The sequence below is a fragment of the Trachemys scripta genome, chromosome 6 (assembly GCF_013100865.1).
Source record: "Trachemys scripta elegans isolate TJP31775 chromosome 6, CAS_Tse_1.0, whole genome shotgun sequence".
Classification (NCBI taxonomy): domain Eukaryota; kingdom Metazoa; phylum Chordata; order Testudines; family Emydidae; genus Trachemys; species Trachemys scripta.
The window spans coordinates 87,419,492-87,488,970 of record NC_048303.1 but is presented as its reverse complement, the minus strand read 5'-3'; the positions used below and the strand labels follow the sequence as shown (position 1 = coordinate 87,488,970).

The following is a 69,479-nucleotide window of genomic DNA, read 5'->3' as shown; positions in this document are numbered from 1 at the left end:
GCAGCTGGGCCTGGGACCAGCTAGTTCCATCCCCATGTAAGCAACAAAGGACTTTCAGCTGAATCCCAGTTGGCTTGCAGCAGAAGAACCTGACTGTCCAGATCTCCTGATTGTCTAGAGGAACCAACAGATGTGCTCTTAAGCTCAGCACAGAAGGCCGATGGCTGCTCCATGCTTATGCCCACAGCTGCGATCGCTCCTGTGCTGATCTTATTCCCAGCCTTGCTCCAGTCCACTCTATACGTGCTCCCCTGCTCATTGCCTGACTCCAGCTTTGTCCACTAGACCTTGCTGCCCACTGCTCCACTCACTAGGCCCAGCTGCCCATACCTCGTTCCATGACAACTACCACTGTCATACATTTTGCAAATACCCTTGGGGCTAAAGAGAGACCAAAGGGCAGTTTTGTATATGGTTTGTGTCAAAGTTAGACTCAAGACTCATAGTTAGTTAGACTACTCTGTTTTATTAGCACAGTGCTCTGCTAATACATTCAGATAATGTGAGCCCCCATGCAAGATTCAAACAGTCTTATTTATACAGATAAAAGGGTGCGAACTAAACAAAGGGACAGAGAGAGCAAAATTGTAAAATTTGCCTGGGGCACAATATGCATATCCTGCTTCCTTATTAACTCTTATCGATCTAAGGCTAATGCTTCACCAATTGCCCTTAAATGGAGCAATTGATTAACAGTTAATGTCTGCTTTCCTGACACCTGGATTGCAGCATTTCTCAGTTTTACTTTAAGGTACATACAGCATTCTTTAATTCATTCTATTTCTTTAATATAATTCATTTCATTTTCGCATTTGTTACACACTGTTCACTATGAACTGAAAAAAACTTTCTATGGCCAGAACATATTGCCACATGAAAAGAGACGTCCTACATGTAGGTTGAGGGCAGCATACTAATGTCCAGGGAAGGAATAATAGAAGCAACAGTGACCATCATTAACTTGATTTTCTTGATAAATCTGTTAAGCATTCTGAAGTACAGAATGGGTCAAAGACCACCTCTCTTTTTTGGGAATCAAGAAATAGTGGGAATAGAAACTTTTCCCTCTGTGGTGATAAGGAACTTCTTCTATTGCTCCCAGTTTTAACAGGGAATGTACTTCTTAAAACAGTTTTGTGAGATGGGTCCCTGAAAAGGGACGCAAGAGTATGTTGGAGACAGGGAGGAAGGTAAATTGGATAATGTATCCTTTTTACTGTGCTAAGCACCCAACTGTCCAATGTAATTTTTGTTGATGCACTGTAAAAGAGAGATAGGCATGTTCCAAATGGGGGTAGGGGTATTTGAATGCAAAAGATGAAATAGGGTTGGTATGTTGTCTTGACAGATATATTAAAACACCTGTTTCAAAGTCACTGAAGACTGCTGAGAAGGACCAACTACAGACAATGCCAGTGGACAGTGTTTAGAAGACCTCTGCTCATAGTAGGGTCTGTACCATGTTTGAGGCTTAAACTGTTTCCTCTTTGCTACAGAAGTGTAAACACCCAGCAAACAAAGGGTTGCAGGAGTATCTTTCAACATGTGCATCATGTTGTTGGTCTTCTGAGAGAACAGTGTAGCACCTTCACATGGTAAATAGTCTATTGCAGCAGTTCTCAAACTGTGGGTTGGGACCCCAAAGTGGGTCACAATCCCATTTTAATGGGGTCGCCAGGGCTGGCGTTAAGCTTGATGAAGCCCGAGCCCCACCGCCTGGGGTCAAAGCCCGAGGGCTTCAGCTCTGGGTAGTGGGCCTCAGGTTACAGGCCCCCCACCTGGAGCTGAAGCCCTTGTGCTTGGACTTTGGCCCCCCACACCCAGGGCAGTGGGACTCAGGCTTCAGACCCCCTCCTAAGGTCATGTAGTAATTTTTGTTGTCAGAAGGGGGTCACAGTGCAATGAAGTTTGAGAATCCCTACTCTATTGTATTTTGCAGCAGTCTTGGAATGCTGAAGGCCGGAAACTAAGAAGAGAATCTCATTGAAATGTGATGCAGTATCTGACATGTCAATCACTTAAAACTGCTTCGAGAGACATGCAAATAGTGAGATGACCTTTTGAGGGAATGGCCAAGAATTGATCTTCATATTTCTTGGGCAGTTTGTTAGTGAATTTTGAAATTGCTGACTAGTTAATAAAAAGTATATTTTGACAACTATGCCAGATAATTTGATACTCTAATTGTGGTAATGCCTTTCTGCTGTACACATCCAATCTCTGATAATATTTATCTTTCAGGGTAGCTTTAGAGTGAGGCTGCCTCAAATGCTTATTAGCTACTCTGACCATTAAGAAGTTTGGAATGGGAAAGGTAAAGAAATACTCAAAGTCTTGCTGAGGAACTTGGTAGCATCTGTCCACCCATTTGGCAGTGGGTGGGGTGGAGGCAGGTATCTGCCAAAGGGTCTTCATAGCTTCCAGTAAGGCATCATTAATGGGAAGGGCAACTCTTGCAGGAGCAGGAGTTTGCAATATGTCTATTAATTTGTGCGGATTGTCTGGCACAAGTTCTGCTTGTATTCCCAAAGACACTGCTACTGTCCTAACCACCTTACCTTAGACCTTAGTTTATCCTGTGCCACATGGGGCACTCCAGTTCCTCAACTGACTGTGACCATTCACTAGTTGTGGTACTTTGTTCACCAGGTGATGGCAGCACATTCAATATCTTCTGTCACTGCCTTTGGCCAGTTCTTCCTTGGCCTTCCTCACTTCTCTTTCCTGCCTTGGGTACCCACTTTAATGCTTGTTTAGTAGGTCTCCCATCTTTCATATGATGTACACATACCAACTGCCTGTGCCTTCTTTCTTTGATGATATTTTTCTAACATTTGTTTTGTCTTTCCATGAAATGTGTAATATCTTCCTCAGCCTACTGTGATGGGCAGCCTCCAGTCTCCCTTGTTAGCCACTGTCATTGGCCAAGTCTCTGCTCCATACAGTAGTATGCTCACTATAATGGTATGATCTGACCTTTGGTTTAGTACGGAGACCTCTGTTTGGCCAGATGCTGTTCATCCTTCCAAAAAATGGTGTTTGCTTTTCCTAATCTTGTATGAATCTCTTTATTGCAGGCACCTTCAAATTCATCATATTCCCTAGTAGCAGAACTCTTCTACCTATTCATTTTCTCCCCCCTGCCCCGAATACACTTTTGGATCTGTTGTCCTGTTTCCTACCTTCATAATCTTGATTTTCTCTGCATTTACTTTCAATTCAAGTCTTGCTGCATCCTGTTCTACCTATAAAGTAAGGGCAATCATCCCATTCCATGTCACTTAGTAAAGCAAATGTCATCAGCAAAGACAATGAGAGCCTGAAAAACTTAAAAATCCTCAGGAAGAAGCAATGGGAACTCTGGAGACAGCCTCACCCAGAGAAAAGGAAGAGAAACTGGGGGTGGAGGGACATCTACAGGTCCCTCCCCAGTCTCCTCTACTGGAATACACAGAAGAAAAGAGGGAAACTGTGAGACTAGATGTGGGTCATCTCTGGGCACTACAGGGACAGGAGGAGATGACTTTATCCTGGATTTAGTCACTAATGGAGGCCTAGACATTCTAGAAGCAGGCCAACAAGCCAAATAAGGCTAGGGAGCACAGTCCCATACTGGAGGGCACCAAACTGAAACATCCTTAGAATAAAGACCTTGCTCTAGAGTTTGGGCATCTCTAGAATGTTGACAGTATGGAGACCTAAATGACCTTGTTGGAGATATGGGTTTGCCATGGTGAGAGTAAGAAGAGAAGCTATAACTCTTCTCAGAAAAATGAGGAGTCCCAGTAGGCATCAGGGAGTGCCAGTGGAGCTGACACCGCATATATCGATGAAGTGGAGGAATTGTTGGTGCTGTGGTAACTGTAGTTGCCGGTGCCTCTGATAGTGAACAGAAAATCCAACAAATGATAGTCCAGGAGAGGGAGAGACAGAAGGTATTTTGCTGTGAAGAATGCCTGCAACATCAATGGCCCAATAGCAGAGCAAGTGTTCAGCCACTAAAGCTAGCACTGCTTACAACCAGACCTCTCCTTAGCACCGGAGGAGCTTTCAGAGCCTTTTTTTGTCAGGGGACTTCAAATGTTGATCAGTTTCCGAGGACAAAGAAGGTTTTGAGGAGTCCACTGGAGATGAAGACAAATAACATTTCTCACCTGTTTTTGGCTTAGAAACTGGGACAGCCAGAAGGGCACTTCTCATGGACAAACTCTCCACTGTCTCGTGGTTGGGGGTGGTCTCTGAAGAGACACACATTGTCTTCTCAAGAGGACGTTCCTTGAGGTGGAAATCCCTCTTCTTTTTGTGTTCTTGTCGGGAAGGAGGCACAAATAGGATATTTGTCCCTCACATGCCCCTCACCTAAGCAGATTAGGCAACGTTTCTGCCTGTCGCTCACAGGGATCATGGCCCTGCATGTGGCATGCTGTTTGAAACCTGGGGATTTCTGCATATTAACCCCACTAAATACTAACTAGCTTACTCTAACTATATACAGATGGAGAATTTATCTGAGGCTGGCTAGTGGAGTGATGAGGAGCTCCAAATCTCACCATGGGCAGCAAGGTGGAACTGAAATGGAGGCAGTGATCTTGCCCTGTTTACGTCCTCAGCTTGGTGCACAAAGGAGCAGGAGCACATGCATTGCCTTCTGATACGGTTGGGAAAAAAGTTTCCAAGTCAATGCATATACACCTACATTTCAGGTGTCATCAGCATTGCATAGGCACCAGAATCCATACCCACTCAGTAAGGCCTCAGTCCTGTATGGGGAGCTACCCTAATCTAATATTAGCTAGCTATCAGTTGTGGATTGCTGTAGCACAATGCACTTCAACCGTGCCCCTCTTCACTCTTTACATATCCCTATGCTGGAAGCTGCAGTGAGGTGCCGCAGGATCTGGCTATGATAGCACAATATCCGCTGAAGATTCCCCCACCCTTGGGAAGCGGGATCCTTAGTTGGGGGAGATCTGGCTGCTTTTTTGGCCCCTTTGTGGCAGCCAAGTAGCACCAAGGGACCAGACTGTAGCCAAGGATCTGTCCCTATTTTTTCTAACAACAATGAAACTCTTCTGGTAGGGACAGACTAATGGTAAATAAGCTTTGTATAATTAACAACTCTATCCTGCATGGTGCTGGGGAGCGCTTCCTCGGAGAGTCCAAGTCCCCGGAGTTTGCACTGGAATTACTGTTTGTCAAGCACACTCAGCACCTCACAGGAGGCACCAAACACCTTGCATTATCAGGTCCCAAGTAAACATTCCTATTTCTTCCTTACCTTGTTATGGACCTTAAGTTTCAATGAAAGCACAAACAAAAAATCACAAGACCTCATCCTAGAGAGATGAAATGACACTACCACACAACAAAGACAATGGGCCCACTGTTTAAAAGGTCAGACACCTTTTCAGTGACACAGAAAGCATTCATTCTCCACCTATGGATGGTCAGGATTTGGCAGACTCTCAATAGTTTGCCAGAGGCTAATGGATGGCAAAGAAGGTCTGGATTGTTCTGTCTTCTGAACATATTTTTAAATGTTTCTTTCTAAAATGTGATCAGCAGAGAGCTGAATCTCTAGCTCATAGAATGTCTTTAGAAATGTAATGTAGCTGGGGAGGTGGCCCTTCTGGGCAAAACTCACTCAAGTTGTGGGTCTCTGCTGGTACATTTCTGCCGCACCGAGGAGGTCCAGCATAGTGGTGACTTCAGTCCTTTCAGGTTGTTCAAAAGGTAATCAGGAACAAAAACCACTACTCAAAACTGTGGTCATCCCACAGGCCTTCAGTAGGGCCCTTCCCTTCTATTCAGCACTTGTTTCCAAAACAATCTGTGCTTCACCTGATTCTCTTCTGATTCTGGTTGTCCCTTCCAGGATGGATGTCTGGCTGGCCAGTGAGTGCCATCTCAGGGCTGCAACCAGGCTTCTCTTCCACCATGAGACACACGGAGCTGTGTCCTCCCTACTCGTCAACCCTGAACAGGGCTAGGCCCTTTCCTTTTATCTCTTCTCCCCACATTTGAAGTTGGATACAGATGTAGCAGAGCAAGGCAATAGAACACAAGAATGGCTGTACCGGGTCAGACCAAAGGTCCATCTAGTCCAGTATCCTGTCCACCGACAGTGGCCAATGCCAGGTGCCCCAGAGGGAGTGGCCCAACAGCCAATGATCAAGTGATCTCTCTCCTGGCATCTATCTCCATCCTCTGACAAACAGAGGCTAGGGGACACCATTCCTTACCCATCTTGGCTAATAGCCATTAATGGACTTAACCACCATGAATTTATCCAATTCTCTTTTAAACGCTGTTATAGTCCTAGCCTTCACAACCTCCTCAGGTAAAGAGTTCCACAAGTTGACTGTGCGCTGCATGAAGAAGAACTTCCTTGTATTTGTTTTAAACCTGCTGCCTATTAATTTCATTTGGTGACCCCTAGTTCTTGGATAAGGAAAAGTTATTTACTTATTCCCATAATACATTTTCTCCACATCACTCATGATTTTATATACCTCTATCATATCCCCCCTTAGTCTCCTCTTTTCCAATGGGGTCTACAGACTTTCCCTAATCCTTTCACTGCCGGGGGGAGCTTGTCAGCTTCCCTAACCTCCCCCTCCCCCCGGTGGTGTAGGGCCTCTCTGCCCCAACACAGTAATGCTTACAGAGTCTGTGCTTGGTGTTTTAATGATCTCACACTGGTGAGAATTAGGAGCCAAGCCACTGAAGTCAATATGGACACAGGTTTGACAACAGCATAAATGAACATGACCTTCTGTTTCACTGTAACAACTGTTCTACCCCTCGACCACAGCATTATGCCTCTGTGTTATAAGACATTATTTGCACATTTTTCCATTCATTGCTATTAACGTCAGCCCATTGGAAGCTAAAGAATTAAATCAGCTGAAATATTTCCTTTTCCACTGCCGAAGGCAAGATAAAAATACACTAGGTTGTGTTATCACATGGGTTTTTCCATGAATACTGGACTGTTGGCACTGATGAAGAAAACTTATATCTGTTATTTAGCCTCCTTCTCCTAGCAGTGAAACATTTGTTCAAGGGTGGAGAAAATCCATATAAAGAATTATATGAAATCTGCCATTATATAAAGTTGGGGAGTGTGAAAGATCGAATCTGAGGCCTTACAAACTTGATATTAGCTCTTTAATGCTATACACAGATCTAAAACCTGATCCTGCAATCCTTTCACATTCAAAACACACAGGAGTACAAGTGTAATAATGCAGAGGAACCACTGCCAGATCAGATAATTATATAGCAGACATTTATTCAAAAGGGGCCGATTCTGCTCTTAGTTACTGTGTGACCCCACTGGATTTGTTTTATTGTCATGGCTCCAGCAAAGAGGATTTTTTAAGTCCCATGGGATAATGGAAAGCAGAATTCAGCCCAATGAGTAGAAAAGATTAAACAAATAAGGTCCTGTCCAGACTGGGAGCAGAACCATGCTAGCTTCGAATGTTTGCCCAGAAGAAAGATGTGTTCCAAAAATAATAAGTCCTAAACACGCTAGTGACTATATTAGGAAAAATCCAGTACACTGGTGCCAACAGTGGAGGAAGTTGTAGTGTAGACAAAGTTCATGTGTTTTTAACCACCATTTTATCTAATAAGGGAAAAACGGGGGGGCGGGGGGGTTAGGGAGACAACACACACCCCAGAAGTAGTGTCTTGCTCTCCTGAACCCCTCACTAACTAAATCATAGTGTAGTAGTTATGGCTTAAGTGGTTTCTTTTTACTAGAGCGCTTGCTTACTTACCAGTATCAAATGAGCTACATTGGTGGTAAGGGCTCTTTACACTGGTATAACTGCATACACATGAGGGATTTGCACCTATTTATATCAGTTTATAAACTGATATGGCTATAGTGGTCCAAAAACTGCATGTAGATAAACTTTCAATTAAACTGGTGCAAAAACTGTGTGTAGACAAGCACTAACTCAGAAACAAAAGCAATATAAACAGTTTTAAACAGGTACAAGTGTGTCCGTACTCTGAGTTTTCACTGGTTTAGGTAAATTGGTGCAAAACCGGTGTGCGGCTCAGCCCTATGCAGTGTATGGGAGAGCATGGAAAAGTAATAGATTGTGTAGCTGTTTACTGAAAAGAATGGGGGGGTGGGGAGAAGAGAGAAGAAAGGGAAAAAACTGTCTCTCTGCTTAGCCTCTTTCATGCTAATTAAAGAAATCAAAGGCAGCACCATTTGGAATTCAAACTCGTGATAGTCATGAGTGTAGAGACCAAAAAAAAGGATTAAGTGCTAGAGAAAAAAGCTGCATATGCCTCCATCTAGCAGGCAGAGAGTGTGGGTCTGTGAAGAAGGTAAGGCTTGCATTATTCTGCTAGAATTTCCCTGCGTTATTTTAAAACTAAGTTCAGAAGTGGTTTACTGGCTCATTCTGAATTCTTGAAAAAGAGTTATTTAATTAGGCCTGATTTCTTTTTAAAAAGAGCCATTTTGTCTTAATTGAATTTGGTGATATACAGTAGAATTTGCTCTTGTGCTATTTAACTGAAACCAATGTATTTACTTATGTCTTTTTCTATGGTTGTGTCAGATAAATTAGGTTTGAACTGTTCTGTCTGATCAGATTTGGATGGTTAAGTTCCTGAGGGAACTTAAACTAATGGCAATTAAGCATGCACAGATAGCACATGTAAATTGGCGCAGCTCTCTCCAAGTCAATGAAGCTGTGCCAGTTTATGCTAGGTAAGGGGCTTATCTAGATAGACACCACTACAGTGGCTGTAGCACCCTACTGAAGACACTACCTGCATTGACAGGAGGGGTTCTCCTGTCAGCAAAGGTAATCCATCTTCCCTACAGGCAGGCTAGGTCAACAGGAAAATTCTTCCATCTGCCTAGTGCTGTCTACAGCGGGGATTAGGTAGATTTAACTGTGACACTTGGGGTCTGGATTTTTCACATAATTATACTGACCTTATTTCCTAGTGTAGATCAGGCCTAAGTATCTGGCTTTTGGTGTTTAAAGGGAATAGAAACAAACACTGTAAGTAAAATATTCACCTTCTTTTTCATCTACTTCTCCCCTATCTCACTCTTAGATAAAGGGCATTATTAAGAGACCCATTTAGAGAACAGGAATAATCTGTTAGAGCCAATCATTTGGTCATATGAATTTACCAAAAACGTATGAGTGGTCTAAAGCACAGAGGTCTCCTCCTACATTGTCTTCAGGGCTGGTTTCAAAATACAGTGGATTCACCTTAGGTTGAAAGGAAAACCTATTCTCCTTGAGAAAATTCACTTCAGAAACCTGCAAATGTTTAACATCTAAAGAGAATAAGCCAAATCCTTCTTTCAGTCACAGTAGTGCAAACCCAGAGTAGCTCGACTAAAGTTTGTGGAGTTATAACTTTGGGTTTGCATCAGTATGGCAGTGTAACTGACAGCTGAATTTGATCCAATGTGTTTTGTTTTTGTTAAGTTACCACAGCCTTGTGTGTAAATAGATCTACTTTTTTCTAAAAATGTTTAAAAGAAACCCAAACCCTCTTTCTTCTGATAATGGAAATGGTGATAATATATTATGTCTTAGGAGTACTGTAATGGATTACTCTTTGTCCTTGTAGGTGTGACCAAAATCAGTCCTACAAAATGCCCAAAGGAGATCGCCAAACAGATGGCATCTTCAGCAGAGGAAAGCAATATACTTATCTTGCAGCAGAAGAGTAAGTATAAAACAAAACCATGACAGCATCAAAGCTAGTGAAAAGAATTACATTCAAATTCAGATATGTGGCACTCTCTAAAAGTCTGTTTATAAATGACTCAACAGAGAAGTTTTCCTCCATCCTGGGAACAGAATTTTACAAAGTAGGATTTTTCTTCTTTGTTGCAACCAAGGAAACAGAACCCAAGAAAAATTAATCAGAATTTTTGTGTTTGGGGAAAGTAAAGTCTATCTATTTTGTAGTTTTCTATAGCATCTATCACTTCAGTATCATAAGAAGCACTTGACAGTTAAATAAATTCTGTATGGCAGAATCTAAAAGTGGTTTTACCAGAGGAGGAAAGAGTAAACAAAATCAATGGCAGTTTCAAAACTGCATTGTTAATTCAGCTGACCACAAGCATTAAAATTAATGATTTTTGTAATAAAAGATTTACACTTATTGGTGCTTATTTAGCATCATTCATCTGAGGAAGCTGCACTGAATTTGACTGCTGTCTCTGAAAAAGGGCTGCTGTCTGCATCCACGTGTCATAAGAACTTCAAAGGGGGCATCATCTGACCAAAAAGTGAGTGGTATTAGCCAAAACCCATGGTAAACAGCAACATATCTCCCCAAACAGGAGAAGACTGAGGCTTGGTCTATACAACCAATGTATGTTGGTATAACTACATAGCTCAGGAGTGTGGAAAAGCCACGCCGACAGACATGGTTCTACCAACCTGGCCCCCAGCGTAGACAGTGCTATGTTGATGGGAGCACTTCTCTTGTCGACATAGCTACTGCCTCTCGGGGGGACAGAATACCTACGCTGATGGAGAAGCTCTCCTGTCCGCATAGGTAGCATCTTCACTAAGTGCTGCAGCGGTGCTGCTGCAGTGCTGCAAGTGTAGACAAGCCCTTATAATGCTGCACGAAAGCGAGTCTACATAAATTGGCACCAGGTGAGACTAACCCTAAGCCAAACTAATGAGAGAGGTTTAGCTTTGACACATAAAGACTTTAATTATTTGGGTCCTGATTACTTGAGAGGCTAACTTGCCACGGGTGTGGTACGAGTGCAGTTGGTACCTTCTAAGGTCCTGGACATAACAGCCCCCTTCTGGGTCTGTGGAACTTGCTCCCCATCTTGGCTTATCAGAGTCACCAGATTTGGTGACTTGTACCTCATGCTGCAAGATGCACCTGTTTTCCCACATTTCACCTGGAGAGCAGAGAAGGGGGGGGGGGAAGGAGGAGAGGGAATTCCCAAGCTCTGCCCCAAATAGCTTGATCCCCTAAAAGGGAAAGTCAACTAACCTAGTCTCAGCACTCATTCCGAGTCAAATGTACCTACATCCGGCCATGGTGACTCAGCTCGATCTAGCTGCAATGAAAGTAGCATCAAATGAAGCATCACACAGTTATGAAGTGGATTATAGTGGGGGTGAGAAGGTGAAGAAGACCTAGTATTTCAGCTCAAAGAGAGGGAAAATAAAGAATGACTCTCTCTCCAGGTCCATTTGGAGCATTCAGGCTATGAACATTGCCATTGACTCAATTTTTAGTACCACCGTTGCACTGATCTTCTCTGCAGAGAAGGCCAGATTCACTTGTCTATCTATAGAGCCTGGACAGGAGGGGTAGTGTCAGCGGAGATGGGATAACAGGCAGAGAATCAATAGACGCATCAACCTTTAGAGTGATAAAAATCCTCTCAGGCCCCCTTGGGGGAGACAGGGTAACAGACACAGCATGAGAATTGTGCATGGGGAGATGGAGCTGGGGGCAGAGGAGACAGAGAGGGAGCAGTGGAGAAGGCTCTGGCCTTGGTAACTTGAAATTGAGATGGGGGGGAAAAGATCGCCGGAATCAGAAAATACTGGCAGCTGCTGGAGGAAGGGTGCGTGGCTTCCCTGAGCAGAGATTACTAGACACAGGAGCAAAGCCAGCAGAGCCATCTCAGATCCTGGCATGACTGTGCAGCTGCAGGGAAACTGCTGTGCAGAGCTGCAAGGAAAAGCAGCAAGCTGTTGCCTGCCTTGTCATGCAGACCAACATGTCACCAGCCAGGTGAGAGTGCCCTGTCAGAAGAAGGAGAGAGAGTTAACAGGACCTTCCAGAATTTGACACCCTGAGACAGGGCCGGCTCCAGCATTTCTGCCGCCCCAAGCAAAAAAAAAAAAAAAAAAAAAAAAGCTGCGATCGGCGGCGGCAGTTCAGCGGCAGGTCCTTCGCTCCTAGAGGGAGTGAGAGACCTGCTGCCCCCGAATTGCCGCAGGTGCTGCCCCTCTCCCCTGGCCGCCCCAAGCACCTGCTTGTTATGCTGGTGCCTGGAGCCGGCCCTGCCCTGAGAGCTGGGAAAGCTTGCTGGTTCCAAAGGGCTGAAGGCCCCCAACAGTCTCTGCAAGCAGGAAGCTCAGACACAAAGCTGGCTGCTCTAGTTTCCACACCCACGATCTCTGTTCACTTCCATGTCCAACTTCTTAGCAATAGAAAACAGGAAGGAAAAGAAAGACTATCTTTCTCCCCCCTCCCCTCCAAGCGGAAACAGTGGGACAGAACAGGGGAACCAAAGTGAGTGTTCCATGCTTCTAAATAGAAAGAAGCATTAGAACTGGAAGGAAGAGAGAACTAACAAGGGTTTATAAAGACAGATAAAAAAAAACCCACCTCTCTCAATTCTTTTGTCTCCAGGCTTCTTTAAACAGTACTATAATCCCAACTGTCTTGAATCTCTGTCATAGACTAGGAAAAGACAGATGTATGGCTACATATCCTGTTAAGCCCATGGTCCCCAAACTCAATGTAACTCAAATTCCCACCCTCTAATCACAGTCATTGTGCTTACTGTGTCATGGAACAGGATACAAGTTTGGAAGTTGTCGGTGCACAGTTTACAGTCTTACATCTTTTCTGAAGTTGATTACTGGCTTTATAAATCATTACCCCTTTTGTCTCTGGCATTCGCTATAACATGGTAGATGTTGGACAGAGATCCCAGTGTTCTTTGCCTAAAGAGATTCAACTAATAAAAATGGGACGTATTTCTTATATAGCTTTTCCATTATGGGAATGCTCACTTCAGGGATTGGGGTGCGTTCTATAAGTGGTGGTTCTTTGCCTCAAATAGTGGTCTCCAATGATTGCATTTTCCCCGGTTGTTGAAATGGTCAAGCTTTTGGCAAGGACTTTAGCTAGTCAGTTACAATGGGGAGGTTGGCAGGAACCAGAGACTTAGACAAGAATGTGTAGCTGCCAGCTGGAGTGGGTTGAAGCTAAGAACAAATGTTGTGTCAAATTTTGCAGAAAGGTTTTGGCCAATTCTTTTTCTATAGTTCTCTAGTCCTCAAAGGAGTTGTTTAACATGAAATTCTGAAGGTCCAAAATTCCCACAAATGAGTGGAAGTCTCATTCAGAGGGCAGGTTGTACAGTGTCCAGCAAATGAGGTTACCGTTCAATAGCTATTTTTATCTTTGATATTCACCATGTGTTGCTTCATACTCTATAGATCATCCAACCACTGCAGGATTACTCACTGCCTGGTGGTTCAAGAGCTCAACATATTAATAGTTTTATTTTTTAAAAGGCACAGTATAGTTCATTTGTGTTCTCATATAAGCCTCTTGAAATTACGGCATTCACATTTATCAGCAAACATTTGTGCTAAACACACTCACTTATGGAAAAATTCATCTAGTTTTTCATTTTGCAACAGGGCTGCAGGTATTGGAATCCTTGTTGTGGTTCTTGCTGTTTTACTGATCATTGGCTGCTGGTATTACAAAAGGCGATGTGGCTATAAAAACCTCCTGGTAAGTGTGGCAATTCATGTTCTGGTACACCATCATTATTATTATGGTAGTGCCTAGAGGACACCACCAAGATCAGGGCACCATTGAACGAGGCACTGTACAAACACATATGAGAAAGCTTTTAAAATAAGACGGGGAGGGGGGGGAGAGAAGAGGAAACCAAGGCACAGAGAAGTGAAGTGACTTGTCGAAATAAATAAATAACCCCCCACACACACACACAAAAACAAACAAACACCCACCTACAAACCACCACACATGATCAGTGGCAGGGCCAGGAGTAAAACCCTGTCCTGCAGACTCTCAATACAGTACCTTTTCAATTACATCATGCTGCCACTAATATATATCGAACACCCCAAGTCTGCTAAGCACTTTAAGTCAAATCAAAGACTTAGTCTCTTCCTCTAATAGTTTACATCTAAACAACAAATGGCGCGGGGATAGGGAAGGAGGATGACAAGGGTTACAATTACAAGCTTATGTGTTTAATATAGTGGTTGTACATGTGCACTGTGTTGTCCGTTTATATAAAAAGGTAACTTGCAAAGGAGGAAAATGAATTTGTGCCCTTTTGTACTTCTTTAGATTTTATTTATACATCATAAAGAGGTACTTGCTGAGCGTTTCAAAGATATTATATTTGGAGTTCTGTCTTCTCTTAGTTGAATGGGATAGTAGTTTTGAACCCTTAACAATAAGAGCTTTTCTCCAAAATATTTTACTTAAATAGGTTTTGTACAACCTGAATAAAACTCTCCTCTCATCTCAATTAATTGGAAGTTGTACGTCCTTGTGATATCATAACCCTATTACATCTCCCCTCCAGTGGGGCATAGTGTCTTCCAGAGTACACATGACCTGAATTTCTATAGTGTTAAAAACCCACCTTCGAAAACCAAAATAAAACACTTTTCAGACTCTTTATACATCACAGAAAATGCAAAGTAATTTTTCCCCTTTAAAAGTATTATGAAAATATAATTATGATGTTTGTTGGGGGAGAAACTGGACAGAAGAAAGTGACTATGCAGGACTGAAATAGGAAAGGAAGAAGAGAGGTGAGAAGGAATGATTTTAAAAAGTGGGGGACATCAGAGGGAGAGGCATAGCAGCTGGAGGAGAACAGGATAAAACAGCAATGTGTGGGAATTGGAGACAGGTGGAAGTTAGTACATTTTTGTCCTCATTTTTGATCATCCCATGATTGGATGTCTCTGAAAAAAGAGCATGGATTGCATTAGCAGTGACAAAGCTTGCATAATGCCTACTGGCATTATGTCCACATTTTTATTGACTTTCACACTTTAAGTGATACATTTATAGTCATACTCAAGGATTCTTTTTCTGTCACTCTTACCTTTCCTTACTGTCTATTACAGAGTAAAAGCTCACATGCTGGCACTATGAGAAGGGTGGCAGGTGAAGATGCCCCACTGGATTGCAAAGCACTTTTACAGGAGTACAGCAACTTTAATTCTGTGGTAAGCTGAAGTCCAAGGTTTCATTTACTTACAACATTTAGGGTATGTCTACACTATGAGAGTAGTTCGATTTTACTTAAATCGAATTTTTGGAATCGATATTGCAAAGTCGAACGTGTGTGTCCTAAGGACAGTAATTCGACTTCGTGAGTCCACAGTAACGGGGAAAGCGTCGACATTGGAAGCGGTGCACTGTGGGCAGCTATCCCAGAGTTCCCGCAGTCCCCGCTGCCCATTGGAATTCTGGGTGGAGCCGCAAATGCCTTCTGGGTAAAAAAAATGTGTCGAGGGTGCTTTTGGGTAACTGTCGTCATCCGTCCATCACTCCCGCCCTCCCTCCCTGAAAGCGCCGGCGGGAAATCAGTTCGCGCACTTTTCTAGTCAGTGACAGCGCGGATGCCACAGCAGTGCGAGCATGAAGCACGCTGCGACCATCGCTGCAGTTGTGGCCGCTCTCAACGCCTCGCAGCTTATCATCCACCTTTCCCTGAGGCAGATGCAGATAAGTCAGGCGAGGAGGCTACGGCACCGCAGTGAGGGCCTGAAGTCTGAGAGTAGCACAGACCTCTCAGAAAGCACGGGACCCAGCGCCGAGGACATCACGGTGGCAATGGGTCATGTTGATGCCGTGGAACGGCGATTCTGGGCCCGGGAAACAAGCACTGAGTGGTGGGACCGCATAGTGCTGCAGGTCTGGGATGAATCCCAGTGGCTGCGAAACTTTCGCATGCGGAAGGGAACTTTCCTTGAACTTTGTGAGTTGCTGTCCCCTGCCCTGAAGCACAATGACACCCGGATGCGAGCAGCCCTGACTGTCCAGAAGCGAGTGGCTATAGCCCTCTGGAAGCTTGCAACGCCAGACAGCTACCGGTCAGTCGCGAACCAATTTGGCGTGGGCAAATCTACCGTGGGGGTTGTTGTGATGCAAGTAGCCAAGGCAATCGTTGATGTACTGCTGTCAAAGGTAGTGACCCTGGGAAACGTGGAGGCGATCATAGATGGCTTCGCAGCGATGGGATTCCCAAACTGCGGTGGGGCCATAGATGGAACTCACATCCCTATCCTGGCACCGGACCACCAGGCCAGCCAGTACATTAACAGAAAGGGCTACTTTTCCATGGTGCTGCAAGCACTGGTGGACCACAGGGGACGTTTTACCAACATCTACGTCGGATGGCCGGGCAAGGTTCATGACGCTCGTGTTTTCAGGAACTCTGGTCTGTTTAGACGGCTGCAGCAAGGTATTTACTTCCCGGACCACAAAATAACTGTTGGGGATGTGGAGATGCCTATAGTCATCCTCGGGGACCCAGCCTAGCCGCTAATGCCCTGGCTCATGAAGCCCTATACTGGCGCCCTGGACAGTGAAAAAGAACTCTTCAACTACCGGCTGAGCAAGTGCAGAATGGTGGTGGAGTGTGCTTTTGGCCGTCTCAAGGGGAGATAGAGAAGCTTACTGACTCGCTGTGATCTCAGCGAAACCAATATCCCCATTGTTATAGCAGCTTGCTGTGTGCTCCACAATCTCTGTGAGAGCAAAGGGGAGACCTTTATGGCGGGGTGGGAGGTTGAGGCAAATAGCCTGGCTTCTGATTATGCACAGCCAGACAGCCGGGCGATTAGAAGAGACCAGCGGGACTCGCTGTGCATCCGGGAGGCTTTGAAAGCTAGGTTCCTGACTGAGCAGGGTAACCTGTGACTTTTAAGCTAGTGTACAGAGAAGCTGAACCTGCCCCCGTTTCTTTACCCAGTTAATGTTGACTATCCTCTCCAGTTACATACCCTCTTCACCCCCTTCCAACACACGTTTAGAAATAAAATCACTTCTACTTTGTTAATGAACACCGTTCTCTTTACTACTGTTTTCGCGGGAATGTTTTAAAACTGGGACGCAGACTGTGGTGGGGAGCGGGTGTAGTGTAGTGACGCAAATGAAGCTTCTAAACTCAAGGATTGACAGGCTCCGCTGTGGTGGGCTGGTTGTTTCAACGGAGCCTGTCACCCCTCCTGATCGGGACTGTGTGTATGGGGGGGGCTATGTGACTTTGTGGCAGGGGGAGGACGGTTACAGATCCCCTGCTGCGTGGCTCTGTGATCCTGCATAAGGACCGCCGCTTAAGATCTGTAACTGCCCTCCCCCGCCACAAAGTCACAGAGCAACCCACCCCCCACCACATAACATGAAAACCTCCTCCCAGACTGACCAGGGTAACTAGTCACTGCACTGTGTATGTGCCCTGCTGCTGTACCTGCCCCCGCCTATGTACCCTGCCAAAGGTGACTGTCCTGTCCAATTACCAACCCCCTTTCCCCTCCTTCTCCAAAAGAACATGATGGAAACAGTAATTAACAGAAACGTATTTTTTATTATCAACTACACATGGAACTGGGAGGTGAAACTTGGACGGGGGCTTGTGTCAGGCGGGAAGAAAGAACTTGTCAAATTTTGGGGAATGAGAGCCTTCTACTACTAGAGCTCTCTGCAGGGGTGGAGTGAGAGTTAGCATGGACTCTGCCGCCCCTCCTTCTTTGAACTTTGGGTGAGGTGGGTATGGGACTTGGTAGCGGGGGAGGGCGGTTAGAGATAGATTGCAGCGGGGCTCTGTCCTCCTGCCTCCGTTCCTGCAGAACATCCACAAGGCGCCGGAGCGTGTCCGTTTGCTCCCTCAGTAGTCCAAGCAGCGTTTGAGTCGCCTGCTGGTCTTCCTGCCGCCACCTCTCCTCCCGATCCATGTTTGCTTGGTGCATTTGGGACAAGTTCTCCCGCCACTGGGTCTGCTGTGCTGCCTGGGCTCGGGAGCAGGCCATAAGCTCCGAGAACATGTCCTCCGTGTCCTCTTCTTCCTACGCCTAATCTGCGCTAGCCTCTGGGAGTGTGATGCCAGGCTAGGTTGTGAGACAGTCGCAGATGTGGCTGTGGGAATGGGAAAAAGGGAGTGAATTCCTCAGAAATATAAATGTAGTTGTGAACAAAGAACATAGTCTTTCTCTGTGAACAAGACCATGCACAGCACCTATCACATGCGCACTCAGCACAAGGTCGAATTCTCGGCCTTCGCATTCAGTGCCTGGGGTCTTGCACAGCACATTTGAGAAGCGGGGCAGGACAACGGAATTTCTGTTGCAGGCAGACATGGTAAGCCGTAGACTTGTGGCAGCTTAAAACTTTAATATTAGCAATGGCCTCATTTCACATTGAAAGCAATGTCAGTCCCTGCTGCCAGCAATCCGGCAAGCAGGAACTCTGCCCCTGTCCCACCCCCTCGCGGCTGTCCCCGGGAACGATCCCTGTAGGCTGCCCCTCTCCCGCCTCCACCGCGTGGCTGCAAACCAGCGGTTACAGTTCTGTAAAAGAACGGGCAAGCAGTACTAACACTAACATTCCCCTACCTAATTCAAAGCAGGTCACCATGAGCGACATCACCCTCATGAGGATCTCTGACAGCGAGAAAGAGAGAATGCTTCGGGAAAGCCTCCAAAGACCAGGGCCGTATGCCGCCCTGCTGTGCAGAGCAATGATTCCCGAGTACTTGATTGTCTCGTGGCGCAGCAACGTGTCATACTACGGAGGACCCAATAAGGCCGCTCTCCCCAGGAACCTGATGCAACGGCTTTCACATTACCTCCAGGAGAGCTTCATCGAGATGTCCCAGGAGGATTTCTGCTCTATCCCCGGACATATAGACCGCATTTTACTCTAGCTGCACTAGCAGTGACTAAACAGTAGAGTGGCTTGGGCAGGACAATCATGCAAAACAGGACATTGTTAGATTTTTTTTTCAATAGTTGCACTGCCCAGGACTGAACCGTTAAGCGCCTAGGGCAAACTAATCATGAGAAACCCATTTTTGTTATTGTTAATATTCCTGTTCTGTTAAAAATAAATGTTTAGATGTTTACAACACTTACTGGCTGATCCTTCCCCAGATTCTGTGTCCGGGTTAATGGCTGGGGACGGTTGGTAGGGGATCTCTGTAAGGGTGATGAAGAGATCCTGGCTGTCGGGGAAATCAGCGTTGTGAGCGCTGTCGACTGCCTCGTCCTCCTCATCTCCTTCCTCATCTTCCCCGTCCGCTAACGTGTCCGAGGAACCGGCCGTGGACAATATCCCATCCTCAGAGTCCACGGTCAGTGGTGGGGTAGTGGTGGCGGCCGCACCTAGGATGGAATGCAGTGCCTCGTAGAAACCGGATGTCTGGGGATGGGATCCGGAGCGTCCGTTTGCCTCTTTGGTCTTCTGGTAGCCTTGTCTCAGCTCCTTGATTTTCACGCGGCACTGCGTTGCATCCCGGCTGTATCCTCTCTCTGACATGTCTTTAGAGATCTTCTCGTAGATCTTTGCATTCCGTTTCTTGGAGCGCAGCTCGGAAAGCACGGACTCATCACCCCAGATCCAAGACTTCCCGATCAGTCCATGCTGGGGCCCTCTTTCTATTCTGAGATTGCACGGCCATCACTGCTGGAGAGCTCTGCATCGTTGCCAGTGCTGCTGAGCTCGCCACGATGTCCAGACAGGAAATGAGATTCAAACTGGCCAGACAGGAAAAGGAATTCAAATTCAAATTTTCCCGGGGCTTTTCCTGTGTGGCTGGTCAGAGCATCCGAGCTCGTACTGCTGTCCAGAGTGTAAACAGAGTGGTGCACTGTGGGATAGCTCCCGGAGCTATTAGCGTCGATTTCCATCCACACCTAGCCTAATTCGACATGGCCATGTCGAATTTAGCGCTACTCCCCTCGTCGGGGAGGAGTACAGAAGTCGAATTAAAGAGACCTCTATGTCGAACTAAATAGCTTCGCGGTGTGGACGGGTGCAGGGTTAATTCGATGTAACGGCGCTAACTTTGACATAAACGCCTAGTGTAGACCAGGCCTTAGTGAACGCTGCAGTTAGTCAGTGAGATGACCCTTGGTGAAGAAGTAATGCCACACTCTTTTACCTCTGGTCAATGACATCTTCTCTGGATTTGCATTATCTAAGCTGGGTCTGCATCTTCCACATGTTGACCCAATCTGTTAAGAAAAGTACTCTTGTAATTCTTGTAATGAAAATGATTTGTGAAATCTAATATTAATAGCTTGCCTTTTAAAAATTCTCTTCTTCCTCCTTGACTTTAATGCTACTCTGATTTAGTTGCAACATGATCATTCCTATTTGATCCACTAGCTGTAATAAAATGGTTATATGCTACAATATCCTGCAATAGCAGGGTCTTCATGTCAACAACTCTACCATTTTTATGGTGTGTGGGATTCCCTGATCGGATATTGATTGTTTGTTCTTCTGACATGCAGTACCAAAATCCACATACTAGCTATTTATCGTAGCATTAATTGGGATCCTCAGCATCAATCGGCACAGAAAGATGCATTGTAACCAATAAATGCCCATTCCCCCCAAAATAGTTCAACTTCCAGAAAGTGAGTATGAATAGTTAAATATAAATACATTTAGTTGAAAGGAAAAAGGGTAATGAAATAATTTATGGTCAATATGCAATAAATATTGTTAAGTTTGAAATAAGGTATGTACTTAAATCTGCCACAACTCTAATGTTTTATTATAATCTTCCTCCCCCCCCCATCCCCTTGAAAAAGCCTATCCTTACAGTACTGAACATTTATTCTTTGATAGCAGCTGCATGGACAAATGTCTCATCACAAAATGAACTCAATATTATGCACAACCAAAAAAGCAATGCTAATTAAAAAAAAAAATTCAGTTGGTTCAGCTGTTCTAAACTACAGTATTATTTAAGGACAACCAAGTAAATGAATGTGAAATTCTTAAGAGGAATACAGAGCCGGCTAAAAGATAATATTTCAGATTTAGTGTGGTTTGCTTGTCCCCCAATGCATTCATTCTATTTAGCATCTTCACCCCATTTTTTGTTGTTACCACAGGTACCTGATGCTCCACCAGCATATGACAAAATCTCTGCAGACCCATTGCCACCACCTTATTCACCATGATGTTGAGTCAGTCTTAAATGCCAAGTATACAAATTGCTTCTCTTCGTGCTTTTGCTTAAACTCATATGCAAGCCTAGCATTCTTTATGGGTAAACTGTAATAATAAAGTACACATTTCCATGAATAGTTGCTGACAGTTATTGCCTGGTTAAATTTACTTTTCAGCCACAGCACCAGTGCTTGTGATACTTAGATGAAGTTGAACACATTTTGGCTTTAACTTTTCATTCTGTTGGTCAGATTAATTCAACATACAAGCAGATCACAAAACTGGCTATGTTATAGTCCTCATATTTCTACCAAGAATACAGGTATGCTGCAGTGTGAGAAGGGAGAGGTCTTTACTCTCCTCTTTTTCCCCCTCTTTTTTGGGGGGTGGTGGGGGGGAGGAATTTCAGATAAAGCTTTAATAAAAAAAAAAATCAGCTAGAGTGGTTTTACTTCATCTAGTATTGCAAATACCAGCCATTTCTCCTACAAGCACTTTTTAAAAGCATACTAGCCATAGGGACTCAGTAGAAGCCAGAACACACACAATTGACAAAATACTGTTTTTCTGGGTTTTATCCCCATATCACCGTTTCTGCATCTGTGTTAGATGCAGCTCCTCGTTAAATTTAAAATATGAATGAGGCAAGATAGGAATTGCTGCTTAAAGTAAATAAGTTATATCTATATTACCCTATACCTGTCACTATGGTATGGTCATCATTGGACTTTTTGTTGGAAGTAGGGTGACCGGACAGCAAGTGTGAAAAATCGGGACGTGTGTGTTTGGGGGGGGAGGGGTAATAGACATCTATATAAGAAAAAGCCCCAAATATCCGGACTGTCCCTATAAAATCGGGACATCTGGTCACCCTAGTTGGAAGTCTTACGAGAGAGGAGAAGGACTAAATAAGCATGAAGTTTGAAATACCATCTTGTCTGTAGAAATCAGATTTGAGACAAATGAGGTATTATTGGAAAACCTCATTCAGCACAGGGAGTTATGGCAGCTCATATTCCATGAAAAATACAGAGGACTTCAGTCTTCAGCACTGTCAATCTTCCACCTTTCATGTACACTAACTTCAACAGAAAATAAATGTATTAAGAGCTCTTCTCTCTCTCTCACACACCACACGTATAACTAAGAGTTATGACAGTTTTAAGAAACCATCTTTTATGATGTCCTTGTCTGTAGCTAATTCATTGCCAAGCACAGTGTAGAACTAGATTTTTACTTAGAAATCAAGGCAGTTTGACAAGTTTATACATAAAGAACTGCCTTATTTGTACAGCAAGGAGCTAGCCTAAAGCTGTCTGATGTTGGGGGAAAATCACTAAAGAGGGAGATGCAATGTTGAAACAATTAGTAAAATGCCAGTGATTAAGAATCTGGTTCTTCCTTAAATGAATATGCAAATTAAAAAAGCCTTAAAACAGGAAAAGTTTTAAATCTATAGTAGATTTACCTAACATAACCTTTTGTATGGAGATACATAACCAATTCTATATTTCTATAGAAATGTATATTGTAAATGGTGTGTGGGATCAGTTAAATTAGATCCCTACGTGCTTGTGGGAACAAACTTGTATAGTAACTGACAAGTTATAACTAGCATACCTGATTTTATAATTTATTAGATATATGTTGTATTCTCCATTAATCTCCAAACTAAAATTATGCCGGACATTGGACAAATTGACTACTTACGTGAACTGTTCATTTGCATTTCTTCTAGGAAGGTGATACTTGGATTTGTTTAGCAATAAGGAAGAATGAATTAATAGAAAATACCCAAGATGGTCAGTTTACCCTGTTAGAAATATCAAGCAAAGGAAATGGTAGAATGATTAACTTAGTTGCAGGAATGAGGTTCAAAAGGTCCTGCTTGAAATGGACATAATTAAATAACTAATAACTCAGTATATTGAGACAATATCCTTTCTAAAGTTGTTAATTGCTTAAATTTTATTGTAAAAACACTCTACCAGCTCTTCTTTGTAGTCACTTGTAGCTTCATACACAAATTGAAAATGAAGCCCACTGCTTGACAGTATGCCATATACTACAATGGATGGAATTTTCTGAAGAGCTCAGCACCCACAAGTGGGGCCAGATTTTCAAAAGAACTCAGCTATCATCTGGGGCAGCAGCTTTCTGCTCAGGTACACAATGGGGTGTCTCTCCCCCTTCCTGTCAACCTGCATTAGCACTGCACCCAGCCCTGTGTCTGAGGCATCAGTGAACACCATAAAGGGCTTGTCTAAGTCTGGGTTTACCAGCACCTGGCCCTTGACCAGAGCCTCCTTCAGAGGCAAGAGCCCTCTGGCACTGCTCGGTCCAGACCACCTTATCTGGCTTACCCTTCGTACACAGCGGCTATGGAGCCAAAGTGGGGCATGAACCTCCGGTAGTAGCCCGCTGTCCCAATGAAAGCCTGGACCTGCTTTTTAGTCTCTGGAGTGAGCCAATCTCTGGCTTTAGGCAGCCACCCCCCATTTTGTGGCCCAGGTATCACACCTCTGACATCCCCACCTTGCACGTCCCAGCTTTATAGTCAGACCTGCATCCTGGAGCCGGTCCAGCACTTGTTTAACCTGGGACACATGGTCCTCCCAGGTCTGGCTAAAAATGCAGATATCAATATACACCAGGGCAAAATTCTCCATCCCCTTGAGTAACTGGTCCACCAGGCTCTGGAAGGTGGCAGGTGCCCCCTTTAGGCCAAAAGGTAGGACCAGGAACTCGTATAACCCCATAGGGGTGATAAAAGCAGATTTCAGCCAGACATCTAGATCCAAAGGTATTTGCCAGTAGCCCTTGAGGAGCTCCATAGTAGTGAGATAACGAGCCTCCCCACCCCCCAGCTTGTCTAGAAGCTCATCAGGTCTAGGCATGGGGTAGACATTGAACTTGGTGATGGCATTAAGCCTCTGGTAATGCACACAAAAAACAAACAAAACAAAAAAAAACACACCACAGATTGACCCGTCCTTTCTGGGGGGGAGAAAAATCAACACCATGGGAGAGGCCCGAGGGCTAGATCACCCCTAAAGCCAGCATGTCCTTGACCTCGCTGTCCAGGTTCTGGGCTGTTTTCCCAGTGACCCAGACCAGGGAGCATCTTACAGGGGGGTGGGCTCCTATCTCCACCTGTTGGACAGCCAAGTTAGTGAGCCCAGGGCAGTTGGAGAACAGCTGCTGGTAGGAACCCATCACCTCTTGGGGCTCAGCCTGCTGGGCAGGGGTTAGCTGGTCTGAGAGGGGACTTGATTCCAGCTAAGGGCCAGCTCCTGTCTCAGGGAATAGATCCACAAGGGGGTCATCTCCCTGCTCCTTCCAGTGGCCACACACAGCCAGTACCCAAATTCTCCCTGTCAAAGTATGGCTTCATCATGTTGACATGGTACACCCGGTGTCTGTGAGCCCGGTTTGACACTTTCACTACCTAGTTTACCTCATTCAACTGCTTTATGACCTTAAAGGACCCATCCTAGGCAGCCTGTAGTTTGTTCCGTAGATGTGATGACATTGCATGTGAGTCTTACTGTCCTATACTAATACACCTCTACCTCAATATAACGCTGCCCTCGGGAGCCAAAAAATCTTACTGCATTATATCAAACTTGCTTTGATCCACCGGAGTGCGCAGCCCCGCCCCCCTGGAGCACTGCTTTACCGCGTTATATCAGAATTCGTGTTACATTGGGTCACGTTATATCGGGGTAGAGGTGTACAGTGTGTACCTTAGGTTCTCCAGTGTACTGCACCAATACTAGTGGGAATTGGGTGTGAGATTTTGCTGACTGTGGAGTTGGGGTGCAGGACCCTCTGGATTCCCCAGAAGTCCCACCTGTACGGACTCGCTGTGGGAAGTGCACGGTGTGAAAAGGGGATATTGAATGCTCCAAGGTCAGACCCAGGAAAGTTGAAGCTGTGTAAACTTCTTGCCCTGGAGACAGTATGCTCAAAGAGAGGAGGCATGCTCCCCCAGAGTCCTGAGTGGCTTTGTATGGAGTAGTTCCAGAGCATTTCCCATTGACTCCATGACAAGGGTGGCAGTGGTGGGATCAAACTGCATGCTGTGGACAGAGCATCCTGCAGTAAGTGACTGGGGAGCAGTAAAACAAAGGGGGATTAGCAAGAGACGGGCATGCTGGAGGCTCTGAGAGGTGCAGTTCCAGGAAGCGGAAGAGCCTCCGGCTTAACCCCCGAGAGTAGACCCCCGAGAAGGGCTGTCGCACTGAAGGTGTTCCTTCCAGGGATGGTGGAGAGCTGAGAGAACACAGGCCTGTGAGTCCATGACCCTTTGGGAACAGCATGGAGATGGCCTATAACCATCTCCTTAAGTAGGACATTGTAGAGCTGTGCAGATTGAGACAGTGCGAGCGAGAGGGCTGTGCACTGGAAAATTCACCAAGGCACAGCTGATTGCCCAGTTGGAAGAGAATGATCACTCTAAGGAGCTAGTTCCTGACCCAGCTAGGGTTGCAAGAGAGGCTGGGAACAGCTAGGCAGCCCCAGGGGTCATCCCAGTTACCAACCCAACCAGGGATGCGGGAGGGGCTGAAAGCAGCCAGGCAGCCCCAGAATCCATCTACCCGACCAGCAGGGGATCTTCCCGACTGAGTTCCCCATTGGTGGAGCTGAAATGGTTGGAGTTGGAAACGGGACTGAAACTGAAAGAGCTGGAGGACCATGAGAAGGAACAGCAGGACCATGAGAGACACAGGAAGCATGAACTGGTGATGGCAGAGCTGAGAAGCAGAGACACCCCTACCGTGGTGAGTGGGGATGGGCCCAGCGTGGCTAAGCCCACAGGGAATGGATATAAAAGTGCTGCCTCAGTTTAAGGAAGGGAATGATCTAGATGCCTTCCTCACTGCCTTTGAGAAGGCCTGCAATGTGCACCAAGTTGACCCTGCAGACAGGCTTCAGCATCTCCCCCCCTTACTGGGTCCCAAAGCCATAGAGATATTCAGTCAGATGGATGAGGTGGAAGCAGGGGACTATGAACTGTTCAAACAAACCCTGCTTCACAAGTTTGAGCTGACACCAGAGGCATACAGGAAAAGGTTCTGGATCGTGCAGAAGACCCAGGGGATGACCTATTTGGAACTGGTCATGCTGATGCGGGAAATACACCTGCAAGTGGGTGAATGGGGCCAGGGCTCAGACCAAGGAGGATGCGATTGAATGAATAGGGCTGGAGCGAATATATGAACTCTGTCCCCCTGACCTGAGGACGTGGTTCGTGGACAAGAGGCGAAAGGACCTGCACCACGCAGGGCTGCTGGCTGACAAGTTTGTAGACAGCAGGTCGGGATATGGAATGGAATCCCAGTTGGACAGGCCCACATCAGTGCAGAAGGGGTGGGGGGGTCCACCCAGGGGCTTCCCTAAAGGGAGTCTTGGATAAATCCCTCCTGAGATGCACAGCCAATACCGGAGCTGACTGACTGGCTCCAGGGGACCAACGGGACCTGAGGTGTAATTACTGTGGGCAGAGGGGCCACAGATGGGCTTGGTGCCAAAAGCTCAGGGACAGGATGAGCAAATCAAGCCCTCAAAGGGTTAACTGGGTGGGAGCCCAACTGGAAGAGGGGCTGGCTCCCCAGGCAGGAGGGGCTGGCAGTTTAGCAATGGCCCAAGAGGGAGGAGTCTCCCAGGCCAGCTCCTTCGGGGTGGCTTGATGCTCTGGATTCAAAGTTCTGTCTACGTCTACAGGGTGGGTGTGTGGCAGCCCCTGAGGAGCGAATGCCTCATTCCCCTGGAGGTGGATGGGAAGCAGGTCACTGGGTACTGGGACACAGGCGCTGGGGTGACGCTGGCGTAGCCAGAGGTGGTGGCCCCACACTGGGTGGTGCCCAACTCCTACCTAACCCCGATGGACGTGTGCGGGCCCCTGTTTAAGGTACCCAAGGCGAGGGTACATATGAAATGGGGAGCTAAGGAGGGGCCCAAAGATATGGGGGTGCACTATCAGTTGCCAACCAAGGTGCTGATGTGGGGTGACCTGGCAGATTGGCCAGGCGAAACCCAGAGCACCCTAATCATCACCCGTAGCCAGATCCAGTGAAGGGCACTCTGCCCTGACACCGGAGGCGGTGCCCTGCCAGGGATGTAGGTCCCTACCCCGCTGGGAAAAGAGACACTGGGGACAGGACTTGGCAGGGCTGCAGCCTTGGACCCAGCCACTGAGAGGGAGCAGGTCCCCATCCCTTCCCCAGCTGCTGAATTCTAGGCCGAGCTGCGGAAGGATCCACAGCATGGCGAAACCCCTGCGGGAAGGCTGCCGGGAAAGATTCCTGTGGGAGAAGGGATTCCTGTACCAGGAATGGGCTCCCCCAGAGGAAGTGGAACTGTGGGGGATCTGGAAACAGCTAGTAGTTCCCCAGAAGTACTGCCGCAGGCTACTGTACTTGGCCCATGAGGTCCCTCTCTCAGGACACCAAGGAATCCAGCCCACCAGGCAGACGCTGCTACAGAACTTTTACTGGCCCAGGATCTTTGATGCCGTCCAGCATTACTGCAGGACCTGCGATCCCTGCCAGAGGGTGGGGAAGGCCCAGGACAAGGGGAAAAGCAGCTTTGAGGCCCCTGCCCCTCAGAGGAGCCTTTCCAGAAGGGGGCTGTGGACATAGTGGGACTCCTCAGCATTCACAAAGCATTGCCTCAGCAAGGCAACTCGGACAGGGAAAAATATATATATATTCTGGTGGTGGTAGATTTCCCTACTCGCTATCCTGAGGCAATGGCCTTGTCCTCTATCAAGGCAGACACTGTGGCAGATGCACTGCTGACTGTTTTCAGTGTGGGGTTCCCCAAGGAGGTCCTTACAGACCAGGGCTCCAATTTCACGTCAACTCTGCTCCGGTGCTTGTGTGGGGTCCGACACACCTGGGCCTCAGCCTATCACCCTCAGTCCGACAGGCTGGTGAAGAGGACGCTGAAAACCTTTATGAACCAGCACCCACAGGACTGGGACAAGTATTTACCCCATGTGCTGTTCGTGTACCGGGAAGTGCTGTGTTCTTGGGGAACCAGGGTGCAGTATCTAGCCTGTATGACTCATGAAAGATGCCCACCCCCCTCCCCCAGTCTCTGCTTGAACCAAAACGGATGAGAGAAAAGACCTGCAGAGAGCAGTGAAGGGCGTTGGGAGACACACCTAGACCCCTCCTGACAAGATTAAGGCATCTCCATTAGCATACAGAATGGAGAACAGAGAACCGCACTGAACTCTGGGACCAGAAAAGCAGGGAAGCACTGCATCATGGGCGATCTCTGCTCCAGATCTTAGTGAACCTACATCTGCCCACACCCAGCTCAGCTGTTATCAGACCAATTCTAATAATGAATCCTCGATTGATATCCAAAATACTGAAGCAGTCTTGTTGCATTGTGAGCTCCCTGGAAGAAAACCACCACCCATAGCCAAGAGAGTGATCAGCTCCTATTGTTTAGCCTAAAGGAAACCCCTGAATCGTCAGTTTACCCATAAACAAATCTAGTGCTCTCCCTTGAACCATTGTTGTTTCTCTACAAAAAACCCTACCTACGCCCAAATAAGATACAAAAAAATTGTGCTCAAATGATTATAGCCAGATTACTGGCACTGTGAGCTATGGTATACAGTACATAACTGGAAAGGAAATAAAGTGCATGAGTAGTGAGTGAAGCATCAGATTTCCCTGGCTGGCAGAGTATAACTTAAAGGCAGTGTGCAGTCCTTTGTACAATTTAGTCATGTCTACCACCTCTTCTCTCCTCTAATCTTGTTTTACTGTCTCCTATTCTGTATTAGTATCTGAACTGTTGATTTGGATTTGTTCAAGTTATAAAAATAGTCCTCTTGAACAAGCAGTTACAGGATACGAGCTGCTTTCATTTTCTTTTCCCTTTGTCTGAAACACTGGACTATGGCATACAGGTGACCTTCAGTAGCAGGATCCAAATCCCTGTAACCTACCCACTTTTATCAACCAGGATTTACAAGCGGAATCAAGGACAAAACCTCCGGGGTAGCTGAGAGTATGTGTGATACTAATTGTTTTAAAACAGCCTGGTGGAGAACTATCTGTGATAGATGGTGTGGTGGACTTTCCCCACTTTAAACTCCTGCTTCAACAGGCACCTTGCAGTAACAACGAGAGACCAGCACTCCCAAAGCTTTCCTAATGGCACTAGGAGGTATTGTATGTTTGTTTACCACACTGAATACATTCAACATGTTACAATAAAAACATTGTACAATAACAGTGAGCAAGTATTCTGTTATGCATAATAAACTTCAATGTGTTCAAGTTTACTCATGGAGTCCCACATAACAATGTCTTTAAATGCAATGGTGGATGGGTGAAGGAAGGAATATATATGGCACACCATTTTAACCTTCCCTTAGACAGTGGTAGCTTCAAGTCAGTTTGGCAGAAACCAAATCTTCCTACTAAAATGAGTTGTAAAGCTAATCCACACCACCTTGCTAGCTTTGTGAATGCAGGTTCAGCCTCTTTGACATGACCTCCCATGGGAACCATGCTATTCTTCTGGGGTGAAGAGAGGGTATGTGAATGCACATAACCTGATTGATGGGGTATGGGTAGGCTAATTACAAACTAACAATTGGTTTGTGTTAAGGGGTGCATTCAATCTTGATTAGTGGGGAGGAGGGCACCAATCTAGCTTCTTCCAACACAACTATCTATTACACCAAACATCCAAATTGACAAGTTTTTAGGGGGACAAGTAACCTGGTAAAAGAGGAAAAGGAGTTAGAGTTCAGGTGTGGTGCGTGGTCTGGTAGAATGGAAAGACTAATTATCATTCAGTAACTATTTATTTTAATATGGAAGTTCTGCAAACTGGAACACTGAGTCATAAATATATTTAAGTATGTTCCCAAAATGAAGCACTAACATCACTGGGATGGGTCATATACTTTGTTAGTCACATGCATGAGTACTCTCTGGAGTTGGGGCTTTAAGGCTGAACAATTACAGGTTTGTTTTTTTTATTCTCTTTCTTGTTTTGGTTTGGTTTGGTTAAATAGGTATTTAATACAAATCACTACCACTATAGGTTCCCATTTTGTATAAAATAATACTTTATTTATAAATAATACAAAACTATGATAAATACATAAATAAGAGCAATAAATAAGTAGTAAACTGACAAATATAATTTTACAAGACTTGTAACAGTATCTAAAAATGCAAAAATGAAATAAATAGTAGCAACAGTTTTAAAAATTCCACTGCATCTCATTTTAAATCATGTATAAAATTTTAATTGATTTCACTTAGTATTTTTTAAAAAGGTTGGTATTTTAATTTCTAAACTTCTTTGTGAGTTTGTCCTATAGTTGAAAACTTTCTCATTCCACTTGGGTCCTCTTGCCAGCACTGAGGCTGAACGGCTTCTCTGCTAGGAAATAATTGGTATCTCTTCACTTTCATCCTCGCAAGCTCTAGGTCCTTTCTTCATGGTCAGAGAGTCCCGTTTCGCATCAATGCAACCAAACATGTCTCCAGATACCCAGCTGGCTGATGAGTCTATATTGGACTCTCTGAATGGAACTCAGCCTTAGCTAGCTTGGGAGAGATTTTTGCAAAAGCAGCAGGAAATATGTTGGAAGATTTCCTGGATTCTCACCTGGGCATTTTCCTTCAGGGACAATCATGGCTTGAGAACATATTGAGGCCACCTGAAATCTCTCTCTTCGTTCTGACATTACAGGAAAATTATCCACACCTCTTTGTGTGGAAGCTGCTCCCGTTCACATGTGTTATGCTGTTATACTGTGTTTATGCTGCATGTTAGGGTTCCAAGATTAGATCAGATCAGAGAAGTGTTGAACCACAGAAATATATACCAAACACATAAGGTCAACAATGTTTAAGGTCCCCACTGTTTCTTTTAAAATTACAATTGTTTGGTACATTTTTTGCATCAATATTCTTCATTTTGTATTTTAAACACTGTGTAAATGAACAGAATATAATCACATAAAATGTAATTTGTGCAGTTGAAATTGTGTAATACAGAGTAAATTGCATAATTCAAAGTCAAGTGTTATGGAGTGAACCCAAATTCTCCACCCCAGGTTATGCAAACACCCTGCCTTTTTAAACTGCTCTGAGGAGCAGGCCTTTGTTTGCTGATTACCTGTCACATGAAGTAAAGATCAAAGACCCAAACTGCATAAAGGAAAGACTGATCTATTCATGCATGTTCTTGCCTGACCTAAGGCTGTTATGAACCGATAGCCACAGAAAAAAATCCTATGAGGGGTTTGAAGGACTGACTCTCCCACCAGAGCCTTTGTGATCTCTGTAAATTGTAGGTTTTTTATTGTTTCAATATGGTTTCTCTGTAATGCTTTCACCTTACGAATAACCGTGCTTGCTTATAATAAGCTGTGTGGTAACTCATAACTATTGGCAATTACATTGTTCGTAGCCTTCTGAAGAGAAAGCAAAGTGCAAATCTGACCTGTTTAGGCAGTCAGACTTGCCGGGAATATCACAGTGTAGGCAGGAATCTGTGCAACCTGGAAAACCCTGGTCAGAAGGGAGAGAGATGTGGGTCTCTACCCAAGAGAGGTGACAGCTGAGGAACCAGGAGCCTAGAGTGGAGGCTCTTGGTGGACCTTGGGAGGGAAAACAGGTGCAGTTGCCCTGAACTGTAGTACTCCTTATCACCAGAAATAAGGACGAACCCCTGCCTCAAATCCATTAGACCTTGATTAAGCAAGGTACTTGAACACATGCCTAATTTTAAGGAAACAAGTAGTCCTACTGAATTGAACATTTCTTGAGCATTCATCCCTTCATGACCCTGAAACATTTCCAGTAGGGACACATTTAGAGTAAATACAGAGGTTAATTGAGAAATGGGCCTGGTGGGCATTTTTAGCATATCTCCAGCATATTTGCATTGTTAATATTGGATGGATTTCTGGCACCATACCAACTTATGTAACAGATCTAAATTGAAAGTCTAATTTGTGCACTCATCATGAGGCTATGCACTTTATGTACCGAAGCAAATTTTATGCAGATATCTACTGATAGGATCATGTCTCATAATCAGTTTTCCTGCAGACCAAAAGCCAGTCAAGCAAAACAGGAAAGAAGTTTAACAACATATAAATCTGGGTATTATTTTCTCAGTGAGTCTTTCACTGAGCTATTGAGATAACAAGAAATGATGTAAGACTATCATACTATAGAAAGCTCATGAACACATACAGTAGAAAATCAAATATGTAAAAAGAGGTTGCTTTCTGATAAAAACTCTTATTTTCAGGGTGCACTGCCTCTACAGAGCCCTGCTGTAGAAATTGGATGTTTAGCCACATAGCTACAGACCCTTTCAAAGCAGTAGTTAGGGGCACACACAATTTCACTGAGACAGACATTCCATGGAACAAGCTCCTCAGACCCCTCCTCAGGGAAGTCACTGTTAGCTAAACTCTTACAGCGGACTCTATGGAAACAATGTAATGCCCAACAGAAAAGGCTTACATATCAGCAGTCATTCTTGTACTCTGAGTGTTTTGCCCCCACAAAACCACACAGAACTCTCGTGTACTTATATTCTCAGGGTGAAATCCTGGCTCCACTGAAGTCCACAGGAGCTTTGACATTGACTTCAATGGGGCCAGGATTTCATTCTCAGCCTATGGAATATTGGGCTCAAGGGAATTTCCTTTTGTTGAAAAATTTCTGACCAGCTCTACATCCCACTACAGACTCTATGGCGAGAGAGACAACTGAGGTATTTAAGGATATAAAAGGGATTTCAGACTGTAACTGCAATGAAGATTTAAACATCCTACTCCTGGAAGAGCACTACAAAAACAGCGACATCTAATAGCCTAGAGGCTATCAACATGTAATTTATGATCAACTTCTAATAAAAGCAGACTACTGAAAAGTATGAGTAGACAGCAACAAAGACTCTTAGTCCATATTGACCAAGGGTTGAGGATCCTTATTGATAAATGAACCTGAATATACTGTACTGACACTAGGCCACTTGGCTGGTCCAATAAGCTCATATATCCTCCATAGAGTGGAGAAATTGATTATTCTTACTGTTTAAAATATAAACCCAGTAATGCTTCCATAGTTAATGTCAGTTGACATTATATGACACATAGCTCCTAAGCAGGGACTAATCTAATGTATACTCTCAAATTTTCAGAAAATGTGCTCACCACAGAGAGTGGATCTGGAAGAAAAAGGGGTTATTGCCCCTTTAAGGGCCCACCCTACAAAACGGACAGAGGGGTAGGAGAGGGAAAATTTGCAGATGACACTAAACTGGGAGGAGTGGTAGATATGCTGGAGGGTAGGTATAGGATACAGAGGGACCGAGACAAATTAGAGGATTGGGCCAAAAGAAATCTGATGAAGTTCAACAAGGACAAGTGCAGAGTCCTGCACTTAGGACAGAAGAATCCCATGCACTGCTACAGACTAGGGACCGAGTGGCTATGCAACAGTTCTGCAGAAAAGGACCTAGGGGTTACAGTGGATGAGAAGCTGGATATGAGTCAGCAGTGTGCCCTTGTTGCCAAGAAGGCTAACGGCATTTTGGGTTGTATAAGTAGGAGCATTGCCAGCAGATCGAGGGAAGTGATTATTCCCCTCTATTCAGCATGGGTAAATGGGCAGACCTGGATAGTTATAGACCTGTGAGTCTGACATCAATCCAGGAAAAATAATGGAAGAGCTGATACAGAACTCGATAATTTATTAATACCAATCAACATGGGTTTATGAAAAACAGATCCAGTCAAGCTAATGTGATATCTTTTTTTGATGAGATTCCAAGTTTGTTTGATAAAGGGAATTGTGTTGATGTAATATGTTTAAACTTCTGTAAGGTACTACATGATACTTTGATTAAAAAACTAGAAAGCTATAAAATTAACATGGCACACATTAAATGGATTAAAAGCTAGCTAACTGATAGGCCTCAAACTGTAATTGTAAACAGGGGATCCCCATTGAACAGATGTGTTTCTAGTGGGATCCTACAGGGATCAGTTCTTGGCCCTAACACTTTTTTTAATTACCTGGAAGAAACCATAAAATAATTAAGGCTAAAGTTTGCAGATGACACAAAAATTGGGGGAGTGGTAAATCATGAAATGGACAGGTCACCTATAAAAGTGATCTGGTAAACTGGGTGCAAACGAACAATATGCGTTTTAATATGGCTAAATGTAAATGTATACATCTACGAACAAAGAATTTAGGTCATATTTACAGGATGGGGGACTCTATTATGGAAAGCAGTGCCTCTGAAAAAGAGTTGGGGGCTGTAGTGGATAATCAGCTGACCATGAGCTCCCAGTGTGATGCTGTCGCCAAAAGGACCAATGTGATCCTTGGATGCAATAACAGGCGAATCTCGAGAAAGAGTAAAGAGATTATTTTACCTCTGTTCTTGGCACTGGTACAACTACTGCTGGAATACTATGTCCACTTCTGGTATCCACAATTCAAGATGGATATTGATAAATTGAAAAGGATTCAGAGAAAAGGCACCACAACGATTAAATGATTAGAACACATGCCTTATAGTGACAGACTCAAGGAGCTCAGTCTATTTAGCTTAACAAAGAGAAGGTTAAGAGGTTACTTGATTACAGTTTATAAATACCTACATGGGGATCAAACGTTTAATAATGGGCTCTTCGCTATAGCAGAGAAAAGTGTAACGCGATCAAATGGCTGGCCACTGAAGCTAGATACATTCTGGAAATAAGGCTTACATTTTTAATAGTGAGAGTAATTCAACATTGGAACAATTTACCAAGTGTTGTGAAGGATTCTCCATCACTGACAATTTTTAGATCGAGATCCGATATTTTTCTAAAAGATCTGCTCTAGGAATTATTTTGGGGACGTTCCATGGTCTATGTTATACAGGAGGTCAATGGTCCCTCTTCTAGCCTTCGAGTCTATGAACCTAAGAAAGAGCATGAAGCAGCTGGATGAGGTCAAGGAAGAGGGGAGCACCATCCGTCTTGCTGACCAGAAGAGTGGAGGAGGGTATCATTCAGTCCCAAAGTTAAGTGGATAAGTAAATCTTCCACATTTTTAATTGCCTTCTAAATTATTCTTCTCAGGTGAAACTCCCCGTGCCTAGTACAGGGCCATGGAAAGCACAGTGTGTGTAATCCCCCCCAAAAAAAGAATAAGCAGGGGGGCTCTAGATCTGATCATGAATATATCAAAACTGCCAAAAAATATCCACAGGTTCTGCTGCAGCCCCCTGAACACTCTGGAGCCAAGCTTCGTGGTGGCTCTCCATAAAGAAGTCCAAAGGGTAAAGCACTGTAGGGGGGTCTGTAATTGGTACAGGTCAATGGGTCCAAAATTCTGCAGACCTAGTGGCCACAAATCCTGCACAGTGAGGATGTAGCAAACTATGTCTGTTACTAGACCCCAGGATATGGTAATGGATACAGGCTGGCTGGGCAAACACTCCAAGTCCAGCCTCTGGGCTGGAAGAAAGGAGGATTCCATCTTTCTCAGCCTCCATATTTGTCCTTCCTATGCAAAGCCTGTTTACTTGGGATTTGAGAAGAGTCATGGTGGATACCAGAATTTCAGCCCTAGTGACTATTATCCATCTCTAACACATCACTTTTCTCACAAGGACGAGGAGAAGATGACAGGAAGGAAATGTTGGGGGTGCACCTTAAATCCCCATAATAGCAGACCATTTCTCCCTTTACTGAAAAGGGTGACTTTTCATCTGTGTTTTTAATTAAAAATCTAAAAAATTAGAAATAGATTTGATCCCTTAAAATACAATTACATGTGCTATTTCAGAAGAAAGTTCAGATTCTGGAGTCTAGCTAAACTCCCCCTCCCTCTTCACTATCAAAAGTTACATGCTATACTTGCATCAAACCACTAATACATATTTTCATGATATTTAAAATATTAATTTACTTTGGCATATCGTAGATATATCTTCTCCGTAGAATCTGCAACACATTCAGTTTGAGAGATGTGGTCACATTTAGTGGTTATTGATTCACATACCTGAAGGCTGAATATTTTGATATATATAGATTATCTTCTTGCCTATATCAGATGACACTGGTCTTTGTACACATTGTGATCTAGATCAGGCAAACAAAAAATTGATGGAATAGTATATTTCTTTATTTCCACTTGCCCATCATCAGAGGCTAATAATATGTTATTTAATACTGTGGATTAACAAATGTAGTGAATAGGTTTGGCACTACAGCACCCAGTAAATGGAAGACAAACATGTAACTGAAATCATACCACTACTATTTTATTAAACATATTAGACACATTAATTTAAATATATAATGTACAACATATGTAGAGAGCATAAACATTTGATAAGCTGCAGAGTCGTATCAAAGAACATGGAACCATGGTGATAGCCATGTGATAAATCTTATGAACCAATTAAAAAGTCTACAAAACCTATTATTCATATCCAAGGAAGACTCTCAAAAAATTTTTCAGTTAACTTGTCTGGTTTAGAAATTTTTAGTGGCTGTTAAAAAGAACTGTATGCAGATTCCTCCCACTAAAGTATTATTAGGAGAATATCTGAATTCAATCATGTGTGGAATCATCCCTTTCATTATCAGACATTTACATCACAAATTATTAATCAGATCACCTCCAATATCACTGCATTCCTTTGGGTAATTTGGAAAATGAAGGCAGAGAGCTTGAGTCAGATGTTCACACCTCTCATGTGTGTGCACAAGAACTCTGATAACATTAGCCTTATTTCAAGAGGAGACTTTATTTAATTTCTCCTCATTAAGTTACTGTAGGGCAAATTAATACATGTACATGGAAGTATACTACAAGTGCTTATTGAATCTTTATTCCTTCAATGTTAGTAAGAATTATTACTGCTTGCCCTTGTTAACAAATTGGGAAAAATATAGAGAGCCAACTGTATAAATAGAGTTGTTTTAAAGCATTAATGTTCATTTAGAAGTTCAATTAGGAAATACACACATACATATTAAAATGCTGATTTTAATAAAGCAATTGATATACTCTCTCATGACAGATTATACACAAAGTTCATTCAAATTTGTTTGGATTTAGAGGAAAGTCACATGAATGAAAACTGACTGAAGGAACAAAAAATAAACAGCAAATTACTGAATGGAGGGAAGCATCAAGTGGGATACAGGAGGGATCCAGTATTGTGTCCTGTCAAAGGTAAAATATTCTCTAATGATCTCAATTTACATACAGAATGGAGAACAGAGAACCACATTGAATTCTGGGACCAGAAAAAGCAGGGAAGCACTGCATCCTGGGAATCTCTGCTCCAGATGCTAATGAACCTACGCCTGCACACACACCCAGCTCAGCAGTTATCAGGCCAATTCTAGTAATGAATCCTTAATTGATATCCAAATACTGAAGCAGCCTACTTGTATTGTGAGCTCCCTGGAAGAAAACACCACCCATAGCCAAGAGTGATCAGCTCCTATTGTGTAGTCTAAAGAAAAACCTTGAGTCATCAGTTTACCTATAAACACATTAACAGAGCAAGTCTGAGCGGACCGGGTCAATCAGCACTGTCAAGCTGATCCCTTATATGTCTCTGGACTCACTGGGCTGGATGAAGCAGCACTTTCAAGCTGACTCTCCTTATATGCCCCTGGGCTCCATGGACTAGGTCAAGCAGCACTTTCAAGCTGTTACCCTTATGTGTCCCAGATCATTAATGAAGATATTGAACAAAACCGGCCCCAGGACCAACCCTTGGGGCACTCCGTTTGATACTGGCTGCCAATGAGACGTGGAGCCATTGATCACTACCCATTGAGCCCAATGATCTAGCCAGCTTTCTATCCACCTTATAGTCCATTCATCCAGCCCATACTTCTTTAACGTACTGGTAAGAATACTGTGGGAGACCGTATCAAAAGCTTTGCTAACCTCAAGGAATAACACGTCCACTGCTTTCCCCTCATCCGCAGAGCCAGTTATCTCATCATAGAAGGCAATTAAGTTAGTCAGGCATGACTTGCCCTTGGTGAATCCATGCTGACTGTTCCTGATCACTTTCCTCTCCTTGAAGTGCTTCAAAATTGATTCCTTGAGAACCTACTACATGATTTTTCCAGGGCCTGAAGTCAGGGCCGGCTTTAGCAAGAGCGGGGCCCGATTCCTGGGGGCGGGGCTTGCTGCAAGCCCCGCCCCCAGGACCCGAGCCGAGCCGCGCCGCCGGGGGGGGCCGGGGGGGGCCCGAGCCGAGCCGCCGGGGGGGGGCCGGGGAGGCCCNAGCCGGGCCACGGGGGCCGTGCTGGGGCCTGCAGGAACGGGCCGCGCCTCCCCGGAGCCCTTCTCCCGCCCCCACCCCAGCTTACCTCGTGCTGCCGGCCGGCCCGCCCCTGCTGCTTAGTCTCAGACTTCCCGCGAATCTCTGATTCGCGGGAAGCAGGGGAGGGGGCGGGGCGTGCAGGGCTGGGGAGGAGAGGGAAGTGAGCTGGGGGCGGGGTGAACAGCTCTAGCGCGGGGCCCTCTTGGCGCGGGGCCCAATTCAGCCGAATCGGCTGAATCGGCCTAAAGCCGGCCCTGCCTGAAGTGAGGCTGACTGGCCTGTAGTTCCCTGGATCCTCTTCCTTCCCTTTTTTAAAGATGGGCACTACATTAGCCTTTTTCCAGTCATCCTGGACCTCCCCCGTTCACCATGAGTTTTCAAAGATAATGGCCAATGGCTCTGCAATCACATCCGTCAACTCCTTTAGCACCCTCGGATGCACTGCATCCGGCCCCATGGACTTGTGCTCGTCCAGCTTTTCTAAATAGTCCTGAACCACTTCTTTCTCCACAGAGGGCTGGTCACCTCCTCCCCATACTGTGCTGCCCAGTGCAGTAGTCTGGGAGCTGACCTTGTCTGTGAAGACAGGGGCAAAAAGTTCTGATGGAACTGAGTAATTGGTGAATACTTTCTTCAGATAATTAAACTGGAGGTTTTATAAATCTTATTTTATTTCCCATAAAAGATAATAAATACAAAAATAAATGAATAAAAATAAACTTTCAAAAGAAATGATGCTTTCAATAACCTGGGCTCCAAAAGATGGACCCGAGCTTTTCAGGTACCCTACATGAACACAGAGGTTTCCCCATGTAGTCATAAGCAATGTTTGTATATTTTGTATAATGAAAATGCATAATTTAGCAAATGTGAAAAATTTCTTTGCCTATTGAAACTTGTTTTTTCCCCAGCTTTGTTTTACTATTCAACTCAAGATTATCCAAAATTTTCATAAAACCACTTCTGAAAGTAGATTCTCCTTCAGATGTCTCCTGTTCTTCAAGATGGCTATTCTCTTGTTCTATGGCATCAGCTTTTATGTTAACAGAGCTTAGTTCAGTAGCCCCACAATCACTGTGCGTTTCTTCAGTCTCCTCTTGCACAACCACCTTACCCTCAAGATGTTTGACAGTTTTTTCCTCTTTAGAGAATCCACTGAATTCTCAGGAAGAAAATGGCTGGTGTCTCTCTTTTGGGATGAAGACATCTGGCCTTATTTAATTGATCCAAATAAAAATAATATTTATCCAAAACACTAATATCATGGTCTGACTATAATAGTGGTTTATCATCCCAGCATATCTTTTGGCAATCATCACTTTTTTCTCTACATGCTTTTCTCCCACAGTCCATTTTCAATAGCTGTACATCTTCCTCACGGAGGCAATACTACGTCCCAGCACAGCAGAACTCAAATATTTTATATTTTTCCTTTAAATGAAAATATGCTGTTTGAAGATTTTTTGTGCTCCTTGATCTCAGCACCAGACCTATTTGATCTCTTTGTTTTCACAATTCTTTCTGGACATTCCTCATCTGAGCTATCAACTAGGGGAGCCCCAAAATAAGTACTAAGATCTTCACATGGAGCCTCTGTGGTTTTACTTGAATAATTGTCAGTCTCACACAAATTGAGGTTGTGGCAGGACACTATGTATCTCTGACCACATATCTTTCTCACCTATATTTTGAAAATTTGATTTTTCTTTGCTGTTCCAGGTTTCATCAGCAAATGCAAGTTGGCCCAAAATATCCAGGGAGATCTCAGGGTCCCTTCTTTGTCTCTTGTTCCTAATTATTGTCTTTCTCTTATCGTTATTAGCCTGAATGTTATAGAAACATTTGTTTTCAGGGGTAACCTCCTAAACGATCAAGAGAAATGCACCTCTTTGTATGCTCTTGGTTAACTTCAAAGATTCAAGAAAGGCTGCAAATATTAGCATGTGCATCGAGCTTAAAATCATCTGTCGATTGTGACAAAAAACTATGAGAGCGTCTGGTTTCTTTCTTCCTGCTACTTAGTGCTATTTCACTTTCATTGCCTTGAGACAAAATAAGTCCTTGAGATAACTGTGAAAATTTCAGCCTATGAGCTGCTTGCTGAGATTTACTAAGGAACAATTGTGCCCAACTCATAACATACTAGAATTTTTGTGTCTCAGGAAGAGTCAGATCCTCAAGTAGTCTATGATCTAATTCTGAAATACAGGTTTGTCTCATACATTCTCTCCGTTTTTGGATTTGTGATAATTGTTTCTTGTTCTTTTCCTTGATGGTTTACTCCAGACGATCTCTGAATTAATGATCTCTCCTTCCATTTGTTGCATCATTAGGTTGATGCAAGCCACTTAATGTGGAAGTCTGGTTTTCTTCTTCTTTAGTGCTCACTGCAGAATGTAAAACTGCTCCTCTGGAAGCTGATGAGCTTGGTTTATTATCAGAACCACAAGAGCAAATCTTTGTCCTTCCACTCCTTCCATAGTAAGCTAAGCACCTGGCCCAAAGGAGTTTGAGGTTGCAGGTGCAAGGTGTGTCTGTTTCATTAATGATTTCCGCATGGAGCTGTTCAGCTGCTTTTTCAGATAAATGCTCCATCTGCAAAAAATATATGTACACAAAAATGAAATTGTTCAGTAAGAGTAGAACTACAAATATAATTCTTACAGATGAACTGAGACCTTCCATGAACATATTCAATGCAGCATTACAGGACTGAATCAACTAACTATAGGCAAAAAAGGTAAAAAATGCATATTAGTTTGGATTAACTAATTAAAACAAGATGCAATTTTATGTTTCCATTCTGAGACTAAAGTCTTGGTTCTGCATCCAATGACGTCAATGGCAAAATTCCATTAACTTATGTGGGTGCAGCCTCAGGCTGTAGGAGCTCTAGCCCCAACTGAGCAAAGTACTTAGGCTTGCATCTAACTTTAAGCATGTGAGTAGATCCATTAACTTCAATGGAATGGCTCATGAGCTTAAAATTAGGCACAAGCTTAAGTATCTTGCTGAATCAGGGCCTCAGTTCAGACTTTTTGAAGCTGCGTACGCTTATTGGCTTTAAGGCCAGACAGCTGCTTTAAGCACACAATTATCTTTTAAAGCAACACCATCAAAATACTCATGCTGCTACAAAGACTCTGGCTAGAGTTTAGCTGAAGGAATATGTGATGAAAAATGGTTCATAAGAACGGCCATATGGCCAACGGGTCAGACCAATGGTCCATCTAGCACCCAGCATCCTGTGGCCAATGACAGGTGCTTCAGAGGGAATGAATAGAACAGGTAATTGTCAAGTGATCCATCCGCTGTTGCCAGTTCCCATCTTCTGGCAAACTGAGACTAGGGACACTTCAGAGCATGGTTTTGCATCCCCGCCCATCCTGGCTAGTAGCCATTGATGGACCTATTGTCCATTAATTTGTCTAGTTCTTTTTTGAACTCTGTTATTTTTTCACACAACATCCTCTGGCAAAGAGTTCCACAGGTTCACTGTGCACTGTGTGAAAAAATACTTCCTTCTGTTTGTTTTAAACCTGCTGCTTATTAATGCCATTTGGTGACCCCTAGTTCTTGTTATGAGAAGAAGTAAATAACACTTCTAATCTACATTCTCCACACCAGTCATGGTTTTATAGACCTCTATCATATCCCCCCTTAGTCGTCTCTTTTCCAATCTGAAAAGTCCCAGTCTTATTAATCTCTCCTCATACGGAAGCCATTCCATACCCCTAATCATTTTTGTTCCCTTTTCTGAACCTTTTCCAATTCCAAAATATCTTTTTTGAGATGGGGCGACCACATCTGCACACGGTATTCAAGATGCGGGCATACCATGGATTTTTATAGAGACAACATGATATTTAATGCAGACCAGAGCAATAATTAAAAATAACACTTTTCACTTATACAGTACCTTCCCTTAAAGAACTTCAAAAGACTTTACAAACATCACCAGTAGGATGGGTAAATATTATCCCAGTTGCCACAGAGGGAGAAATTGAAGAACAGAATGATTAAGTGACTTGCCCAAAGGCACACAGATGTCTGGCACAGATAGGAATACAGCCCAGGTCTCATCCACTTTTGCTAGCAAGTAACACAAATGAAGCAAGATAAAAAAAAAGTAAGTATTTACAAATAGTTTCAAATGATAAAAGGACAAATAATATTTACAGATACACAGAAGTCAATTTCAACTGAATAAAATACTATCTAAAGTCAGAAGAGACTTCTTCAACACTTTAGCTCTCCAGCACCTTTTGGCACATCCCTGTATACTCAATAACCAGGACCTTCCAGTAATTAGTCTCTGAACTTTAAATCTTCCTCAACCTTCATGTACCCAGGCAGGTTTCTACAGGAGTAGATCTCAACTACTGCTGCTTTAGAGCTCTATTTAACATGAAGATCAAACAAACTTCTCTGGCTCAGGTCAATCTCTCATTTCACTTCTAATAGTTTATCCTATCTCCAGCCCACTTTCCATCCAGAAGGAATGACCCAAGAGAGTTACCATAAACACTCAAATATTTTTAGGACTTTAGAGATAAGTTATCCCGGGGAAATCTCAGGGTCCCTTCTTTGTCTCTTGTTCCTAATTATTTTCAACAAACAATGCTGTATCTTCACTGGAGTGGCCAGACTAGGCTGCTCAAAATGGAATATTGCATACCAGGACAGGTAGTCTGCATAGTCTCTATTCTAGCCCCCACCCCGACTGCTCAAAGAGGAAGTTACCTTGGTATACTCCTCCCACCTCAGCTTCTGTCTGAGTCCTTCTCCCCAGTTAATAGTGCTTCCTTTTACAACTGTATAAAGCTTTCTCAAGCAGCAGCAGAGTAAAATGGAACTGATTTTTGTCAATTAAACAGCTCCCGAGAGGGTTCTGAATAGCAGCTAAATAAACTAACAAGACTGGTTAGTATTTGCTGTGCTGCAGTTTTCACGTTGAGCAGCAGCATATTGGAAACCTAAGCTGTCTATCTGAAGATTACTCCTAGGGGAATTCTGCACCACTGTGCAATGCAGAATTTGCGCAGAATTAATGTTCTGTGCAGAATGTCCTTTTTCCCTCACGGAACTGGCACTGCAGTGCTGCTGGCTGTCACAAGAGGTAGCTGGACCCAGCAGAGCCCAGCTCACAAACAAAAGACATTGTCAGGAGATGGGGGAGGAGGTAGGAGCTGGCAAATTCCCAGCACCTCCTGAAGGAACGAAGTGGCGTGCAGGAAACGCTATACAAGCCTGGGACTCAGCATCAGACTGTTTCTCTCTCTGCATTCATGGGCTCTAGAAGGGAAGTGAGCAGTTGTATCGGCGGCTGGATGCCTCCTTGAATGGGTGCATAGAGAGGTGGATGATTGCGTGAGCAGGTGGGTGGCTGAGCGGGAAAATGAGTGGCTGAGCTAGTGGGTGTGTATGTGGATGAATGGATAGATGTATGGATGAGTAGGCAGATAGATGGCTGGGCGGTCATATGGCTGGGTGAGTGAACAGTTGGATGGATGGTTGGAAGGCTGGGTGGCTGAGCAGCTGTATAGCTGGGAAGATGGATGGAAGACAGAACAGGTGGCTGGGTGGGTGCATGGTTGGATGGGTGGCTGGGCAATTGGAAGGCTGGGTGAGTGACTGCATGACTGGGCAGGTGATTGGAAGGCTGGACAGCTGCATGGTTGTGTGGTTGGAAGGCTGGGTGGTTATACAGGTTTATGGTCAGGTGTCTATGTGTCTGGCTGCCTATCTCCATAGTTGAACCAGCAGTTGCATGGTGGGGCAGGTGAATGGGGGGTTGCATGGGCAATTGAATGGTTGGACGGGAGCTGGACTAGTAGCTGGACTAGTAGCTGTGTGGCTGGAGAAGTGGCTGGCTGAACGGCTGAGTGGCTAAACGCACAGGAATGGGGTGAGTGGGCAGTTGCATGACTGTGTGGTTGGAGGGGTGGCTGCATGGCGGGAGAGGTAAGTGGGCGGCTGGCCAAGTGTTCGTGTGCGGGGGTGACACATTCATTCAGCCCTGCCCCCAGCCCGGGATTCCCCACAGGCCTTGCCTGCAGTGCCCAGTCCCTGTGCCGGGCCACACGAGAGGGTTAGAGAAGGGGTTAGAGCCAGGGGATGGGGAGGAGAGAGAGGATGGGAGTGGAGGTTGGATCGGAGCAGAAGGGGAGGGAGACAGGATCTGGGGAGTGGTTGAGGGTGTTGAATAGGAACAAAGGGTGAAGGGGAGAGAAGACATGGTGGAGAAGTGGATAGGAGCAGAGTGGAAGGAAGTTAGGAGATGCTTGTAGAGGAGTGGATAGGAGCAGAGGGTGATTAGCACATGAGGCAGAAGTGTCTATAACCACTAGTGAACACTCCCCTCCAGAGCCTGAAATCAAACTTAGGAGTTCTGAGTCTTAAGATTCCTCTAACATCATCAAAGAGTCATGAAAACCACTAGGAAAATGTCTCTCTCATTCTTTTCTGGTGTTTTGGTCCACACAGAGGATAACAACCTACTACTGCTACCAATTACTTCATTACCAATTACTAGTCATGGACTAACCTCTTCTCCTCCCCCCCCCATGCACTAGGCACTGTACAAACACAGAACATATTCACTATTTCATACACAAGTTATTGGACTCAATATTCATTTATATAGTAGAGAACAATATTTTTTTCCACTGTAGAAATGTCTGGTGAAACTATATGGCCTGTGTTATGCACGAAATCGGATATGATTATCATAACGGCCCCTTCTGGCCTTAAAATCTATGAATTGCCAATAGGTCACTTACTAGCCAGCCTTAAAGAAGAAAAGTTAGTTACAACTTTTGATTAAAAATCTTTGTCACAAGTATTGCTTGCGAATGATAACTGTTGAACTCTGCTACGATATTGAATATGGGTGGATTTTATGCTTTTTTCAGAAAAACAGCTTTGTTTTTCCTTTTGTGTGATTGTCTAGGAGGATGCAAAGACCATGATTACCTAAAAGTTGAATAACTTTGGCATGACAAATTTGAATTTGTTCAATTTTTTGGTGTGCACAAATTTTTTAGGATTTAATAATTACAAAAGGATTGTTGAAAGGACCTTTGCTGGGCCTAAAATAAACTGACTAGTAAAAGCTGTTCTGAAATCATTTGTGGTCTCCAGCAAGGATTGGTAATTAATTCGGAGGTTCTCAAACTGTAATGTGTTGAACACTTGGTGGTGGTGAGCTGCAGAGAATCATTAGCTTTCTGGGGCTCACTTTTTTTTCCTTATTTCCAGTTGAGAAAATGCATTAAGAGAGCCAAAAATGAATCAACCTCTTCCCATTTATCATGTTTTCTGCATAGACTATTGTAGTTGCCATTGCATTAAAAACAACATGAAAAATATTTTTAAGTGATTAAAAAAGTCCCTTTTTCAACACACATTTCATATGCTAATTCTTTTTGTTAATTAAAGATTTTAAATAGGGCACACGGCAATGTAATTGAGAGGTTTTTCAATTTCTTCTATTGATAGCTACCTCCAGTCATGTATAATTATACACTCCCTCATGGAACACAGTCCATAATGTTAATTATTTTCCAAAATAAGAAATGAACCTCATCTTACCTCAAACATTTCTCTAATTAAACCAATCAGAACATAAAAAAAACATAAGACCGAACATCAAGTACATAGTCTCTATCCAATGGGACACAATGCCAAAGTTTTCATAGGTCACTGTTTACTTCCTTTCTGCATTGTGTTATCTGCTATCTCTGTACAGCAGATAAAGGACCTCTCTCTAAATAAAAAATGAAAGCTAAAGTGAGAGAGATCAGAATGCCACAAATATGCAGCATGTCTTATTCATGTTTTATTTTAATTAGCCTATACATTATGGACAGTGTTTTCATTCCTTCTCCCTTATCTCTTCCCCTGAGTGAAAGCAGAGATCTGTTGTTCTCCTTTATTATGATGCAATTATATTGACATGTGATTGATTATGACAAACTGACTGTATGTTATGAAAAAGAAGACTTTTATTGTTAAAAATTACACCATAGTTTTAAATTCAGGTCATTCTACATCTCTACACATCATTTGACAGGACAGAGAGCAGCTTAATTCTCCATGAGGGAGCTGTGCAGTATTTAGGACAGATTGTAGCCCCTTACAGTGGTGTATAATGGAATAATCCCACTGACTTCATCTGGCCAAGGTGATTGCCATTAAGCTAGCTTGAAAAAAATCAAACACAAAGGAGACTGCTTCAAATACTAAGATGGGGTTCCTATAAGGATCTGCAGGAGAGGGATAGATCCCGCTGGGAATGACTGGACCAGTCACTGGCCTTTGTAAAGCTAAGGAATAAAAAATTGCTAAACACAAGAATGTGGACCATTGTCTCTGCTCTTAAGAGGGCCAGTAACAGCTGCAATGGCTGAGGTATACACCGGGAGATCACTCAGACCTTTCTTGAAAGCTGACATGAGAAAATCCAAAGTATGCTGGTGCAAACAGGACAGGCAGTGACCAGAGGTGAAAGTAAACCAGTACGGTCCAGTACGGCCGGTATGCTGTGCTGGACCGGCTTCCCCAGGCTGGTGATTTAAAGAGCCTGGGGCTCCGGAGCCCCAGGCCTTTAAATTGCTGCCAGAGCCCCTGGGTGGCGGAGGCAGCTCAGGCAGTGATTTAAATGATCCTTTAAATCACCCGCCGGAGCCCCCGGCTGCCACCGCTACCCCAGGGGCTCCGGCAGCAGGGCTCGGTTGGCAATTTAAAGGGCCTGGTCACTGCCAGGAGCCCCAGGCCCTTTAAATCGCCACTGGAGCCCCATTGCCAGAGCCCTGGCGGTGATTTAAAGGGCCCGGGGCTCCGCTGTGGTAGTGGGGGGCTGGGAGCCCCAGGCCCTTTAAATCACCGCCGGAGCCCCACTGCCGCTATCCCAGGGCTCTGGCAGCAGGGCTTGGGTGGCGATTTAGAGGGCCCGGGACAGTGATTTAAAGCAGTGGTCTCCAAAGTGTGTGTGGGGGGTGGATCCTTGGGGTTGTGCGGCAGGCGGAGTGCTTTTTTTTTTGCTTCAGGAGGGAGTCCGAGCGGCTTTTTTTTTTTTGCTTCAGTCCGGCAGGGGGTGCGTGCTCAAAATTTTTTTTACTGATAGGGGTGCGCGATCAAAAAAGTTTGGAGACCACTGATTTAAAGGGCCAGGGGCTCCCGGCCCCTGCTACCGCAGCGGAGCCCTGAGCCCTTTAAATCTCTGCCAGAGCCCTGAGCCTGGGGTAGCGGTGGCAGCCGGGAGCCTCTGGGGCTCCGTCAGTGATTTAAAGGGCCCGGGGCTCCGCTGCGGTAGCGGCAGCTGGAGCTCCGGGCCCTTTAAATTGCCTCCTAGCCCTGGGGCTCCCAGCAGCCTCTGCAGCTGGTAGCTCCAGGAGTGATTTAAAAGGGCCTCGGGCTCCCAGCCTCTGCTACTGCAGACGGAGCCCTGGGCCCTTCAAATCTTGATTTAAAAGGCCTGGGGATTTAAAGGCCCCGCCTCTTCCGATTGAGGCCCTGCCCCCTGCTCGGGACTCTGGAGTACCGGTAAGTCCTTTAAGTTACTTTCATCCCTGGCAGTGACGTTCCTGGAGTCACAAAGCTGATGAGCTCCTCCAAATCCTACAGCAGTTTCCCGTACTTTTGAAAGCAGAGACTTGCTTTACCAATCCTACCATGTGTCTTTAAAGGTCTACACATCTTAGTTTATATATACTTTGTGCTATCCTCCCCCAGTTAGTCCTTTGCACACATTCATTTTGGGAAATGGTAGTGCAGAACTTCATAATACAATACTTTATCCCCTTCATGCTTTGATGAATAGTAAACAATTTTGAAATTTAAAGTATACTGTATCCTCACTTGCATCTGAGTTAGCTCCTATTAGCAGGAATTCACAACTCAGAATTTTTGTTTCAGACTCTCTGCAAACTCATTTTTAACTGAAACTAATAAATACAGTAACTCCTCACTTAAAGTCATCCTGGTTAACATTGTTACGTTGCTGATCAATTAGGGAACATGGTCGTTTAAAGTTGCGCAATGCTCCTTTCTAACGTCGTTGGGCAGCCGCCTGCTTTGTCCACTGCTTGCAGGAAGAGCAGCCCGTTGCAGCTAGCTGGTGGGGGCTTGTAATCAGGGTGGACCAGCAGCCGCCCAATCAGCTCCCCACTCCCCTAAGTTCCCAGTGCTGCAGCTGCCCAGCAGGCTATCAATTGCTGGCAGTTCAGCTGTCCCTCCCCCCGCTGCCATGTGCTGCGCCTGCCCTCTGCCTTGGAGCTGCTCCCCAAAACTCCTGCTTGCTGTGCAGGGGGGAGGGGAGGAAGAGAGGGGCTTTCAGGGTGTCCTCATTCCCCCTGCTCCTGCACCCTGCTTACCCCATCTTCCATAGAGCGGGAGGACACATGACAAGGCTCAGGACGGAGGGAGCTTGCTGGCAGCAGCTGCGGTCTCAGCAACCTGTTCTAATTAACAAGGCAGTGTACTTAAGAGTAAGGTCAGCTACTTAAAGGGGAAATGCGCATCTCTCTCTCTCTCTCACACATGGTGTGTGTCTCTGTCTGCGATGCTGTCTCCCCTCCCTCCATTCCTGATGCCTTACAGAGTGTGAGAGTTAACCCTTGAGGGCTCAGCCAATTGCTAGTTCATCATTTAGCAGTAAGGCATTCCCTGGGAAATATCCCACTCTCTGATTCCTCCACCTCAACCAAGCTTCACAATCATCATCACTGAGTACCAGTATTAAATTGTTTGTTTAAAACTTATAGTGTGTGTGTGTACATAGTCTTTTTCTGGTGAAAAAAATTTCCCTGGAACCTAACTCCCTCATTTACATTAATTCTTATGGGGAAATTGGATTCGCTTAACATCGTTTCGCTTAAAGTCACATTTTTCAGGAACATAACTACAATGTTAAGTGAGGAGTTACTGTATATTTATTTGTTAACAGAAAATTCATTCAGCATTCAGAGTAAAAGCAATAATGTTGGGGAGGATACACTGTACGTTACAAAAAGGTTGAATCCCTGCTTTTAAGTGCATAACTCAACACTACATTAGCTGCAGAGTTGCAACTAGCATCTCCATAACTGGATATGTATTGGCTTTCGATACAGAATACAAACATACATATGCACAAATATGGTATAAGCCAACCAAACGTTGTTGGGGTTTAGTGTGCAGATGCTGGGTGTTGTATGTGACCTGTGATCTAGAGGAGTTCAAACTAGATAATGTGGTGTTCCTTTCTGGCCTTAAACTGTGTGACTTTATAACACTTTTTGAATGTTCAGAAATACACCAAAAAAAGTCCAAACTAAATATGAAAATTGTTTTACATCAAAAATACTTCTTTTAAAGACTGACACATACTATATCCCACAGTTACTAAAACATATATAGAAAATATCAACTTGTAACAGTCCCACAGACTGTACCATTTCATAGGACAGCACAGTCCCAAAAAAGTACATTGTGAACACTACATTTTGTTAGTACAGGATTAATATGAATTTAGGTTGATATCCAACACGAAAAAACATTCCTTTATCATAAGAAGTGCCATCATTGCAGAGTGCTTTTTTCAGTATATTTTTTTTTATTAGGGATTGCTGCCATCATATCAACATACAAAACAATCAGGATATTGACAGAGAAATGTGAAATGAACTGTACAAAGATAAGGCTTGAGTTACAGGTACATTTTCCCCTCAGGTCTTTTGTATTTCTATGAAATAAACCCAATTTTTAATTCTTCCCAGAGTAGCATTCATAAATAAATGACAAACCACAAAATAGATTTCAAGTACATAACATTTTACCATAGATCCAAGCACAGACAAATACACAATACTGTACCTACAAATTCTTCATAATCCAACTCTGTCATCGTCAGCATTAAATACAAGATTGTTTCTATGTGTGTGGATATGTATATGCCATACTGTGTGTGTGTTTGTATAATATACACACAGTGTGTGTAATACACAAAGTTCCAGCCCTTTAAAGTCCCAAGTCTTACGTCGTAAAATGGTATGTTACAGGAACTCTATGTTTCTCAGTCGAATTCAGTTTATAGACCAGAAAAGCTCCTGCATAGTGAGAGGAATTTGAAAGACCAGGGCTGTATACACATACAGTAAAATACACACACACACACACACACACACACACACACACACACACACACTACACACTTGCATTTAATCCTACATATCTCCTTATTGCACTATCAATTCTCTGAGGTAATTTTTTCCTCATGCATTAACCATTTTCTGATAGAGTTAAATCAAACAAAACAAATGCTCCTGTTTCCGGAGCTCTATGACTTTACATAGACAAAACTACACTTTAGAACACAGCACCTAACTTTTTATAATTAAAGGACTTAATAAATAGGATCCAGCATGGAACCCTGCCCCTGTATTCTAGCAGGCTGCCAGCTTTCCTAAACATCACCCCCTAGAATCCATCAGCTGACACCTTTGTTTAGGAGACCATTTGTATGAATAATATCCTGTTAATGGCAAATGTCTACTTTAGTTCACTGTCAAAAGTTCTATTAGATGGATAATTCTTGTTTAAGGGGAACAGATTGTTTAGCTGGACATTACGCAAGATGAAATACACACAAGACGACTAATCAATAGTGATTGTCATTGGGACCAAGCTAGTGACGAAAGACAGAGTGAGAAGAGAGGGGACTAAATGGTTCTATGTAGTCTTTGTTCTTTGGGAAATGAGGAAACAACCCAATGGTTACAATGGAGAAGAACAATTCCTAAGAGCTATGATTTCTGTTTTGACACCTCTAAAAGGGTAAAACAAAGGATAAAACAAATTCCCCTGTTGGAAATGTCCAACTGATCATTTGCAAAGGTTTAGAGGAAGCAGAATTGCAATTCCCCTTGTCAACCATAAATAATTCTGAAGTATATGAATTACAGTTACTGTTACAATATGTATGTACAATATGACAAAGACTCAAATATATCTCTTATTTAAAAAAATCTCTTTATAAAGTACACAGACATTATGGGGTGAAGTTGCAGCCAGTACATAGACAAAACTTCCACTGGCTTTAATGGGAGTTTTATTTGTGTTATGGCTGAAGGATCACACCTAATGATTTTGCTTTAAAAAACAACAATCCTCTATGATGATGCTCCAGCACATTTTTCTGTAGCATTTGGATTGGGGTAAGGGTGTCCTACTGATTTTTCTAAATGCTCACAAGGTTTTATGTATATTCTCTACACAATATTGGGAGCAAATCCTCAGCACATTAAAGTAACAATGAACCTCATTGACTGGAGTCCTATCAATAGGGAAATAGTATGACTACAATGCCACACATACATGGTAAGACAATCAGCATGCACAGGAAATGATGTCACATTAAATGATGATTCTCTGGGATGTGTTTCACAGAATAGTGACAAAAGGAATAAAGAACCAAGATATTTCTCTTAAAAATATTTTGTCCTTTTATTATGATTCAGTAGAATATCTGCATGTCAACTGTACCATCTAATGCCTTGATTTTTAAAGTATTGTATACTTTTTATTCTCTAGCCATTTTTAAAAAGTAGGTTACTTATCTACCAATATAACTAGACATTTTTGATATTTACTATCTCTTCATCTTTCCATGTTATGTACAATAATCTACATTTAGTCCAAAGATCCATCACCTTCTGGCAAAACTTACTTGCACTGTCTTGTAAAAACTTACCACTGATTGAAGTGTAAGATGACAGGACACAGATGAAGGTGGATTATCATTTTCTCAATGATATTCACCACCTTTAGCTTTAGAACTGTGCCATTAAAAACTTACTTGAGGATTCTGTGTCATTTCATCTCCCCTCACGAGTCCCCCCCGCACTTGAATAAACTTTCTGTATGTTCTACAAACTGTAGGCCATCTTTTATAGAGTTATAAAACTCATTGTCCATCCAAAATATTTTAAAAACAAACCATTGGTAAAACATTAAAAAATCCCCTACATGCCCTTGTGCATTAATTTTACCAATCTGTACACTTAAACAACTTCAGAAGTCATCTTTTGCTAAAAATTTACCAAAATATTTTAAACACATAAAAATATAAAAAACAAAAAACAAATCAAGAAACAAAAACCCAGCATAAACATTGCTTGTATAGGCATTGGTTAGAAAAGACTGTTATACCACTAAGGAGTATATTCAAAAACATTTCCTTCTTGGCTCTACTATCATTGAGATTCAGAATGTCATGGCTTGTAATGTTACAAATAATGAACCCTAGTACTATCCAGTCTTGTCTGATACAACAGATGATCAGGAAGTCAACACTGAAATAAAAATAAGACCTCTTTTTGGTTATTTAAAGGCCACCAGATAAGCCTATAACTAAAGCAACTGTTTATGAAAAGCAAATGTTAGATCTTGAACAGTCTGTAATGGATTGAAAATGAAGATAGCTACCTGCTGATGGCCCCATGGGCATTATGAGAAGCTAGTGCTAACTGAAATTTTGAATATAGCCCTTAGTTGTATCGTATTTCTTTAACATTTAAGAGTTTCCCAGCATGTCACAAATGAAGTTTATTTTGCAAGCCACCCACTGCCTAAGAGGACAGTAATATTCAATGTGAAATTGCTGAAACTCTGGCGTCTGACGGATTTCATGAAGAAAGGAGATATCAAGGTCCGACTCCAAGAGGACAAGGAGGAGTGGAAACACAAACAACAACAGTCCAAGGCCTACAAAAAGAAGCCTGGAGAAACTCTTCACAAAGGCATTTACCTGCATGTTGCCCATTACAAAGTCATAACTGCACCTAAGCGCTCTACGGGCTTCTTTCAGCTCCTCTTCCTCAGCAACCAAAAATGCATTTTCATCCGCTTCCAGTTCCTCAAATGAATCTGTATCTTCTCTGTCATTCTCTGCTCTTGATGGGGTGTCAAAGAGCATGTCAATCTCATCATCATCAACTGGGGTGGGCAGCAAGCTGGCACTTGGGTTGTACACCAGTTCTGAGATGGTTAAAGGTTCCTCTTTGATCTTCTCTTCCTCTTCATTGGTGAGATCTACACTCTCCCCAGCATCCTTAGCAGGGGAATTAGATATCACAGGTATGGAGATTTCATCTTCCTTAGGCAGCTGGATACCTAAAGAAGGAGATAAAAAGGACTCAATTTCTGATGTCAGACGAATTCATTCTTTCAGTAGGATTTTGTATAAGAGATTGTTACAAATGAAATGTACTTTCAGAACACAGTGGTGGAAGGAGGACTCCACAATCACTTGCTTATAACTTGATTACTGAAATCGGTAACGTTTTAGTACTGTATAGTTGTGGCTGGCATAGATTAAATAGGACATTCCCTTTAAAATTCCACCTAGTCTGCAGCAGAGGAGGAGTGCCTTTTGCAGGAACTCAATCCTCTGAAACTTGAGACCTGATTACCTTTTAATCTTAGCATACATAAATTAAGGCCATTAATATTTGTGGTTAACTGCAGCATATGGAAAGTGAAGGAGGTCATTTTCTACTAGAAGGCAGACTTCCAATAATCCAGCTCCTGTTTTTACTATACAAACAGGTGTTACTGGGATGCAGTTAGGAAAATGTAGCTCCACCCTTCATTTGAAATGACAGACAAGGAAGTGATAGGATAACACCTACAGGCTGGGAAATTTAATCACTACCATTCAACCACAGGTGTCATGACATCAAGATAGGTTATTATAAATTCTTGTCAAGAGGAAACCATGTGAAAGGAGAAGACAGACTACACAGTAGGAGATATGGATGGAAGTTAATGGTTACCCTGGGTCCTGATAGGAATATCTCTCTCCCATGTCTGTCTCCTTCCTTCCTTGTCCCTCGCTCACCTACACTCCCTCCTTGTTATCAGTCTCATCTCCTTCTCCTTGATGCTTCTCTCTTTTCCAGCCCTCCTCCCTCACACTAAATCTTTCTTATTCTCACCAATCTGTCCCTTTCTCTTCCTTCCTTTTGTTCTCGAGTTTTCCATCTCCCCAATCCCCTGAAATCTCTCCCTTCACTTTTTTCTTCTCCGCTCCTAACCCACTAGGTTTCCTCTAATATGCCACTATGTTCTCTTTAGTTGGCACTAACAACAGCAAAGTGAAAGTAACTTAAAAATCCCAATTTGAAAAGTGCTCTGACTGAGTCATGATTGCTCTACGAGTGCATCAAAAATCCCAGTGTTTTTAATCACTTCAGTCAACTGCTATTAGCAATGAGTAGCAGAATGGAGGAAGTGGGCAAGGGAAAGGAGGGGAATCAAACAAGGAGTGGGGATTTTGAAGGAGACAATGGAATTGTGATTGTTCTATTTCAAATTTATTCCCACGTGTAATTACTATTAGCAGCTGTAGACTTTCTCCACCTTTAAAAGAGAACAGCCCCCAAATAAAGATACACGGATATGTGTGGTAATAATAAAATAAATAACACTTCCACGTTATGGCACTCACCATGTGGCAATCTTTTAGGACTGGATGCACAAAAGAAATTAGGCATGGTGATGCTGAGCCTGAGTTTGGTGCCTAGGCTCCCTATGCAATGAATGGGAACAGATAGATGCCTTAGAATGTGATTGACAAAAAGCCAGCATGCTAGACGGGGAGACGCCAATGCTAGCCAATGGGAGATACCAACAAGAGGGTTGTGTGCTAAACCCCACCACTCTCACAGAAATAGTCACCTAAATTCAAGCTGCAGGGAGGCGCCTCTCTCTGCTTGCTGTTCTCAGCTGTGAACCCTCTCCTGGAGTTAGGCCCCTCTGCCATGTTAGCATGCAGAAGTGGTAGTGCCCATCTTTATAACTTTTAGCCCAGTGGTTAGAGCACTCACCTGGGATGTGGAAGACCCACGTTCAATTCGCCCCTCTCCATGAGCCTTTTGGACTGCTGCTGCATACTGAGCGAATGTTTTCAGAAACTATTCACAATGACTCCAAGAGAGGTAAGAGCTAATTTAGACCCCAGCATTTTGTATGTATAGCTGGGATTATTTTTTTCCAGTGTGCATTACTTTGCATTTATCAACATTAATTTCATCTGCCATTTTGTTGCCCAATCTCCCAGTTTTGTGAAATCCCTTAGTTAAGTCCAAAGCTGACTGCAAAGTGTTACAATTTTGAATAATTTTGTATCATCTGCAAACTTAGCCACCTCATTGTTTACCTCTTTTTCTGGAGCATTTATGAATATATTGAATAGCAATGGTCCCAGTATGGATCTCTGGAGGACCCTACTGTTTACCTCTCTCCACTGTGAAAACTGACCATTTATTCCTAGTCTTTGTGTCCTATCTTTTAAGCAGTTACTGATCCATGAGAGGACCTTCTTTCTTATCCCATTACTGCTTACTCTGCTTAAAAGCCTTTGATGTGGGATCTTGTGAAAGACTTTCTGAAAGTCCAAGTATAGTGTATCAACTGGAGATCACTTGTCCACATGCTTGTAAACATCCTCAAAGAATTCTAATAGATTGGTGAGGCATGATTTCCTTTTACAAAAGCCATGTTGACTCTTTCCCAACATAGAGTGTTCATCAATGTATCTGATAATTCTGTTCTTTACTATAGTTTCAGCCAATTTGGCACTGAAATTAGGCTTACTGGGCTGTAATTGCCATGATTGCATCTGGAGCCTTTAAAAAAAAAAAATCAGTGCTGCATTAGCGATCCACTAATAGGTTACATACCACAGTTAGTAGTTCTCCAATTTCATATACGAGTTCCTGCAGAACTCTTGGGTGAATACCATCTGGTCCTGGTGACTTGTTACTGTTTAATTTATCAATTTGTTCCAAAACTTCTTCTACTGACACCTCAAACTAGGACAGTTCCTTAGCTTTGTCACCTAAAAAGAATGGCTCAGGTGTGGGAATCTCCCTAATGTCCTCTGCAGTGAAGACAGATGCAAAGGATTCATTTAGTTCCTCTGCAATGGCCTTGTCTTCCTTGAGTGCTCCTTTAGCACATTGATAGTCCACTGGCCCCACTGATTATTTGGCAGGATTCCTGCTTCTGATGTACTTAAAACATTTTTTGCTTTTAGTTTTTGTGTCTTTTGCTAGTTGATATTCACATTCTTTTTTGGCCTGCCTAATTATACTTTTACACCTGGCTTACCAGAGTTTATGCTCCTTTCTATTTTCCTCACTAGGATCGGATTTACACTTTTTAAAGGATGTCTTTTGGCCTCTGATTGCCCCTTTTACTCTGTTTAGACATGGTTGCTTTTTTATTTTTTTGGTCCTCTATTTTTTTATTTTTTAAATTTTGAGTACACATTTAGTTTGAGCCTGTATTACGGTGTTCTTAAATAGTTTCCAAGCAGTTTGCAGGCCTTTCACTCTTGTGAGTGTTCCTTTTAATTTCCGTTTAACTAGCTTCCTCATTTTTGTGTAGTTCCCGTTTGAAGTTAAATGCTACTATTTTGGGTTTCAAGTATCAGGGGGTAGCCGTGTTAGTCTGTAGCTACAAAAACAACAAGGAGTCTGGTGGCACCTTAAAGACTAACAGATTTATTTGGGCATAAGCTTTCGTGAGTAAAAACCTCACTTCTTCGGATGCATAGCAACTCACGAAAGCTTATGCCCAAATAAATCTGTTAGTCTTTAAGGTGCCACCAGACTCCTTGTTATTTTGGGTTTGTTTGGTTCTCCCCTCCCACCCCCCCAATGATGTTAAATTTAACTACATTATGTTGCTATTACCGAGCAGTTCAGGTATATTCTCCTGTTGGACAATATCCTGTGGCCCACTTAGGACTAAATCAAGAATTGCCTCTCCCTTTTTGGGTTCCAGGACTAGCTGCTCCAAGAAGCAGTCATTAATGGTGGTTATACATTTTATTTCTGCATCCCATGCTGAGGTGACATGTACCCAATCAATATGGGAGTAGCTGAAATCCCCCCATTACCGGGTTTTCTGTTTCTGTAGTCTCTCTAACCTTCCTGAGCATTTTACAATCACCATCTCCATCCTAGTCATAAATACTTATATCGTCAATGGGAGAGAGAGAGAAAGATTGATTCCCCCATGCAAGTTAGACAGCTGAACATCTGGTTTGTGACTCGCTCTGGGGCTTAGGTGGGAAATAGGTGTCCAGATGCCTACAGTGATGTGGCAGTGCACATGCTCTGAGGCAGGAACTTAGGCACCTACAGGGTTCAGTGGGGGTTTTGTGCTTTGCAATGGTCCTGAAACTAAAATGGACTTAGACATCTAACTCCCTTTGTGCATCCAGGCCTTAGTGCTTTACAAATGATTGATAAAGCCTCGCAACAACCCTGGGAGGTACACAGGTGCATCCATCTACGGAGGACAAAACCAACACAAAGAGATTAAGTGACTTGCCCAAAGTTACCCCAGAACCTCATGTCAGCGCCGTAATTAGAACCCAGATCAACTGACTCCCAGTTCTTTGCTTAAAGCAAAAGCCTAGATACCAATAGACACAAAGGCCCTAAGCCACCATTGCAGTTTTAACAAGATACACAGGTGTAAAATGAGAGTAACACCATGGAGGATCACAGCCAGATGCTACATGACAGGTGAGGTATAAAATAATAAGATGCCTGGCCATTAATTACTGGATAATGAGAAATAAAAAGAAACTGTGTTTCCAGTGCCACCTGTACTAGACCTGCAAAGTCTTTCAGTGTTAACAAAAGTAGCGATCAAAGCAGAACTCTGTTAAAGGACAACAGATATAAAAGCAAATTTAAAATGAATACACACAGCACTTGCTTAACCTCGTATAGGAAAGATGTGAAACTCTAGGTTCTACACAGAGATGTGTGACTGCTTTGTAACCATATAAAACAGGGCAGGAACTGAAAAACAATAATCCTAGTTAAAAAGAGCCTCAGTACTGCCAGTTATGCAGACAAGATCATTCTGAATAGGAGTTCACTATTTCAATTTTAAAATATAGCCACATTATTGCTCAAATGACCAATAATATTAAAAATGATTTGACTCCGAAATCAGGGGCCTTCTCACTTTTTTTGACGGTGGGGGGAGGTCAGTACACATTTTTCTTGTAGTTACACCGTAAAGCATTACTAAACCAGCTTATGGATACTGCTGGTGTTTCTGTTCTATTGCAGTTATAAGCTATATTTCTGCACACATTATGTTTTCTCTAGTTGACTAGCTAGCTAAAGATGACCACTATCATTCCATTTATCTATGATCATTAAGCCACCACCCAACATGCACAGTCTATCAAGAACTGTTGCACCTGCCAGAGTGACCGTGGCTGATGGCTTCACACCAGGCATTGTGTAGTGTAGTTCCCAGATTCGGTCAATCCTAGGTCACGAGCCTTGTAATTGATTTTTGACCATCTCAGCACAGACATCCTTACACTGGTATGATAATTCTTTAGCAACTTTGTGTAGTCTGTATTTCTCATGCCACAACATTTTACGTTACAATCTCCTGTTCTTACTTTTTTCAATAAACTTGTTCTCCTTTTTACATCTTGTGACCACCACACAGTTCAGTGCAGGATCTACACACTAAAATGTTCTTCAAAGAATATTTCTGATATCCTGAATGTCAAAGCCAAAATTTTCAAACTTTCTTGCCTCAAGTAAGGCGTCTAACTCCATATTTAAATACCTAATTAAGTGGCCCGATTTTCAGAGGTGCTGGACTTCCACTTAATTCAATGGGAGCAAAGGGTAAATCAGGACACTTATTTAGGTGCCTAAAATAGATTTAGGTGCCTAATTTTAGGCATCCAAGTTTGAACATCTTGGCTCTATGCCTTCTTCTACCTGTTTAGGCACAAGGTCACTAATACCTTCTTAATATAATTCCTACCACACAGGGGACAACAGCAACTGCTCCAAAGCAAGGTCACCCTCATTTGTTCCTCTGAGCCATCTCCCCTGCCCCACACAGTGTGCATAATATGCAGAGAGAACACATACAAGGAAGATTATATTAGTATGATTAACATTGTTCTCATCTCAGACATCTAGCAAACTTCATTTGGCTTGCTGGTAACATACAGGAAGAAGGCAGTGGAGTAAATTCCTTCAGCTAATGATTTTCTGAGAGGTAGTGTGAAGAGTTAAGACATGAAAATGGAATAGCAGGCCCTAATTACACAGCACTATTATTTAGTTCGAGCTAATTATTTAGGAGCAAGACTATGAAGGGGACCACTCATGAAAAAGCCAAACCAATTAGGGCTATCAATGTATGTTATCCACAGTCATTCACTAATATGGTACTTAAGACATTATACATTATCCTCAACTTCAGCAAAAGAAAAATAGGGCATTCGCATGTTGGCAGCAGATTTTTCAGAATGTCAAACAGGAATTCTCAATGAAACAGCTACAGCATAATCCAATGCTGCATGTCATGAGTAAATGTACTATGTTGAGTTCTCGCCATAAATATAAGCTTCAGCAGTTATCACCTGTAAATGTGGGATTATGGCTAGAAAAGTGATCTTGTAAACATGTCAGTGTTCTACATTTATTCTCTGTATCAAGTGCCCTTAGTCTGCAAGGCAAAAGGGGGCTATATTTTCCACTACCTTGCATATCATGTTGTCCTTTATAGTGGTGTAAAAGCCTATCAAATCAGAACGGTAGTGTTATACACCTGCTTGAGACAGATGTAAATTACTGCAGGTGGTGTCTGGCAATGAATAATACTGGCCAGTGTTTCTAACTGCCAATGCTGCAAGGTCGATCTGAAAAATAAAAAAACTAAAACAATCTCTTCTCTTCTTTCCTTCATACTCAGCACTTACTAAAACATTTGTGAAATCAAGGATTCTGGAAACTTGCATTGACCACTTATTTCAAGTTAAATTTACAGTCCTACTAAAGTATACTAGTATATATTCTGGGGCTCATTACAGTTTGACAGAGTCATGTCATGATATGGCATCATATCATAAATGCCATGCCATTATGGCAGAACATGATTAAAAATGTTGAGATTTTAAAAAATTATCTGAGAACACACTGTCAAGATACTGCATTGCAAACATTATGACATTATGCCACAACAAATTTTCCAGCAGAATTTACATTATCTTAGACGTTGGCCCTTTTGTTAGTGTTTGAATACATTTCAAGAGCATTTGAACTGAAGGTTAACTAAAATGATGAGCCCATGTTAAAAGAAAATCCCTAAGACTTTGAGAGTCTGGTGAAAGAGAGATGAAAAAAAACAAAAGTAATCTTGGAGACAATTATTTAATTTAGTCTCTGTCACACCTGGGAATCTTTTGCACTTATTTGTGTATGAACTCTATTTTATCTTCAACCCTATTCAGTCAGGGAAGCTACATTATTAAAGTTTTCAGGGAGGTTTTACAGTTCACTGCTTTTTCAATACTAGTTAACATGGGGTTTTTACTGTTAGTACTTGGACTAAAAAAAATCTCTGGGTTGAATATTAAATTACATTCTGAAAGCACTGATTCTTTGATTCATGCATTGTCTACTTTATAGGCACTTAGATTCCATAGATAAAGATCCTTTCATACATGTTATTGGCATCAGATCACTTCAAAATGGCATCTCTTTTATCTGCTATATTATATATCTATACTAAAGGTTTGCAACATTTTGGGGCAACTGTACTAGTTTTACAGAATAAAATCTTACTGTACCAGCCATGACCCAATTCCTCCCTTCAGCTATGTACTCTATACTCCAAAACAAGTTGGGATGGATCTAAACCTCATTTCCACAACTGCAGATTAAAACATGAACAGTCGCATAAGAGGCAAGCAGACACTACAGCAGTAGTACACTGTGCACCAGGACCGAGCTGGTCCCCTGGCATAGTTTTCACCAGCTATTAATGGCCCAAAACCATCAGCTGAAGATTAAGTAGGGTCTAGAGGAGCCCTAGCACCATTATATTTCCAGCTAATATAGATTCCTTAGGCCCAGAAAAATGTAGTGCATCTTAGTGAAACTTCTGCTTTAGGTGACTGGATATATTGCACAGCTTTACATACCAAGTGAAAAAAAAATGTTTGTAGGTGGGTGGTTTGTTTGTTGGTTTTTGCCTGTAGTAAAAAATTACATGAGGAGGAATGTTAGTACTGACAATACGCTCAAAAGTCAAACTAAATAATCAGGCAGAAATTTCAAAATGACACAAGTAAAACAATTAAAACTGAGATAAGGCAGGTTCTTCCCCCCATCCCCTTTCTGCATCCTGCAAGTTTTTAGATAGGAAGGGAGATAACTCCTCTGCACTAATAATGTACACACAAGGAAGTATCAGCTACAAGTATCAACATCCACTCAAACACTGACTAACCTAGAAGTACAGTGCATTTGCGTGTTATAAAATTCACCTGTGCAAGCCCACCACAGCACTTAAGCCTCAGAGCAATACTGTGCTGAAATAGTGAATACAATTATCATGCAGTGAGGAGCCTTCACAGTCCTGTGTGGCGGAGGAGTTGTCTGGCTTGCTTAGACCATAGTGAAGAGTGGCAGTATGGGTGAACTGGGCGATTACTAGGATCCCTTAACTCAAACTTCCTTTACAATTGGTTGGAGTAGCATAGAAGCCGCATGGGAACTCCACCACTGCCCTGTGTTGTGATCTTAGGGTTGAAAGTGAGTGGATTTCATCTCAGGCCTGCATTAATGTTGTATCTGGGGTTTATGTGCACTCTGGCTTTTTGCAAGTGAAATGAATTTTACTCTGAATAAGAGATTCATCTTTCATATCAACCTAGCATAATTAGCCAGCTGCCTGCTTTCCTGCTGGTAATTCCAATTTGTTTTAGTTGTACTGTAAAGCTAACTAAAATACCATTGCAGTTGCCAACTCTCACAGTATTTTTGTGAGTGCTGTGATTGTGCAATATTAAAACCAGCCTCTCATTGGAAGTGCAGGTAGGCCAGGATTTCTGCCTGAACTGTAACTGATGCTGCAGTTCTCACTGCAGCCACTGGAGGCTGCTGCAGGCTTTGGACAGAGGCCCAGTTCTCTGCTTTCTGTGTCCCGCAGACACCTTTTTGCTCCACTGATAATGCTGCTGCCTATGCCCAGGAGGCAACCAAAGAAGCAGGGAGTTGTGTTTGGGACAGCAGAGGCAGTTCTCACCCATCCTCCCTCTCTGTCCAGCATCAGTGGCGTAGCCAGGTTCTAAGAGCAGGGGGAGCAAACATAAAAAAGGCACCCCCCTTGGCTCCTCCTCTGGCCACACCGTTTCCCCCCCCCTTGGCTGGCTACTGCGGCCATGCTGCGCCCCCCCCCTTGCTCCTCCGGCCGCACCGCCCCCCCATGGCTGTAGAGGGAGGCTGGCAGAGTACAGGGGGTTTGAGGGGAAGTGGAGGGGAGGGATGTAGAGGGAGGGTAGCAGAGGACGGGGGTTTGAGGGGAGGTGAAGGGGAGGATGTGGAGGGAGGAGGCAGAGGGTTTGACATGAGGGGAGGTGGAGGGGAGGATGTAGGGAGGGTGGCAGAGGATGGAGGTACGAGGGGAGGTGAAGGGGAGGGAAAGGCAGCGGCACGGGGTACATGGGAGGGATACACGGGGTTACCGGGGATGGGAGTGGGCTGGGGTCCCCGGGGCTCTCTGTGCAGAGGGGGCTGGAGCTGCCCCCGGGACCGGGAGAGCCTGGGAGTCTGCTACCTCCCCTTCCGCTGCTTCTTTCTGGGGCCCAGCTGCTAGGCCCAGCCCAGCTAGCAGCAGAGAACAAACCCCAGTGTCACTGTCTCGGAGGGGCTCGCCGCGTGCAGTGCCAGCCCAGGCTCAGCGCTGGTGCTACCCCTTGGGGGGTGGGGGCAGAAGGCAGTGAGCCCCGCCAGGCGTGTCTGAGCGAGCTGCAGCCCGGCTCGCCTGCTCAGCCCGGGGGCGCTGCCCTGCCCGGGGCTGCTGGCGGAGCCTGGCTGTGGGCAGGTCGCACTGACAAGCTGCGGCAGGAGGGGGGGAAATGCCCCCCATGGCTGCTGGCCACCAGCCTGCGCCACCCCCTCGCTCCTCCGGCCGTGGCTGCCAGCCGCGCTTCGGGCTGCATGCTGCGCCCCCCCCCGCTCCCACCGGCCGGAGCCCCGAGAGGAACAGAGTGAAACCCCTGGACCCGCACTCCTGGCCACAGTGCCGGACCCCACTCCCCACCCCGGTTGCAGCGCCGGCCGGAGCACCGCGAGAGCCCCGGACCCGCTCCCCCACCCAGAACCCCGGGCGGAGCACAGCAAAACCCCTGGACCCGCTCTCCCGGCTGGAGCGCCGAATCCCTCTCCCCCGGCCAGAGCCCTGGGCGGAGCACAGCGAAACCCCTGGATCTGCTCCCCCGGCCGGGGCACCGGGCGGAGCGCGGCCAACCCCCCTGCCCCGCTCTCCTGGCCAGAGCGTTGGACCCCGCTCCCTCAGTTGCAGCGCCTGCCGCAGTGCGGCTAGACCCCCAGACCCACTCCCCCGGCCAGAGCCCCGGGCGGAGCGCAGAGAAACCCTTGGATCCGCTCCCCTGGCCAGAGACTCGGGAGGAGTGCAGCGAGCCCCCCGGACCTGCTCCCCCGGCTGGAGCCCCAGGCGGAGCGCGGCCAGACCCCCAGACCCGCTCCTGGCCAAAGCTCCAGGCGGAGTGCAGCAAAACCAGCCTGCGCTCCCCCTCGCTCCTCCAGCCGCATTTGGAAAGGCGCGGCTTTGGGGAAAATGTGCTGAGGGGAAGCGGCTGCTTCCCCTGCACCCCACTAGCTATGCTACTGTCCAGCATTAAGTGGAATGAGGGAAGCAAAGCAGAGCAAGCCATAGAAAAGGGATCCCAGGAGTATGTTTCTCCCCTCTCCAGCCTCTAGGGATCCAGCTCCTGCCTAGCTGCCCTGTCCCAGAATTGGGCATAGGCCGGGGGAGGTGGGGAGGGAAGAGCTGGACAGGAGAGCCAGGGGCAGTGTCCTGGGAGGAGGTACATAGCATAGGATAGAGCGTGCACTTGGCAGGGCCAGCATTCAGGGAGCTGGGATGACTGGAGCAGGGGGCTGTCTCCAGCATTAAAAGCTGGACAGGAGCAGTGCCCTGCAGAAGTAGAAAGAGCAAGACAGGAGGCTGAAAAGATCAGGGCACAGAGGTTGGAGCAAAGATCAGTGCCTGGGGAAGGGACATGTGGGACACCATCTATCAGAAGTAAAAGGGAGGAAGGTCCCAAATTTATGTGTGCCTTTTTTGAGCATTTTAGGATGAAATTCCTGAAACACTCTCACACAAAACAAGACACTTTCCTCCAAAGTGGTCAAAAACCAGAAAACACACCCAAAATCATCAAGTTTGTCTTTTTTAAACATGATTTTTAAGTCAATCCAAGTATTTTGGGAGATTTTTCTCAAGATTTATGTGAGGTTGCAATGCTGTAGCCTGTATATCAATAGGTTCCCTAGCAAAGGCTGTTTTCACGTGAGTTCATGGGTTCACGTGCATCCACAGAAAGCATGAAAGCAAGGGTGCAAAACCAGGCAAACATACATTTCTCCTGGGGTATGTCTTCACTACCCGCCGTATCGGGTAGCAATCGATTTATCCGGGATCGATATATCGCGTCTCGTCGTCGACTCCAGAACTCCACCAGAGCGAGCGGCGGTAGCGCAGTTGACGGGGGAGCCGCGGCTGTCGATCCCGCGCTGTGTGGATCCCAGGTAATTAGATCTAAGATACTTCGCGCAGCTGAAGTTGCGTATCTTAGATTGATCCCCCCACAGTGTAGACCAGCCCCGGGCCTGGTGTGGAGTGGAGGTCCCACAGCAGCAGCTCCTGCCCTGCAGGCTGGGCCCAGCTCATCACTCCGGATGTTGCGACCTGGCACACGGGGTCACAGCACCACTCAGTTTTGGCCCAGCCGGTCCAAACCTAAGTGGTGTTGTGACCCCATGCATTAGGTTGCAACACCACTCATTTATATTTGGCCCAGCTGCCTCCTGTCATGACCAAAGGGTAGCCAGGCCAAACCTGAGTGGTGCTGTGATCCTGTGCACTAGGTTGCAATGCCCAAGTGAAGAGCCAGGCCCAGCGCTGCAGCACTGGCGCTACCATGCAGGGTTGGCTCATTCGCCAGCCCCCCGAACCTCCCCTCTGCACCAGGGCAAGATTAGGTTTGCAGTGCTGGGGCAGATGGTGCTGCTGCAGGTGGTCAGTGCCCCTGTGGCAGTTTAATATAATGCAGCCATTGCATCAGGAGGCCACATCCACCCCCTTCCCACTTTTCTATTTTAATTGATATAGGGATTTTGTATAAGTTTACCAGTAAGGATTAAAGCCATACAAGTAGTATTGTTTTCAATCCACATTATCAGAAACTAGTTTATATCCCAAGGTCCAGATTAATCACTGCACTGGCCGTAGGTGATTTGCACATACTCAGAGTCTGTGTATGGGCCGCTGCAGGGATGCTGAATTTCTGGAGTGTAAGAACACCCAGGCCATTCTCTCCCCCTGCCATCTGCCCTGGAATGCCCCCAGTGCTGGAGCATCCTGTTGGGAAAGGTGGAGGTGGGGGCACACCACAAAAGCCCTGCTGCACTGGGGCTCTTATGATCCCTTTGTAACCCCTTTGTACCCACTACAGCAGCACCAAGGCATGGGGTGATGCAGTGAATTCTCTTGGAAATTTAGGTTTTGGTCGAAGAGAGAAGGGTTTTAAAAACTTAATATGAATAGAGATGTAGTTTAAAAGAAAATTAGACAAAAACACGTTGTTCTAAGTGCATGAAAACCAAAAAATTAAACTGACTGAAAAGAAAGTGAAACTGACCAGTCAATTTACATAGCCCTGGCTGACTGAAGTGCAATAAGTAAACAAACAGTATCACAAAAATTGATATTCTATAAAATTTTTTACTTCCGTGAAGTTAGTCCTGATGTACATCAATATCAAGCCCATTATTTTTCAACTGCACCCCGTTAATTAATAAATTGAAGAAAACCTTCAATTATTGCAAAATAAAGAAATCCAAAACACATTGGGTTCAATTACATGAAAAAAAATGGCATGGATTGGCAGTTCAACCCGGTCAGTTGTAATTAGCGAAATGTCAGAGATAAGCTAAGAATAGTCATTATTGTACTTCAGCTATCATTCAAAAGGTCCATAACTACTCTTTTCAGGACTGTTTTGTTGTTTCAAAACTTATCATAGATTTATACCTTTTTTCTTTCCTGAAAGGCTGCAGGAGTAAAATTCCACTTGCTAGCAAAAATTAGTAATTCACACTTAAATATACAGCATGTTAAATAATTTATCCAGTGGATCTCATTCATCTTTTGATCTTATCCTTTTTTCAGCTCCTCCTTCTCTCTACCCCATTAAAAGTAGTATTCTGTTATTAACAATATATTTTGCTTCCCTCAAAATGATCTATTTTTAGTATGACAAACTACAAAGAAAATCTGGACACCAGACTTCTCTGAAAAGAGTCCTAAAAGCAGCTGAGTATATTAGAATGAAACTTACCAGCACTTCTAGCTGTGATCCTTGACCCATGCCTCAGCAAGCGAATACACACATCTTTGCTACAGTGATTAACCATACGCAAATGAATACTTTTCCTGGTTTGGATTTTTACCAGACACTTCACCATACTGACTATTATATTTTCTATCACAGCCTTGTCAAACTACCACCCATACTGGCTCTGACCTTTCACTAAGTTTCCACTGTGTTTTAAAGGACTAAAGCCAGTTGCTCTGAATGAATCAAATGACAGGCTTCTAACATGGCCAATAAAAATATCCCATTAGGGAACAGAAGGGGAGGTTATTTTTAAACATTTCCAACTGTCTCATAATGTACAATGCAATATCTTCAATAGCATCTTTCTCACTTAGCAGTTGCTAATAAAGCAGCTGAATTTCACACACAAATATAAAAAGATGTAATATACTAAAACATAGTAAGATGAAACAACAGGCCATAAAAAAGACACACAAAGTATCTGGGCAAAATGACACTATGATCCTTATTTAAAAAAAATTCAATTCAGCCGTCAGAGTTGCACAACCAATGTTATCTGTGGGTGCATTTGTAATTATCTAGGGATAGATCCTTAGCCCCTGCATGGGACTTAAAGCTGCTCTCACCAGGAAGCTGAGTATTCCTCCTGCATGGGGAGGAAGGTTTTAAAGGTATTCTACATGTCAAGATTTGGGACTTAGCTTCCTCAACTAAGGTCAAAGTCTGTCCTGGCCTGTGCCCTGGAATAAGTGGAAGAAGAACAGAAAAGTGCAATTGGAAAAGTGCATCTCCCTTTAGAGATGTGCTCCAGTTCTCAATGGTAGACAAAAACAGAGAATGTTCACATCCATCAGAAAGGTGTTTCTCCAGAAAGCACATTGCATTCACTGGTTTGCAAAGGATATGCTGGGTCACTAAACAGACTTAATCCATATGTGCTTACAGTGTATAACTATTTCCAACTGGAAAATGGAATAAAACAGCATACATAGTGCCATCCTGACAGTTGTACTGGCAGGCCTTGCTGGTGCCAATGAAGCCACATGGGGAAGGAACGGAGCATCTCGGCCCCATAACACTCATCCTGGATGTTCAAACACTTGTGGTGCTGCCAGACCCTCCATATCAGAGGCTCTTGCTCTCCCTGAACCATATAGGAGAATGAAATGTCCCCACACATTGTCCTGTAGATATTTGATTCATCCCCACTGGTTTGTCTTATGCAAGACATCTATTTTAACTGAGCCAGATATTACTGCATCTGCATTTTAGCAAAGCATTGTTATATATAAACATACACTTGGCTCCATATAAGTAAGACTGTCCCCAGTGCCAGGATTCCTTTTACTGCTCCCCAAAGTAACTATGTGGAATAAAGACTGCCACTGTTATGTTCAATGCACCCACATTCCTTTTCATGAGCAAATTCTTTGTGGGGAGGAGAGAGGACCAAGTGGCCCCTTCTCTATTTTGCCCCATTTTGCTACCTCATCAGAAGTGACATTCCTATGTGATCCTACCAAATTCCATCATCATCGCCCATGTAGCAATTATTAGAATATAAAATGAAAATCCTGGCTACCAAGAAGTGCAGCAGCTGTACTATTTATAGATTTACAAAATCAAGTAAAGCCTGTTTTTAAATAAATCACAAGTGTGTTCTTAATTCAAGGGAAGCCTGACTTAGTGAGCAAACGTCCCTTGGCCAGGGATGTGAATTATATTCAAGGGCAATGAATATACTTATGCAAAAAAAAAAACCCATATTGGGTTACTCTGAATCAGCCCGTTGACTGTGGCTAAGAATTTGTGCTGAAACATTTAGTCCGAAATCGTATAGCTGAGTCAGTGACACTTTTGCTTTAAACTTGACACTCAGCAAGTAGGGAAAAGATTCCACCTCTAAGAAGAGAGAATAGTCAATACATTTCCTGGTGTTGGCAATGAATGCTGTGTAACGTTCAAAAGACATATTCAGCAAGGGATTTCCCAGACAGTGAGTGATGTCTCTCCAGCAGTCTGGCCTTTTTGTGTTCCTTTGGTTGCACAAAGGGCCCAGAAAGCCACTAACTCCAGAATCAGGGAGCCACCACCAATTATTCTGGCACTCTCTAACCCTTTCCCTTCCCCCAGTGTGCACCTTGCAAACAATGGATGCACAGTAGCTGAGATTCAAGCCTACTGTTGGAAACGGTTAGAAAAGCCCTCTTGTTGGCTGCATTTAGACCCGATTTAAGCTGTCTTTCAAAGCAGAGGGGTTATAACTTCTCTTTAAGTAGACGGGTTTGGTTTAAAAAAAAACAGAGGAAAATTATGACTTCCAAGACCAATATTCCCTAATATGCGAACTGTGGTTAGGATACATAAGCTTATTACACATGAGCCTAACACACCATTGAAAAGAAAGTGAAAGGAGTATTCAATCAATCCTCCAGATACTACTCTTGGGCACTTAGAATTTTTAGTGGTAGAGGTTTTTTGCTTTTTTAACAAGTACTATGGTGCTGGGTTGCATAGGTTTGTACAGGGATCTCCTGAGTCAGATATCAGCATAATAGTTCACCAGAGTGTGGCATGTGAGGTCTCTACTGACAGCCAGTAGCCCACAGGTCATCATCATCATCATTGCAAAATGTACATATGGATAATATTTAAGAAGTTACATATTGTTGAC

At 43.9% G+C, this 69,479-nt stretch overlaps 2 protein-coding genes across 3 annotated transcripts in view; one reads left to right on the top strand and one right to left on the bottom strand.

The window, feature by feature from the left end:
• Positions 1-9,649: 9,649 nt before the first annotated feature.
• Positions 9,650-21,077, top strand: MLANA (melan-A). The gene is made up of 4 exons (XM_034774873.1): positions 9,650-9,723; positions 13,425-13,521; positions 14,904-15,005; positions 20,907-21,077. The coding sequence occupies exons 1-4, from the start codon at positions 9,650-9,652 to the stop codon at positions 20,973-20,975; spliced, it is 342 nt and encodes a 113-aa protein (XP_034630764.1). The 3' UTR covers positions 20,976-21,077.
• Positions 21,078-52,029: 30,952 nt separating this feature from the next.
• The window catches only part of FRMD3 (FERM domain containing 3), a 216,525-nt gene continuing 199,075 nt past the window's right edge, over positions 52,030-69,479 (bottom strand). For both annotated transcript variants that reach the window (XM_034773457.1, XM_034773458.1), the window contains exon 14: positions 52,030-53,484. In XM_034773457.1, the coding sequence (XP_034629348.1) occupies positions 52,886-53,484 (599 nt within the window). In that variant the 3' untranslated portion in view covers positions 52,030-52,885. The remainder of the gene's footprint in view (positions 53,485-69,479) is intronic.

Bases quoted from the DNA above. Each gene is read 5' to 3' on its own strand.
- MLANA (XM_034774873.1), top strand. From the start codon at position 9,650: ATGCCCAAAGGAGATCGCCAAACAGATGGCATCTTCAGCAGAGGAAAG. The intron at 13,522-14,903 runs GTAAGTGTGGCA...TGTCTATTACAG, and splicing joins GTGGCTATAAAAACCTCCTG to AGTAAAAGCTCACATGCTGG. The intron at 15,006-20,906 runs GTAAGCTGAAGT...TTGTTACCACAG, and splicing joins ACAGCAACTTTAATTCTGTG to GTACCTGATGCTCCACCAGC.